Consider the following 72,089-nt stretch of genomic DNA (forward strand, 5'->3'; position numbering starts at 1 on the left):
ATCACAGCAACCACACACAATGCATAGAAGTGCATGCCCACACACACACACACACACGCATGCATGCACACGAATGCATACACACGTCACTCACAAGTCCAAAAGCAAACAAGCCGGGGAAGTCTGTCTAATTAATGTTTTGAATCATGCCTTTGAGTGATGTAATGACAACACGTAAGTCATACACTCTCAGCCGGGTGAGTGTGTGACTTCCCACAAACCTGGATTTGACTTTAAGTGTGAGCACAAAGCACCAGCGTCTCTTCTGCAAAGCACACACTATTTCATATATTGCAGGTTGTTACATAACCATATACAACTGTGTGTTACTTCATAAACATTTCATAAAGCAACAATTTTCAATTTGGAAGTCAAGACATGATTTATATGACAGAGACATTACATGATCATAGATTTCAAGGTTCAGTGTTCCACGAAATCATGGAAATTACAGCGTTCCTATCCTACGTAATCAACCAACGCTGACAACAAAATATAAGATGTAAAACCATATAAAAAACATAAAAATCTATCTTCCACAAGTCACAAACCAGTAAAAGAAAAACAATATTGTCAAAAACTACAATTAAAGTTTGTGTCATCCTCACAAACATCTTGTTGTACTGTCTAATCTTCAGAGGGATAAATACATTTTATTCTATTTATCCAAGTTTTGCTGTTTATTTTTTGAAAGTCTAAACAGTGAAATCGTCTCTATAATTCATCAGTTTAACAACCTGAAATGGGAAAATTATTATTTGGTTTCAACAATACACAAGTCTACATATGATGTGATGAGACTGCAGTGCTTCACTTCACTTTCATGACACAAAGTTTAAGAATTTTACTAAATTTTACATAACACCGTATTGGCAATATGGATGAAATCAACGTGACAATTTTAATACATATGTTTTGCATTATTCATCACAATATGATTCTGCGGATGTTTCCATATCAAACAATATATCATCATAGGGTCCATAAAGGGAACACATTTCTGTTTTGTTTTGTTTTTGCTTAAATTTCTCCTCCTTAAAGGCAATGTGCAAATGTTTCCCGGTTGGTCTGTTTGATGTGACATCTCACATTACCATCACCATCCTTCATGTCACATTACAGTTGATATCAATTCCCAGACATTCATGGCATCGCTTCAGAGGTATGGTAAATTCTGACAGGATTCTTGACAAATTTTTCTTTGTCTTTCTTTTTTTTTTTCAGCAGACTTCAAAGAATTTTTGAACGGGGTGTGCCGCACTTCCACACAGGCCCCACGTACAGAAGACGGATCAGACATTAAAAGTCCCAACTAATAGATCTGATTGTTTCAAAATGTCTGCGCAAAGCCACTGAGAGGGGGCAGACAGACAAAAAAAAGCTCACAAGATCCCTCTGTGATTGAATAAGCACAGGGAGGGATTGGTTTTGTAGCTGCCATAACGAGCCTGCAGATATGACTGAAGTGGTCGCATCTAAATAGGCAGAGCAGACAGACAGCGGAGGTTTGGCCAGAGAGAGAGCTCTAAGAAGAATAGCAGATGCTGAAGATGAAAGAGCAGCCAGGCCTTCACTGGAGGGGTCTGTCTCTCAGATACTGAAACACACACACATGCAGAAACAACCTCTTCTCATGTGTCTCTTACTCTCTTTAACATTTGCTCTTTCCTTTTTAATTTATTTCAAAGGTTCTTTAATGGGACAAGTTGATGCATTTGCACGGCTAAAGCATGAAAAAAATACGCATTATTATATGTGTATATGCATATACAGTGTGTACATCAAGGCACTGTAAAAGTAGACATAAACATAAAAATACAAGTAAAACATTCAAAATTTTACTTTTACAAAATATGTATTATTAGCAAAATGTAAATAACAGTAATATTCTTCAATGTACAGAATTTCACCTTTCAGATTGTTATATTACTATATATATATATATATATATGATTATTTTATCAGTGAGGTCTCAGTGAGTATACAGCATTTTATTGTTGTACGTTGTGGAAGTGGAAATAACTCCTTACTAACTTTTTGAACTACTTTTTATATTGGTGGGTAGTTCAATATATAAGAATGAGCTTGTCATAGGTTTTACATGTGAAATGTTAAAGGAATAGATTGACATTTTGGGAAAAATACTTATTTCCATGTTAAAAAAAAGAGTAAATAGGACATTTTTGTATTTACAGTTTGGTTTTTGTATGGGTCAAAAAATGAGATATAGCATGTTGATTATTTAGCTTTAGCTAGGCTACCTGTTTCCATCTGTTTCCAGTCTTAATGCTAAGCTAAGCTAAACAGCTATTGGCTGCAACTTCACATTTATTGTACAGACATAAGAGTGGTATTGATCTTTTCATCTAGCATTCTAATGCAAGCGCCTCGCACCACATCTCCTATCTTCTGGTGTAAATGACCTCCAGCGATAAGGATTTCGGGTAAAAACGAGCTCACAACAGAGCAAACTATCTGCACGGTTCAAATAAGGACCCCAGACTTGTTTTTAACAGTAAATGCTGAGCACTGTCACGTCGCCAGCTCACCAGTTAGCTCACAGATTTGATGCTTGGTAGCGTGTTTGTGAAATGTACAGCAGTTTCAATGTCCTGCCGGAGGCTCATCTGCTGCATGTATTAAACTAACAGCTGGGCTGCAGGTAAGTGCCACCATTTAGTGGTTAGCTCACCTGCTAACTAGAAGCACTAACTTCTGTCATGCTGCAAGCTAGCATGATGTCAGCGCAGGTGTACTGTATTGGTGCCTTCTTTTAATGGTGCACATACTGCTAGTTATCCGGAACGACACACTAATGTTTCTACACAACATCAACTGTTTGCTGTTCAGCAGTGAAATGAGTTTGGTTGTACTGTTAGTTTGGTTTCCCACTGCAATATCCATTTTAAAAAAGGCCAAATAGACTGTCACTACTTTTTAATGCAGTTTTGCACACCTGCTCTTATTTATTTATGGAATTATTTGTTTTAGTGTAATTTTATGAGTCTTTTATGGGTGTATGTTTTTATGTTGTGTGTGAGCTCCTAACCTAAGACAAACTTCTATCATTATGTGATAGAGAATAAAGTTTTTTGAGTCTTGAACCTTGAGTACTGTTCAGTAACTTGTAAAACAATCTTAAAAACCAACATGATGAAGAATTGTGATCCTGAAAAAAATCATGATATGATCATGATGACAAGATCATCTATCCTAAGATCCTTGATTCAGATAAGGAAAAACTCCCCAAAAAGCCAGTTTAATGGGGGGAAAATGGAGGAAACCTCAGGAAGAGAAATAGATATAGTGGAGAAGTAGTAGAGGTAATATTTCCTTGGAAATGTAAACTCCCTCAAAATTGTAATATGTAATATATGTAATGTAGTACAGAACTTGAGTAAATGGAGTTTTCCACCACCAGGATGAGTCAAATTATATGAGATATTTGGGGTTTTTTATTTGCTTCTCTTTCTCTCCGTCTCAGGAGACAGTGGCGAGTCAAGTCGTCTCAGATGAACCTTTTCCCTCCAATGTCTCCTGTCATTCCCGCTCTAGACAGGCAGGCAGACAGGGCACCCTGGTCACGGCACAACAGGCCAACCGCTGAGATCTACCATTTCCGCTGGTGTGTCTCCTGTCGCGGTCGCTCCACTCCTGCACACACACACGCACACACCACACATAAATATAAATACACACCACTGGTCCCCTCTGGAGAGATCAATTTCATGGGATCACACGGCGAGCTCTGGTTCCCAGGCGCTCCTCACGCGCTCTGCAGACGTAGACGGATCCTTCACACAACCTGACTCCTGACCCTCCATCATTACCGGGGTCAGAGGACCAGCAACCTTTCGCTGCTGCAGGGGAGGTGGAGGGGGCTGCTCTCTCCAACGACTGCAGAGATACTGAAGGGAGGCTCGTTTTGTTCTCTCTTCTTTCTTTTTTTTTCATGAGGCCAAATGTCAAACGTTAAAACATGTTTCAACTGTTCAGGCTCGTTATCGAATTAGTGAGTAAAGATGAGAGATTAGAAGCTTGTGTGCATTAGGAGTGTGTGTGTGTGTGTGTGTGTGTGTGTGTGTGTGTGTGTGTATGCGTGCACATTTGACAAATGCGTGAAACCAATGTTGTTTTTCGCCTCACATTGACATTCCTCTACATACCTTTATGTCAGGCCCAGAGATCACACTGCAGCCCTATCAAAGGATCAAATTTGGGGCAATCTGAGTGAGTCTCTTAGGGACAAACCATGAACTTCTTACGCTACTCGTGACTTCTCTTGCATGCCAGCAGATGTTCTCAAACTCAGCTGTTATATCCTCTTCATTATATAAAATGTTGAAACTGGACAAAATCTGCTGTTTGCCAGGGGCACAAGGCCAATTTGAAAGTGTGACTGGGTCTCCAACCGAATAATTACCTCAAGCTGAGATGAAAGTTAAATAACCGCCTTTGTTCTCCATGACTTTCTTTCTCAGTCTCTCCTCACAGTGGCCACCCACTAGGAGTTTCACTGAATCCAGACATGAGTCACACCCAAACCCCCCCCAAAACAAGCCGCTCCACTTCCCACTTTACCCCTAGATTAAAGTCTGACAGCGCTGATTATGACATCTTGTGAATATTCACCAGCAGGTACCTCAGTTGTCTCGTTTTGGTTTGACTGGATGCAACAAATGATATAGTGAAATATCACGTTCTGCTTCCCATCTGCCTGTTGAATTTAGATATCAAATGTACCAGACAGAGGATTAGAGGACCATTTAGAAGATCAGAGAGCTACAGATAAAGGGGGTGTGTTCAGGTTGTCTGAGTTCCCTGCAACATATGTCAGTCAACTGGCCTGTTCACCGCCCTGCTGTCTGGGAGGCTACAGGTGTCTCAGTGCTCATCTGGGCTCAAATAAAACTTAATTTTAACGGTTTTTCAAAATTATTTGTTTTAAAGGACATGTCTGGCGATATTCTATATTTTTCTTATTGTCACCAAATCTCATGAAAAGATCAAAACCAACAACTGATTTATTCTACTAAATGTATTTTCTGTATAGCCAGTCTAATATAGTTTATTCCTGTGTGCCATAGAGCTCTGTTGTTGTCCAAAAACTATTTAAAAATATGTCAGTGAGCGACATTTTTGCACTGGGTGACATGTTCCTTTATTATGATGAACACGGGAACCGTTTTGAATCATTTCCACATACAGTACATTGTCCTGCAACTGAAAATACTCACTAGTGCACCAAATGTGTATTGATCCGCAGCTGAAAATAGTCCCCAACAAATGCACTGTTTACTCATGTTTGAGTAACTTTTGCTAAAAACTGCAGTGCCCATCGACCCTGAATGACTGTCTGTCACTTACTGACTGAGTGATGAAGTTACATGCAGTGTTGGAGTTTCCCCATTGGCCATTGCTCTTTCAAAATAAATCGGCGCAAACACTTTCTATTACGCCCTCGGGGGGTGTTTACAGTGGAGCACCTGTGTGCAGCTCACTCACAGTCCTGAAATAAGTTTTGAAAACACACATCTACCGACCGAAGCGTCTCACACAGAGGCTCCGACACTGACAGGGGCACAACGAGACGCGACTGATCCATTTTACCAGCCTGCATGGCGGCTAGCAGCTAGTTAGCATGGCTAGTATCGTTAGCATAGCTGTGCCATGCTGTGTGTTGCCCACAGACTGTATGAAAATAAAGTGTAGCCGAGGTGTTTCCAGTTTAACAGCACCGTGCTGGGAATGTGACAGGTGTGTTTACGGAGTTTGTGTGCTCTGAAAGACATCACAGTGCAGATATAAAGTCACACAGCTGACAGACTGTTGACCTAGCATGCTAATCCTACGTAAACATATAGATGAGACCATATGTTTACAGATGTCCACAGATAGAAACAGATAAGAGAGCAGGGTGGAGGTAACAGACAATTAGAATAGTTATAATTAAAATTAAAATACGTTCACTTTCAATTCAAAGATATGAGTGGAAAGTATTGTTCTTGCAACTCCATTTATAACTTTTTACTCAAAGGTACCTTAATCATGTCATGTGATATGCTACTTCAATACACTTTAAGAACAAATATTACTGGGACCACTACAGAACATTGGCCATACACAGTCCTACCATATACTAGGTTTTGACCTAGTCATGTTTCCCCGTTAAAGGTTTTTTGGAGGGAGTCTTTCCTCATCTGAATCAATGGTCTAAGGATAGAGGATGCTGTCTTGAGAACAGACTGTAAAGCTCCATGAGACAAATTTACAATTTGTGGTATTGGGCTGTATGAATAAGACTGGCATGACTTAACTTGACTTTAAATTTAAATTCTGCACTACTATTTATTATTATTATTATTATTATTATTATTATTATTATTATTATTATTATTACTATTATTATTAACTTTAAGATATTCAAACTTTTAGGAGATGCATTATCCACATGTTTAGTAGGATCAAGACGTTAAGTTGTAAGTTTGGTAAATCATGAATAAGATTGCCAGCTGAACAGTTAAACAGTGACAAAAACAAACTCCGGCTTAAGTTTGGGTCATTGTAGAAAATAATTGACATATTTCCAATTTTAGATAGGAATACATCCTAGTACCCTTCTTGTGAAAAAGGTCAAAAACTGTTCTTTGCATTGTTTTCAAGAATTAAAAAAATGGCCTTTAAAATAGGATTTAAGAGCTAGAAATATTCTACTTGAATAAGAAGTAAAATAAGCTTCTTGTCAAATAATGCCATCATCATTCAAAGCAGGAAAGGATAAGAAAGCAATAACAGGTTTTCAGGGGCACAGAGTCTCAGTGTCTCAGTGTTTCTGTGGGTGTGACAGAGAGAGGGAGGCCCTGAACACTTCCCATGGGGACACAAGATAGAGATGAGTGTCAGTGGGTCAACTTCGACACATCCTTCACTTCCTCAATTCAACCACACACACACACACACACTGACAAATCTGTATATCCAACGTGGAAAGGACAGAAGAATACGAGTCAAGAGGGGTGAAGGAGAGGACCCCGTTAACAAAACTCACAGGGGAACTGACAGTGATAGACAAGGGCAAACAATGAAACCACGTCCAAACCCCCACCCTCCTAAAGGACAATACCAGGGAATCTCACCCCTGCCACACAAACAGCCCTCCCTTCTTAAAGACACAATATGAGGAGTTGTCAAACACTCACATTCATAAACAATGTCTCTCTCTCTCTCTCTTTCACCCCCTTTCTCACTAAGGCACAATGGTCGGGTGACACACGTCTCGAGCAGAATTAGCCGCCGCTTCCTCTCCCTGTCAGAAGAAACAAAGTTAGCCTTCCTCAGAGCTTCACATAGCTCTATTTATAAACAATAACAAGGCTCGCCCTCCGCAGGGTTTCACCAGAGAGCGGCTCGACACATTGTTTTGAGCGGACAAACATCTGTCTGTATGGGATTATGTCTGTGTCATAATAATTGAACAAAATCTCCCAATTGAAACAAACAAAAAAAGAAGACCTCAAAGGCAAACCTTACAATAAAACTATACAAGAGCGCTACATGTGATGACAATATTCTCATCTTTCTTTCACTGATCAGGAATTCTCTTTCAAATTTGCATTTGACATAAAGCATCAATCTGTCCCTCCAAAAGTAATAAATAGGCCAATGGGGACGCAGCCTTGTAATATCTGCCTACAGGTGAGCTTTGTGTCAAAACTGAAAAATTCAGTGATGAAACGGAAAAAAAGTGGCGGCAAAAGAGAAATCCTAAAGAGTAAAAGAGTCGGTATCAATTTATTTTTATTCACTTTCAATTTTTTTTTTTTTTATTCAATTCTTGGTTGTTCCATTATTATGATACAAATTGAATCCCATATGTCTGCTGCTAACCTGCATACATTACGGAGGGTCTCACCTTCAAAAGCTGCACTGTTTGGTTGTAGCATAGCCAAAGATAAGCATGTTACTGAAAAACGTTTAAAGTCCACCTCGACTCAAAAATGCTTTTGCTTATTGTTGGATGTTTAAGCTTCACTGTGCAGAATGATGTATGTGCAGAGTTTGACACTAGAAGGCTGTTTTTTACATTGATCTGCTGCAGTTTCTCTGCGCTCACCTCAAATCTGAGTTGAAGATGTAAACATATGAGATGATTTTGTGACATCTGGAATTCAATCATAGTCCAGAATGCAACATACTTAAGTGTGATGTGAAACTTGAAGCCTCCACTACATGAAGGATTTTTCAGTGAAGACATCTATTATTTGAACTTTTGAAACTTTTCTGGATTTCTGGATTTTTAAATGAAGAATTAAATATGCTTTTAAGAAATTTTAACAAGTTTTTCTTGTGGAAAAAACCACATCAGACACAAATTATTCCTCTTAGCATATTTTTTAACATTTCTGGAGGGAATCTTTAAAAAAAAAGTGTGGGGAAACTGCCTTTGTGTTGCAATTAGTACATCATGAGGTAGCCGGTATTGTTGCATTTTTAAGCAGTTAACAGTTTTGTGTGACTTTGTTTGGAGTTCCTGAACGTGATATCAACATCATCCATCAATGTCACTCTGTCAACACTGCAGCCTAATGCAATTTAAACTCACTGAAGTCATGTAGATCCACGTACGCTTTTTGCAGGAAATCAAATCCAAACAAACCGATACAACACCTGATGACACGTAGACCATTGTATAAATATATACAGCAGACGTAATTACACTTAATGCAAAAAATATGGTCTGCAACAAAGTGAATTATTGGCGGAATCCCCCTTTAAAACTTCTTCAAAGCCTGAATGTGTGCACATAACTCCTACTATTTTCTTCTGGTAAGACAGTCTAGACTCAGTTTATGTCTGCACTGATGACATGTTACTGCTGAAAAAAGTGCACTAATAAACTGAAATTCAAAACCCTTTTTTTATTGTACAGTACAAGCAGGCAGCGGACATGGAAACTTATCATTTCTGACCGAAAACTTCAGGACAATCCAAGATTTAATTTTTAAATAAATGTCTTAATGTCTCCTTTTTACTGACCCTAAACCATGCGTCTCAATATTCAGTGTCTGAGAGGAGCTGGCAGCTAAAGAGAGAGTTTGAGGAGACAAAATTACCTTTAAGTTCAGTCTTTCAGCAAAATATTGGTTGAGAGGGAGAAAAGACAGAATGAGGATTTGATCCAAGAGGAAAATATGTGAAAACAGGAAATGAGACATGAAAGAAAAAGAGAAAAGAACACAAGAGTAGAGCGAAAACGGAGGGAGCAACGGAGGTGAACCGTCGCTGCAGCCATGATTGTTTTGGCCCTGAGTGTGATTCGGTTTGGTGGCCTGATTTCTGCAGAGGGAGAAGAGGGAGGATGGGCGGGTGGGGATTTGATGATGTCGTGTTGCGGGCCCTCACCTTCAAAGGGCGGCCCCTGAAAGGCCCTACTAATCACAACATGTGATGAGACCGGTAGAACAAAGACAGCCGGGCAGAAAATAACAGCGTGGGAACTCTGGGTGAACTTGAAATACAACAAGAGGGCTCACCCCTCCTTCCCCATCCTCCCCCTCCCCTCCCCCCACCACCTCCACCTCCTCTCCCACTCCCCCTAGTTACACACACACACACACAGACTAGTGTGGACGCACACCTGTGTTTATTGTGACAAAGGCTTCAGGTTGCATGAACTCGGACATGTGTGAACGTAACTCCCACACTGACACACACGCACACACACACACGTACACACACACATAGAGCTCCAATAATCAGTTCGATGAATGCGGGAGTGCATCCCCCCCGCTATAAGCGTAGCCTTGTACAACAACAATAAGATGAAAACAGCCCTAAGTGCTTCCTCTCATTCATATAAACCAAACAAGGCAGCCTCCTCTCTCTGTGATGACTATTACGCCTTTGGTTGCTTTCGGCTCCCACTGATAAGGATCTCCATACTTTTGTGTGTGTGTGTGTGTGTGTGTGCGCGCGTATGTGTGTATGTTTAAGTTAGTAATGTACAATATAGGTTTCTCTGATGATCTATATTACCACAAGATAAAAATCAGACATCAGTGCATTGCTTCAGAGAGTAAATGGAGGTGCATTTAATCTATATTACAGTATTGTTTCCATGTCTGATGAATCATGATTTTATGTTTCCTTATTACATGAGCACGGTGCATATTTCCTTGTCTCATTCATAGCCTTTCAGTTGTGTTGTCTGGAGAGGATATCTCACAGGAGGCGTTATTCATATATATAAAAAAAATGACCTTCACTGACATTTTAAAACGTTTTTGTTTTTCCAGTTTTTGTGAGGTGTGACAAAAATGTCACCGTGTTGCCAACAACAACTGCTTTCAATGTGGATTACAAGCAATGCAAACAAAGCTAACAGTGTTGGTGAAACTGAAAAACGTTTTTCTTTAGTTGGTAGTGAATGTGTTTAAAGTGTTTTTAACATTATCACTCTAAGTTTAATTTTGGTCAAATTCTTGTTGGTTTGTGTGTTTTTAGAGTACATGTTATGTTGTTATGTACTTTTTAAATCATGCATATCAATAAAGTTTTAATGTGTGACATAAAGTACATGTTCTTTTCTGTTTGTGAGTTATTAACCTGTAGAAATTATTACATAAACATATTCAGTATATTACTATTATTGATAGTGATACTGTTTCAATTACTGTTAAGTTCAAATGAATAGGCCTCTTATATCATATAGATCATATAGATATCAGGTCTGGGCAGCTTTGTAAAAGTTCAACAAGACAGATAGTTGAACAAACTGCACCATCTTACAAATTAACAACATACCTGATTTAAAAAAGGCCCATAAACCCACACACTTAAAATCACTTAGTTAAATTTTTTAGCCAGTTTGGGTCAATATGGCTGCACAATATTGACTTAATGTTACCCAGACAACCACTCAAGACAAGGGGTTGTTTTGACCCAGCTTTGGTGTTATTATTTTATTTTACTGTTGGGTTATTTTCCCAAACTAAAGCTTGTTATAATCCTCTACTGTTTTTAAACTTACATATCACAGATTGTTATTGATTGTTAATAACTTGTGTATCTTTTAAATGTCATTTGCACATTGTTTTGTACAAGAAACAAGACATTTGTGACAGTTTTTTAGCTAAAGCTTGAGTGCTACTGGGTAAAGTTAACCCAACTGGTGCTATATTGACCCAAACTGGGTAAAAATTTTAACACAGTGATTTTTTACTGTGCATTAATGACACAGTATCTACTTGATAACTGCAGCAAAAACATTTGCCTTATGTTGATGTAAGATATTTAAGTTATATAATAGCCCATCTGATGTATTATCTTCTAGTTATTTAAACATGTCACAGTTCAGTCCCTGCAGGAGACCCTCCACTGAAGAGCCACAGCTCCACATGCAGAAACATGAGCCCTCCATGTATACAAACACACACCAGCAGCTCTGTCATATTATTTGGGGAGTGTGACCATTATGGGAGCCACCAGTTTTGTGGTGGTGATGATGTGGAAACTCAAGGGAGAATGGGGCGAGGACGGCTTTGATTGCATTATGCTCTTTTGTTGAGGGCGCTCACAAAGTCCTTGAAGTCCCCACAGCGTCTTTACCGTGCATGAGGTCTCTCTGTGGGGTAAGATTAGACTTGGTGGCTTCCTCTGGTTGCGGCAGTGCTCCCTGTCTCTCCTCCCGGGCTGAGTTAGTATTGGATTACAGGTTCACACGCTCGCTCGCAGACCGCCCGTCGCCCCGACCAATTGCTCCATTCATTCCAGCGCCGGAGACGGCCGTCGGCCTCTGATTGGTTATCAGCGCCGGTTTAGGGAACTTTCCCACGGCCAGCGCGTGCTGACAGCCGGCCAGCCACTCCTCATCACCACCGGGACACACACGGGGGAGGAGGAGGGGGAGGGCGTGGGAGGAGGAGGAGGAGGTGGTGGTGGTGGTGGTGAGGGGGGACAGACACGGACCGAAAGTCCATTGGACCGCTGTCAAAGTTTCTCCAAAGATCCTTTATGTTTGGGAAGATACGTCACTCGGATGTCTTGTGTCAAACAAGCTTTAAAACTTCACTGAAGCACATGAGAACTTCTCTGGCACAAACAGTGTGATTATGGAAAAGAAGAAAAGAGGAAAACTATTGAATCTAAGAGAAAAAAAAGGCAAGAAAAAACTAATCAGACAATATTTGAGAACCAATGATGTGGCCTCCATGTTGTTCAGTTCGGCTACACATCAAGAGCACAATAACTACCAACAACACAACATGTCACTAAGCATAATGTCTTATTAGGCTATAATCAATTTAAGTTGTACAGCTGAAAAAATCAGAAAAACTGTAAAAAGGGGGGAAGCCAATCTGAAAATCAGACCGTAATGGGTGTACTAGAAAAGACATTAGCTCACATTAAAATATATTTGATTGAGTCATTTTAGTCTTCTTGGCTTGAAATTTGATTTGATTCTTCTTGTGAAACTCAGCGGCCCAACTCACAGATGCACCAAATCTTTCCTATAGGCTACTAAAGTTTAAAAAATGATTAAGGTAAAGAGTAGATTGATGGTTCATGACCTTGGAAACAGCAGTTGGCAAAACAATCTCACCACCAGATCTATTCATTAGATAATCTGGAGCTGGTGCACAACTGTTGTTTCCAAGGATTAGCTTTCTGACATGGATGAGAAGTCTTAAAAGTGCTCATACTTTTTTTTTTTTATTTAAATAGTGGGCAACTCCATCAGCTGATGAAAAGACTGTCTGATTGAAATCTCCACAAAAGCTACTGAGTGAATATCACTAAAATTAGGCTACTATTGTACAAGTTGTTACAGAACATCAACATAATATCAGAAGACAAAAAGGCAAAAAGTTGATGATGAACCAAGGTATCGATAGTCAACATGAGAATTTATAAGAGCTAATAATGTCACATTGCACACAGTTCAGGGTCCACAGCAGTCGATAATTTAATAATAAACTAATAAAAAAGATAATAATGATGATGAAATGAAGATGTTTTGGTAGAAAGACAGCTGATGACACATGTCATTGTCAGGTTCACTTTTAAATCACCTCAACAGTCTCCAGAAACACCCACAGAGTGAGATGTCTTTGCTTTTTTTCCTCCTCTCAGACCTGTCATAGCGCACTAGGATGTGCTTGGGCCAACTGCGCTGTCACTCAAACCCACGACCGCTCTGTGATTGGCTGGTTCGGGTTCGGGTCACCGCCCATGTTGGCCGGCAGCAGCGTTGAAATGACACCGTGAGAAAGCTGAGCGCTTCAAACGGAGGCGCTCCGGACAAACCTGGACAGAAACACGTCTGGCAGTCACAGCAGGCACACTGAAGGACTATTGTGGACGAAATCAAAATGAAAAGGAATCACGATTTTAGCTCCTCGGACAGCGAGCTGGATGAGACTATTGAGGTGGAGAAGGAGAGCGCAGATGAAAATGGGTAAGTTTTTTTTTTATTATTATTTTCTCTTATTTTCTCTAATAAAGGGATTCAGCCTTACGGATGGCCGACGTGAACAAAACACTTGTAAAACTAACTTTACTATTTATGAATCATATAAAAAATTAAGTAGATCCTGGACTGAACTTCCCTGTTGCATTTTTTTATTTATTTTTTTTTAGGAATATGAGCTCTCCTCTGGGCTCCATGTCTCCCACGACATCAACTCAGGTGCAGGCGAGGAAGAGGCGTCGAGGAGTAAGTACATTTATATTAATTTATCCGTTTGTGCGTAACAGCTGACATTGTGCGTGATGTCTTCAATTATTGTCATGTGCGCTTGTTTCTTCAAATAACTCAATTAATGTGCTGTCTTTCATCAGATAATTGAGAAGCGACGTCGTGACAGAATCAACAACAGCCTGAGTGAGCTCCGCAGGCTGGTTCCCAGCGCCTTTGAGAAACAGGTATGATGCAACATATCACTTAAAGACTGAATTTAAATCTCAAAATGTGAAACCAAAAGCTCAGTTACGCAAGTTTGGATTTTTTTTTTTTTTTTTTTTTTTTTTTTATATATATCTAATTGGTTTTCATTTGTCTCTCTCCAAACTTTAGGGTTCAGCCAAACTGGAGAAAGCAGAGATTTTGCAGATGACTGTCGACCATCTGAAGATGCTTCATGCTGCTGGGGGCAAAGGTATGAAAAATGAAAAAACAAACAAACTAAACGATAACCTATTATGAAATAAATTTCTAGATTACACAGTTAAACTGGTCGGATAGGTCTGGCAATTATATCTGTCTTGTTTTGACTGGTTATTTACTTTTTCCCAGTTTCAGTGCCAAGAGCATATTGCTTCATGTCAGGCAGAATTCCTTCAATTCTGGAAAAACTTGTTTTGTATTTGCAGTTCTGTTTTTAAACTAAAATGTTGTGTGTGTCCCTCCTCAGGCTATTTTGATGCCCATGCCCTGGCGATGGACTACCGTGGTTTGGGTTTCAGGGAGTGCCTGGCTGAGACGGCCCGCTATCTGAGCATAATCGAAGGCTTGGACAGCACAGACCCTCTGCGGATCCGTCTGGTATCGCACCTCAACAACTACGCCAGTCAGAGAGAGGCCCACTCCGGCCTGAATCACCTGGCCTGGGGTTCTGCCTTTGGATCCCCTCCTGCCCACCTGACCCACCCTCTCCTCCTCCAGCACCAACAGGGGGCAACGTTGGCTCCTCTACCCCGCAGTGCCACCAGCAGCCCACAAACTCCTCTGTCATCCACCTCCACTTCATCCACCTCTTCCTCCTCCTCTTCTTCATCATCCACATCGGTTGCAGACACTCACGTCCCAGGTAGGCGTAGCGGCAGCGCCACCCCCCACTCAGACCAAGGCCCGATCCGTGTTCCTCCCACCACCGCCGCTGCAACCACCGTCCTGCACCACGCCTTGGTCCCCTCATCGGCGTCCAAGCTCTCCCCTCCGCTCCTCTCCTCCCTCTCGGCGTTCCCCTTCCCCTTCAGCGCCTTCCCCATCATCTCCCCCACCGCCGCCATCAGCCCCCCTGCACCGACATCCAGTGTGGGCAAACCCTACAGACCCTGGGGAATGGAAATAGGAGCTTTCTGACTGAAGTGAAAACCTCAAACACAATCTACATATAGACTCACGAAGCAGCTGAGCTGGACTTTCAAGGACAAGACTTTTTATTATCCTTGCTAAGAAAGTACTATTTTTTCTATGATGTTGACCTCCCACAGAGGATATACCTATAGCTATAGGATTTTTTTTTTATTTTCTTGCTAATGTATTGTGTTTTGTATAGAAGAAAAAAAACAGTGAGGAGGGAGACCACGACTAAAAAACAGCAAGAGTGATTTATTGTGTTGATTGATCTGTGCTCCTGCCCACCCCTTTAGAAGTCTCACCCACTGTTGTCAGCCTATCAGGAATGGCTTTCCCAGATGGTCAAGCAGTCGCCTGTCAAGTTCCTTGGTGAAACCCCCCCTCCTCACCCCAACACCCCCCTTTGTTTTCTGAGCTGAAACACCCAGTGTTGGTGCCCTGGTTACAGAGAGAGGCGGTGTGAAAAGAGGGCTTGAGGTGGTTGAGAGTCACCCCTTTTTACAGCATTTTATGGGGTGGAATAACCGAAACCAGGTGTTTGTTTGACTAAATACTGGGAGCAGAAGTTAGCTACCAGCTTGGTTGAAATCAGCTTAACCATGATTTACTCGCAACCTCTGATGTTCATTTGGTACTCCATTGTTTACGCTTAAAGTTATGTTTCCTGTCTGCAGTAAATTTTGTCCTTAACATTGCCGTTTACAATCAAGGCTTCACATATGTTTTTTTTTACCAGCTTTTCCACGTTTTTTTTTTTTCATTTCTCATGTAACTGAGAGTGATTCTTATCTCCTAGTCTTACGAGTTATTTTCTTGTATTTGTAACAAACAGTAATAATCAAGACGGAGTTCATCTGTATCATCTGTCAGTTGCAGTAAAATAATTCAATACAATTCAGTTCTTTGTCATTGACCTGAGACACATTAAGCAATATCATCCTTTACACCTGATATTTTGGTGTCTCCTGCTAAACCTCACTGTGAGTTTGTATATTTTATGGTTGTACAAAGCACATGCAAGCACTGACAAATCAGATTTCTCAGCTTTTCAAAGTCGTTGCTGGTGGTAATGACAACTTCCCTGTAATAAAAGAGTTCTGATAAATCACTTGCAGCTTTATCAGCGTCTTTTCATGTGAACGAGTGTGCGTTTGCGAGTCTGTTTGTTTGAGTGTGTGTATGGGTATGAATGTGTACTGTGTGTACTGTGTGTGTGTGTGTGTGTGTGTTTGCTTGTTGATGCCTGCAGTTGTTTGTGTGTGTGTGTGTCTGTATGTGTGTGCTCAGTACGGGCTGACGCCTGGTATCAGATGAGGCTGCTTGTTCTCTCAGCAGCCCTCTGTGTGTGCACAGGAAACCATTAACAAGGAGGGGATATCCTGGACAATAGCAGCCTGGCTGGCCCCATGTGCTGCGTGGGAACTAGAGAAGGAGGAAAGAAGGAGGGAGGGAAGGTTGGAAGAGGATGAAGAAGGAAAGAAATGAGGGGATGGAGCGTAGGGTAGGGTAGGAGATGGAGGGAAAAGGGGGGAGAAGAAAGAAACAGGACAAGGGGATCAAAGGAGAGAGCAGGAGTAAAAGACTGAGAAACTGTGAGAGAGGAAGTGTGCGGCAAACAGTTTTGTCTCTTTGCCATCTTTTCAGCTCGCACCAGCTGCACCTTCTGTTCTCAGCTCCTGCACGCCGTCCTCTCCTCTGATGGAGTAAAAGTTCATTCTCTCTCACCGAAATGTTCCTCAGTTTTTCATCTCTTTATCTAAAATCTCTTTCTTCTTTCTCTCTCTCTCTCTCATCATTCTATTTTACCTTCTCCTATATTAATAAGGATGATGCAGGCTCAGGTAGTGATGTAAGCTTCACTGCAGCCAAAACCAAAAGGTCAAAAAGCTGTGTGACAGTTTGTCTCCCCCAACTGGTGAAAAGTGGTATTTCATGATGGAGAAGACGACTCAGTGTTTTGTAGTGAAATGATTACTTGTATATCACTTATCAAAGAACAGCAAACACTCACAGCTTCTTAAATGTATCTATTTCATGTTTTTCATCAGTTTATAATCACTAAATCATCCTTTTTTTCACAGCAGACATTTTGACTTGTCATAATAGGAAAAGCACAGGTGTTACTGATACCGTTAACAATGACTCTGCTCTCATTAAGTGTGCCAGTGAGCCAGAACCCAGCTGAACCCTGAGACTGGTAAAGATTATTGGATTGCATTAATAACATTAGTTTCCTGTGGTTTTCCTGCTGTGACTTGTAAAAATGTCTACTGTGAAAAAGGACAATTTAATCTTTGGGTTTTGGTTTAAAAAATGTGCGGTTTTGGTCCTTCCTCCCTGGTAAACTGTGATGGGTATTTCTAATTGTTATGTTATTGTATGGATTTATATACATTAAATAAAAATCATTAGTTGCATCCTTAATAATACATTATAATTTGTGTGAAATATCGTTTGAGGAGTATCAAGACTGTGACAGATTGCTACACTGGAAACATAAAAGCATTTGAAAGAAATCACTCTCGAAGCCACACGTATTCACTGAACCCCAAATCTTTATTAACCACTGCTTGCTCACAAAGATATATGTGGAGAGGGGGAAACACACAAATGGACAGAGGAGCGAAAGAGAGAGAGAGAGAGCGAGAGGCAGGTAGGATAGTCACTGTCTGTGATGTACTTCTGACAGCTGTTACACTGTGATGGTGGTTTATACGTCACCGGATCAATATCACATGGCACAAACATACAGTATCTACCCACCCTTTTTCTGAAATATGCGCACACACTCACACACATCTATGGGCCTACCGTGCGTGTGTGACCGACAGGGTTCAACCTCAGGCTTCAACACCCCTGGTTACAAACTATTTGGATATTTTAATACACTCATATACACTTTTACAGATGGCAATACTGTGTTCATGAATTGTTGTTGCAGTGATACCTGTTATGGCTTAAATATCTTTCTTGTGCCAGCCGTTCAGTGGCAATTACAGTGTCTTGGAGTGAAGTGCAATGATTCCGGTAGGTGCTGATGATATCGAGCACTACTCTAGCCTCTATCAGATGGAGAAAGACGGAAATTATTTGTATTTTCTCCGATTTTAAGATTCACAGTAACAAGTGTGATTTCAGGTGAAGTTTTTGCACTCAATGCCTGTATCTGTCGCGTTCTTTGTTGTGTTGGGTACTACAGTAACATGTGATTGAAATGTGGCTGGAAGCTTGTTTCTGAGGAATATAAGAGGCCCGCCATTGGTCAGGGATGTTACGTGAGCTTTTCCGGTGCCAGATGGACAGAATTCAGCGAGCTCCTCCTGAGCTCTGTGCTATGATTGGCTAAACGCCTGCCCATGTGGAGAGCGTGTGAGTGAGTGCTTCTACAGTATATATGTATGTGGAGAGATGAAGAGGTTGCAGACGGAGGAGGGGGGAGGGAGGGAGGGGGGAGGATGAGGATGGGCTCATTAAATGCTATAATGTTCTCCTGCGGTACAGTCACCTTCTACCTCACAGGAGTGGATGTGCGGCGATGGCTTGCAGTCCCCACAGAAGAGCAGCCTGTCCCCTTTCCTTTTGCCAACTTCCCCCGCACATGTCCCTCACTAATTGGAACATTGGCATAAAATGGATGGAAAATCACTCGGAGCAAACAGATCCAATTTTTGTTTCCAGATCTGCGGGGTCAAATGAGTAAGTGCCCACTCGAAGGGACGAGGGAACGGAGCCAGGATGCGGGCCGTGTGAGGACGCAACCAGTCACAGCAAACATCAGCTAGCTGGCAAACTCACAACAAACACCTAAGCCTGTCACCACACGAGAGAAACCTCAAAAATCATAGTAATAATAATAAAAAAAGAGAATCTCAGGCTGAAATGAACAAACAAAAAAAAAAACATGAAAATGAACAAATTATTACATCCATATATATGCAAGGAGAGGAAACTTATATATAAAATGGCACACTGCAATCAATACTTTTGCTGCTTGTATCGTACTGTATATAACAAAAAAAGAAGTATTTACAAAAACCAATACCCACTGTCACTTGTCAATTTGATTTTTTGTTCTCATTGGAAACGGAGCAAAAACATTCTTTTTTGGGAAGAGTGGGTGGGAGACATTAATTTTTCTTTTTTTCAATTCTTTTTTTTTTTTTCATTTTTGGATCCACCCCCAACCCCATTCAAACCTCCCACTGTCTCGGGGTGGCGTCTCAGGCTGTGGTACTTTCATTGTAGTATGGGGGAGTATGGCGGGGGGTGGAGAGGTGGGGACATGTGGGATAAGCTGGGAGAGGGGTGTGTTCCTCAGGGTCGGGGTGGTGGTGGTGGGGGGGAGGGGGATTGGAGGTGGGACGTAGAACCTTTTGGGGCTTCTCACGCTGTCACCTCTTCTCTCAACTCCTTGTTCCTGCGCACCTCCTGAGCACGCCTCTCCTAGAAAAACACACACACACACAAGTGAACACATGCGGTCTTTTTTGGTTGCTGGTCCTTTCCTGACATTTCTTTCTCGCTCACTTCACCATCTCTCAAATTTGACCTTTGCAGTGACGACTTATTTCTTTCTGTTTTCCGCCACCTGTCCTCCTCTCTTACCCGAGGCTCTTCTCATGTCTTCTTCTCTCCCCTTCATACGATTCTTTACCTCCGCCTTTGACAACTCCTCTTTGTTAGCTGTTTTTCCACATCTTCTACTTCAAGTGCTTCATCTATAAAGGTCAAGCAGGTATACAGCCTACATACAACCATTTATATTTACAAAGGTATGGCTATTAAGTTTAATATATTGCTTGGTTACCTTTTGGCAGTTACAGTATGTCACTGTCAAAATAGTTGACTGCTTTTAATTGAATTGAGCTACAAATGTTTCCTACCAACCAATCAGATACATTTTTTTAATTCTAATTATGCCGAATTAGTAAATTAGTAGTTTGAAACTTGCTAGTAGTTATTAAGAACTTAAGAAGGACTTCATACACAAACTTAGCAATGGATTTACAAATAGCTAGTGCAACCTTGTCCAGGACTATAGCTACTGTTGAGGACACTGAGATCATATCCTCAGTATTGTTTCTGGGGGGGTTTTACATTCTAAAATTAGGAGCTAACACCTGGTGGATGTTTTATAAATGTATACAACAACAAATAAATATATGGTTTTATTATTTCCTCACTAGCAGTTTAATTCCTGGCAGTGTGGTGAAGGCTGAGAAACAGCATATAGCCCTTCCTGTTCCTAAAATTTACTGACAATATAACTGAACAGTCAACTGAATAAATGAAATGTTAAAAAAATCTAAGCAATTGACACAATTTTGAGGCTATTTTGTCTGGTGTCGGATCAAAATAGTCTAAGGGACAGTGGACTTGACTTCCTGATCTAAAATCCTGACTACATCCTCCATCCTCACCCTCTCCTGCAGGCGCTCCATCATGCTGGCCAGGTAGGCCATCCGATTCTCCTCGATCTGCTCCATCTTCTGCTGGAGCTTCTCCTCAGCCATGCGGCTGAAGTTGCTGTTCTCCTCCATGGCCTTCAGGAGCACGTCGCGCTCGTGGTCCCGCTTCTCAGCCAGGGCCCGGAGTACCTGCGCCTCCTGGGACTGGAGGAGGAAGAGGAGACAGAAGAAGGACGGGCAGCAGAGGGAGAATGAGTCAGGGAGAAACAGTGATTTACTGTGCACCGCTGATCGATTCTTCTTAAAATTTAATGCGAGTCAGAGCTGGACATTAATGTTAAGCATAAAAATCATCTCCTGGCATGTACTATAATTTATTTATTATCCTGAATGTTTGGCCCTCAGTATTGGACATCTGGTGTTAAAAAATCTGTCAAACTAGCTTATTGATTGGTTGATTGATTTGTTGGTGGTTTGCTGGATTTGTCAGGTGCTTCACTGAATGTATTGACAAAAAAATCAATGAGATGCAGGAATTAGACAAAGTCAGATTAGATTTTTCATGGTAGTTTTGCACCAGACTCACTGCAGCACAGCAGTCAGTGTGATGCACCATTGACCAAACAACCAGGAATCAAATTAGATGTCATACTTACAGCCTAACAGTGATAGTGTGAAACTAGACATGTTGACTGTCTTGATTTCCTTTTGAATTTCCTGTAATCTAGCCTTAGAAATGTTTAGGTTTCCAAAAAAGCTATATTATACTTTTGGACATATAGATTTTGTCTGGTCTAAAATCATTCATCCTGACTTAAGCTCCAACACTTATTCAGGCAAAGTGGCATGTGGCAGCTGGGTGCAATGACAATGACGGGAAACATCCTTACTCTCCTCCGGTCCTCAGCTGCCTCCAGTTTCTTCTGGATGTCCTCCAGGGAAAGGTCCTTCTTGGGAGGGGTGGTGATGCAGTGGTTAACATCGGACACAGGGGAGGTCGGCTTCAGGATAACCTCAAAGGCCTGGCCTGAGGCGCGCTTGTTAATGGGCTTGATATCCATGTCTGCATGTGTGTGGATTAATGGCAAAGATAGAAAAACACAAAGAAAACCCCTCTTTTAGCTGCGGTTGACTTTTCATTCAAGCATTTTTGATAAAGGAGTTAAAAATCTTCAGTCTGATTTCCACCTACCCTCAAAGTCACCCATGATGTTTTTGCGGGTCTCAGGGTACAGACAAGAGCAGATGAGTGAGAGAACAGAAATCTCCTTCATCTTCTCTTTGTAAGCTGCGAAGATAAATGTCAACATGATGGTGTGTTAGTTCTGTATGTACTGTAAACTGAGAGCACTGCTAAGACACAGATGAAATATCATTAACCCACTAACATACACACGCAAGGATGAAACATCATTAACCCACTTTTCCCTCCACAGGAGGTCCTTGAAGTAAATATCAAAATTTCTAGAAGAATAAATATTCATCAAGTCCTCAAAAAAAGAAAACCTCATCAAAGGATGTCTGGTGGAGCTGAACTGCCCTGGGTTTTGTAGACATTTTGTGGCTTTTGTTTTCAACGAGCTGCGAGGGGAGCGGAATGGATGTGTCCTTACTTGGCCTAATTTCCCCAACAGCTAAGATGCTGCCGTATCCACAGGATTCTCCACACATCATTAGCTATGCATTTCATTTTGGTCTATTATTTATTAACGTAACCAGACCAACGCCCTTTTGCCTTGCTGCCATTTTGTGGCTAACGCCAAAAAACATCAGAGGTTAGTTTATGTGGTTCAGGTAATTTAAAATCTGGTATTTGGCTAGATGTGGGGATAATCTTTAAACAGTTTCTTATCTTCCTTGTCTGTACTTTATGGATAGAGGCTAACAGCTGAGGGTTTAGCTTATCAGCATAACACAGCAATATGGCTGCTCATCCCTTGGTCCATTTATGGTCCAAAAAGTTAATAACACTCAAATCATACTGGCTGTATTTGGCAACCTGCTCTCTGCTCAATAGTGGGGGACAAAGTGTTCAAAAGGGCAGACAGAAAAAAAAAAACAGTAAATATAAGAACGAGCATCCTTGTGTGACCTTGATTTTTTTTTTTTTTATTCCTGTGTTTTTGGCACCTACTACTTTGTAATGAGAGCCTGGAGTTCAGTGGCAGTCCCTGCAGGGAGACGAGCAAAATTATCCGCAACACACTACAGGTTCTGTCAAGGTAGTGGAGATTTGCATGCCGACTGTCATAGCGGGGTATAATCCATCACCCAGAGCACAAGGCCTGCAGGGCTCAAATGTGCCACGTTGATTCATGATTTGCAGCAAGCTAGAGTAGCAAAGCCAGAAATTAGATTTAGTGTGAAAGAGCTTCTCCATAGTGGGGTACGGTGTACTGTATGATTAATCCAAATCCTCTTCCTTACTCCTATTCCCTTCTCACTCGCTCTTCTTCTTCTCCTCTCTGTGTCTCGCTTTCTGCCCTGCAGACTGGCAGACGCCACAGTAATGTGATCAACTCTCAGATGTAGCTCTCACTATTCTCTGATGGCCTTGTTAACCCCTTCCCTGAGGAGGAAATAGGACAGGGTGAGAGCATGGTAGGGAGGGGTTAAAAAAAACAGAGAAATTCATGATAAAAGGAGAGAGGGGTTGAGTAGGAATTGCGATTAAAGTGGAGTTTTCTAGAGAAACATAAATGGAGAAAGATGGAGAAAACCCGGCTGGTGGAGTGGGGACAGTAAAATCATCACACCTCTCTGATATAAACAGAAATCACAGGCAGGAGGATTAAAAACCGGCAAAGGGGGCAACTCCCAGTGGGACCCGCAGCCCCCATCAACTGCCCTCAGGACAGCCTAATGGAAGCAGCCACCTCAGGTGGATGGCACTTTAATTTGTAATTAGTGGACCGTGCCATTTCTGCTGACTAGAGGGGGGGAACGGAGCTTTTGGATGGTTGTCACAGGCTCATTAAGCTATGTGTATGTCAAGACCCCGTCAGCCATTTTCTCCCACATACACAAGCCCACTTGACAGCTGAAGGCACAAACAGTTAACAATTCAGTGGAGCAGGTAATTTGGGTTAAGTGCTTATGAAGCAGATCAGCACATATTCTTGCTTGGTGGTTGCCAAGTTCTGGGTGGGGCCTTTTTGCTTACTTAACAAACTGACAGATTTATAGTTTATAGTTTATTTGTATGTTAAGTGACTATATCAGAGTAAATTTAATTTATTTCTTATATTATAAGATAAACCCTCACTGTGAATTGAAATAGCTCTATAACTCAGAGCCGTAGAGATATTTATTTTATATCCCTAATAAAAAAAAAGAGATTCTCTACTTTGCAAAACTATTAAATTGTCCCATTATTTCTCCTGAGAGAAAAGATATTTTCCTTCAGTTACCACGGTAATGAGCTCATTCCCGGTGGATCAGACACATAAAAATGACAAATGATACAGAATGTCATCCACAGCAGGAAGTGTCCATACAGCAGCATGTGTTCAGAAATGTTGGCTGAGGTTCGGTCAGCTGCCTACTGTATGTCAATATGAGAATATGAGAGGAAAAGATAATGTCAGACAGGGACGACACTGCTTTAATGCTCCCGGTCCACCCTGCCAGGCTGGTTTCAACCAGTCAGCTCTGCATCCTCCCTGAGTGTCTACCTCTCAGACTCCTCTTGTCCCGACCACAGACACACAGCCAGCAAGCTGCACTTCCTCTTTCAATCCATCAGCCAAAGAGGACAGATCATCAATACCTACTCCCCCACAAGCATCCCTCTTCCCCAGCACCTTCTGCAGCCCCGAGCCTCCATTTCATCTGTTGCTGCTGTATTCTGCGTCTCAGTCCCATCCTCTTGTTCTTACTCTCTCTTTCTTTATTTGTCACCCACACTCTCTGCTTCCCCTGGGAGCTTTAATTCTGCGTTAGCACAAACCACCACACCTCTATTTGGTGCATTTCTTCCATTATTTCTCTCGTCTTCCCCTCCTCCCTCCCCTCTTAAAAGCCCAGCCCCTACTATAAGAATTTTAATTCTGGCCATAGTGTCACTTTGGGCAAAATAGCACAAAGTGAAAAACATTGAAAGACACTTTTGATAGGGCTACGAGCAAACTGCCTATAAAGGCAGTCTCACAAAATGTGGCTCTGTGTAACACATTCTTTACTCCCCTCTTGGGTGCTGTAACCTCACAACAACATGGGCTTGGCTTCTATGTTCAGCCCATACAGGCCCTTTACAGCCGGGCCACCAGGCAGCAATATCATCACAAAATTATGAAGGTATTACCAGAGCAAGATTGGCTATTAAAGGAAACGTTATGGCACCCAGACAATCAAGGGCAAGTCTAGTCATTTGATGCAGGACTGGTGGGCTGGGTTTTTCCAACACCGCACCCTGCGTCCATTTGCGGAGATCCGTATATTAAAACAAAAAGGAGACGGTGTTAATTGTCGATAATCGAATTGAGAGCTTTTTTGCCTCTGCATCTGTTGATTTCCACAAGTGATGAAGAGCTCATGAGCATATGGCATACCATCGCCCTGGATTGATGTCGCCTCTTCCTCCCAGCCTTTCTTAAAAGAGCAACAGTCATCTGAACCAGTAATGGGAGTGTGCTGCATTGATCGATGGGACTCGATGATAAATCTGAATGAATTATTAGTCCGGGAGACTTTTAAGCTTTGTGCACATGGGCCATTAAGATGATAAGATGGGAAACATAGCAGAATTTGGACATGACTAGTTACTTGATATTGATGGTATTATTGTCCAAGAGGCTTCTGTTTCCGTGCACAAAGGAATTGATTTTAGGGCATCAGCTGAATGACCACACCTAACTGGATATGACAAGTGTGCATGATAAGGATCAGGAACAGTGCTTAAAGGCTTTAATGCACATGGGTGCGCACTTTGGGTCTGAGCACTGATTTATTGGTGGGATAGCTGATAACTGGTGCTCCATCTTATAGTGTAGAGGGATGTTTCTTTGTGTCCTCAAATCTCCCCCAAGGAATGAAGAACACATATTCACACATGTACTGCATCATAATCCTTAAATACAGTCGTAAATGTTCACTAACTCATGACTCCTCCATGTTAGAAATATGAAAAATTAGAATTGCGCTGCCGTGTTTCTCTAAATAAAATAGTCTATTAGTGAACTCAGCGACCTGGTGAGTGCTGACTTGCACTGACGATGGGATGATGACTGCTTTATGCTCCCTGCCCATCCCATTCTGCCTGTCCACAGCTCAAATCATGAGAGGAAGGAGGAGGTGGGTGGAGGAGGAGGAGGAGGAGGAGGAGGAGGAGGAGGAGAGGGGAATAAATATAACAGTCAGGGTTTAGTTGCCGGCGTCCCTCAGCGCAGACACCAGGACCCTTACCGCTGTCTGTCTGCATGCCCCTCCATCCATCAAGTGCCTATTCAACCAGAAAACAAACACACTATCCCCTAGACTGGCCACACACACACACATTTCACTTTTTCTGGCTGCACTCAAGCCCCTAAAAACCAATAAACTTGCCTTAATATGGCTATAGGCTTCTTTTTCATAAAGCCTGTAGGTCTAGTGTTTATAAGCTCTCAAAGTAATATGTTCAAATAACGAAAAACCAGCCAAAAATGAAAATATATCAAGCCTTGATGCAAGGTTGACACAAATACAAGGCCTCCCACCTGCCATAACATGCTGTTTTATTTTATTTGTTCATATATTTCGAGTAAATAATGTCTCAATATACTCAGCTGTGGCTACAATAAACATTATAGGCCACATTTACAATCAATAGCCTTTCTAATAGGTATGGATATTCCTGAGACAACATTCATTTTCATCGCCAGTCGTAAATTCATCCCTCGACTGCAAAGCAATTCTGGAAAAAAGGATGCTCTTTTTTCCCCTCCCTATCTCTCTCTCTCTTTCTCTCTCTCTCTTTCTCATTCATGCCTTTAGCGGTCACCCACAAAATTGGTTCAGCAGGCTTTACACTATACAGCTACATAGGATGGCCCAGTTTTGATAAGGAGATTTGTCACGGTGAAATATTTCACAGCCTGGAGAGCGACTGGCTTTCTTTGAAGGGACCGGAGATGTTGGGTGGGGTCGCTGGCGCTGCATTATGCTGCACGGCTCTGACTCAGGCAATAAGGGCAGGTGCGCCAGGCAGGCAGGCAGGCATCGACAAAATGCTGCTGTGTGACGAAAAAAATAGCATGATATAGATTCATTATTTTTAAATCCCTTGCTTTAAAGTGAATGGAAAAAAACCTGCGTCACTGATTATCACCATATGGCAAACTGAATCCTAAACCAGCTCATATTGATCAACAATTAGGATTCAGGATGAGACAGATATCTGTTTATAGCTCAAATAATGATTTCAAAATTGGAAAACGTTGCTTTAGTTTTGCAATTATTATTTTTTTTTAGAAGTGACTTGCGGCGGAGTTTGGCCGCTCCCTCTCATCATCATCAACCCTCAGCATCCTTTTGTGCCATGGGTGTCGCCACTGCCTCTCAGCATCCTCAAAAAACCTGCGAAGCCACCAGAATCTCAGTCATATCTGAAATAAATCCAGTGCAAAACTCACCAATTGCGGTCTTAGCCATTTTCTGTGGTGGTGCCGGGGCGGGTTGCTCGGAGGAGTGTGCGTTGGTTGCTGGCTGCTTGTTTCTCGGAGTGAAGCGACTGCTGGTAAGGCACTGAGTCAGCAGAGACAGGGGCTGCCGGTGCGCCTGGTGGTCTGTTAAAAGCTGCGTCAAGCCGGCAGGAAATGACTACAACATGACAAGTGCGCAGTTTTGGCCTTCAGAATAAAACTGGGAATTTGCCTCATCAAAAAGTAAAACAGGCCAGTTGTTTTCAAAATTTGGGGTTCGTGGACCCCCAGGGGTACTTGAGGGGGTTCAAGGGGGTACCCAGAAAAAAAGAGAATAATTTATTTTCACTATAATTCCATCTATAAGTAACACAATGACAGAATATATCACTATTTTGGTCACTGGTTTCATACACTTTCTGTAACAAAACATCTAAAAGCAAAAATCTTATTGAATGGGGGTCTGTGGTCTAATTTGTGTTAGTTTAGGGGTCCTTAACGTAAAAAGGTTTGAGAATATGATGTACAGTATGATGTACAGAGGTCTATCTTAAAACAATAATCAGGTGTCCATCTATCTGAAGCTAATATGAGGCTTCAAATCAAGTGGATATCTTCCGAAGTAACAGTCGTTTTTAGTGTAAAATTCCCTCTTTGTGTTTCCCCAGACAGCGTTTCTTTGTTGAGTTGTGGTTAATAGGTTTCAAAACATCTCACCAAAGGACTGCAGTTGAAAATTAGCCAGCTGGCTAACACTAGCACATTTACAGAAATGCTGATTAATGTGTCCTGTCCTTATAAATAAATTAATGAAATGGAAATGGTGGAAGTATTAGTAGTATAGAGGGAATTATAGCAGTAAGAGGGAATTTGGTAATAAAAAGACTGACTTATATATATCCACTTAATTTGGCTAATTTGGATGGCTGAAGCTTCATATTAGTTGTAGACACATTTTAATAAACATTTCTGCACAGACTGAAAGCTGTGGATTTTATCCTCCATCACTTACAACGGAAAGCACATTAAGAAGGGATCTGTTAATGGTGAGTATGAACAAGAGGAATGATGACAGTGAGCAAAACCTCTCTCGGTGCTCATTTATGCACCTGACTGTTGTTTTAAGACAGACTTGAACGATTGTGTACGTATCTCGTAAGCTCTAAGGTTTATGATAGACATTTGTTTTCATCACAGTCCAGCAGTGTGAGGAAGACGGTTTGTGGGTGATGTATGTCGGGTTTAGACTGGTTATTTAGCAGCAGGAAAAGCCAGAGTCATCTTTCAAATCCCTACTCAAATTTGTATCTTTGTTATATTTGCTACTGTTCTCCAAATTGACTGTAATTTGTTGCATTTAAAAAAAAAAAAAAAAAAAAAACTATTAATAGATTTTTATACAATGAGGATTTTGTTTATGTTTTAACTTATCCTGTTTACTGTAACACACTTTGAAATGTTGTTAGTGAAAATTTCTATATACAATGCAGTTATATTATTATTAATAGTAGTAGTAGTATTGGTAGTGGCAGTATTATAATCATTATCATTATTATTATAGCATATTTCTTACACAGTGGCAGTTTGAAGTGCTACACAGATTAAATAAGACACGATTGAAAAAAACATTTAACACACTGACACTTAAATTGTGATGATCAATAAATAGTAAATTATAAAACCAGCAACAAAGAGCAGAAAGGTTTGAAGTTCAGATATGAACCTGGTCAGCTGACTCGAGTCACAAGACCTCAGTGGATCTTCATCAAGCATATCAGAGTTCAATGAGTGCATTTGTTGACCAGAAGCAGCTTAAAATGGATTCTCTGACTTACTGGTCACTAGTGCAGAGACAACCTGAGACAACACGACCTCAAGATAAATGCATTAATTAATTTTTATGATCATTTTGGGGCATGAGTCCCCTTAATCTAGCAATATTTTTAGATCATAAAATGTTGATCCTGTAACTGATTACAGAATATTACATTTAGATGAAACATAATATTTTGAAATCTAAAAACCAGAAGTCTCCTCATAAAATCTATTTCGCTTTACAGTGGGTCATTTATGAGCATGTATGTGCATCCTAGAGCATATTGGCCATTATCTTCCCCTGACGCGCCTCTCTGAACTAGAGCCCTGACAAATCCTACATCCCCTTGTATTGGAGAGTTCAGGACACAGACAGAGACACAAACACGGAGGGTGTTTCCCTCTTTGTTTCTGCGGTGATGTAGATATCAGCACCTCTACGTCCTTTGTGCTGTACGTTACAGGAAGCTTGACTCATGATAAGAGAACATTTAGATTTAGCACACTTCCATTTTTTTTTTAACTTAGTCACAACATTTAGGTTTGTGGTAATTCCTGGTAGGACATTCTGGGCGGAGCAGAATTACATTAATTATAAAAACAGTTACCCAGTCTTAGTGTATTTGATGGCACAAAAAGTCTAAAGTGTCCTATAGAATCTGTGTTTACACTAAAATGACCCAATTATACCAGTGTTGGCTATCTTTTGTGACTGCATAAAATACTGATGGTCAAATCATAGCCTGGGTGGTATCATTAAAACATCAATCACTAGGTGGCAGCAAATCTCAAGTTATATGAGTTTGAGGACGGCTTGAAGGAAATTACTAAAATAATGGATTCATTCATTCTACACTGCACAGATAGCCTAGTGGTCAATTTAGATGGATATTCTATATAATTATATTAGTTATTACTTCATAGGGTTGTGCAGTTATGGGCCTATTTTAATAAAAGCTAAATGTATGCATGGTGTTTAACTCTTAGACTACAGGGAGTACAACACTCCAAGTTCCTTATCAAAAAGCACGTGTTTGCATAGATAACAAAACAGTTACTTTGCTGCTGTTTATTTAAAGTGGTACACTAATGTCAAGAGTTTGGCCAAGGCCTTATGAATGGTCACTGATTAACCATAACCTGTTTTAAGGTTGTAATAATGCTGTAGAACATTTAAAGATCAAGTACGCTAGATGAAATAACACAAGTAATATTGCAATATTTTTCTTTTTAAATTTAACAGTTTGACAAATGAAAATAAAAGAACAAAGCACAAAATTCAAACCACATTAAAAAAAATGTTATGTTATTCTAAAGTGTGTTTTGAGGAGGGACTCTAAGCGACAATAGAGAGAAAAGTGGTCATATATATAAATAACATATGAATTTATCATTAATATAAAGTATTAAAGTCTGCTTACATTCAAAAAATACATTTAAGAGACACTTTGTGTCAAGCAGAGTGTCAAACTAACATCAAAGTAATAGAATTTATTTGTAGCCTAATACTATCTATCTATCTATCTATCTATCTATCTATCTATCTATCTATCTATCCTATTCACTTGAATGAGAAAATGTGTCCAAACTTTTGACTGCTACTGTATATATAGGTATCACTAATATTAGTTTGACACTGCTTGATATATAATGAAAGAAAGCTATTAAGAGGACACCTGTGTAGGACCCCAATCCACACTGGAAATTAGCTTTGGCTGTATGTTAATCACTAAATGTAACTCAGTGTTGTTTGTGGCTACCTATTCTATACAATTAAATAAATTAACTGAACTGTAGGCTAAAGAGAAATACATTTGACTGGACTAAAGTCTTAAACAGACAAGCTTTGTGTTTGTTTTCCTTCTTTCTCCTAATTTGTGACTTCATCTGCTCCCATTTTTTATTCTTATGCTGTCATATGGATTAACTGACCAAATTTAAAACGCCACGTATGATTTACCTTTTGAGCTAATTTAATTTTAGTTTAAAAATGTTATTAAAAAAAAAAAAAGAGGCCACATCTGATTGACTGAGCGAATGACGGACTACTCGCTTACCAACACACAATACGCACACCTGTGTGACCTCATCACCGCTCACATAGAGATCAATGCGCTGATCAGGGCTTTAGGTGCATCAGTACCTTTACCTGTTTGCCGGTACGTCTTCCTCTACTGAGTGATAGAAGCTATCGTTAATATAACCCAACTGTTAACGATTAGAGATAAGTATTTGCTAAATATTCGCGAGGTTACTGCTTTTCAAATGATATAAGCGCGCAGTAGGTGTTCCCAACCATCATTTGGCGGTTGGTGGAGAGGCGGAGCTAGCTACAGATGTTGACTGCTGCTTACAAGCTAAATTTTCACAAATCTTTAGTACCACTTGTGTCGCTGCCTGCTTCACTGGAGAAAAAAAGAGGACACAACACAGGTATAGTGTTTTATTTTACAATACACGCAAGGTGACTAGTTCTTTGTCCACTTTTTAATTCTGTCAGTGGCTGTTAAATGGCATGTGGACGAATAGTTTCCACTCGACGTGACGTTAACATTGTCACCATCTTAACCAGCGCTAGCAGCATCATGTGTGTTGTGTCTGATGCTTAACTTAGCTAGCTCTGTTAGCGAACAACACAGCTAGTTTAATATAGATACTGTTTAGATATATCAAATGTCAGCTAGAGAGTTAAAGTGAGCGCAGTGAAACAGGCTTGAATAGAATGGGTTCATTGATCCCTCAGTCTCCTCATTTGGGTCTGAATCAGGCCACTGCTAACAAGGCTATCAATCCATCTGACGCTAATCATTAACAGCCAGTCGGGAGTTTGGGTTTATAACGGGACAACAGGAGAGAGTGTCTGTGTGACTTACAGGGACATAACGTTACCGAAGATGAAAAAGTCCAATAGTTCAGTCACACGCGTGGAAGTTGAGTCAACTCACAATGTGGCTGTCCATAACAAACTGTCCACGTTTCATTTCTTCTTCCTGTCTGCGCTATAACGGCACGTCCGATATTTTAAAGGATAGATTCACACTTTTTCAAGTCTTAAAACAACAGTCGGGTGTCCCAAATGAACAAAATAGATTTTTCTATGGGCTTAAATTAGGGTCATATGTATTGTAGCAGTTTATCACCATATCTGAATAAGTCAAAACATTTTATAGAAATAATTCAAATGCATGAATGTGTAAAACATTTTGATCAAATTAATTCAAATGTTTGAATGTGTAAAAAAAAAAAAAAAAAAAAAAATCCATAAGGAGATCTGTAGCTGTGCATGACATTTTGTGAACAAATGAAAAAGATTTGCACAAATAATTTCCAATGTGTGAGTGCGAAAGAAGATTTGCACAACAGGTTTGCAGTTACACAACAGGTTTGCAGTTACACATCAATCAGTTTGTGGGTGAAAAAAAGTTCACACAGAACTCAACTGTATGTCAATCCTGAAGTTACAGCTACGAATCAAACCTATGAGTACAAATACTTTTACTTTTTGTTCTACATTTGCATTTCCTTCATAAAGTGCTTACAATGTAAGTGATGGGGGCAAAAATCCACAAGCCTCCTTCTGTGCAAAACTGTATTTTAAAGTTTATCTCAAGCTAATATGAAGCTGAAGCCATTCAAATGAGTCAAATCAAGTAGATATCTTTCGACTTTCGTCTTTTTAGTGCCAAAGTCTCTCTTTTTGTTACTATACTTCCACCGCAGCTCAACAGGGAAACACAAAGAGGGAATTGCTAAAAAGACTGTAAATTTGGCAGATACCTGACTTTTAGACAGATTTGAAAAATGGTGAACCTATCCTTTTTTAGGTGTAGATATTTGGTCTGACACATGAGAGGAAGCTGTTTCTTTATGTGTAAATAGCTATAACTTTAATAACTTAATGACAACTGACTCAATAAACATGTGTTTTCCTTATGAACACAGGGTAAATAAACAGCAGTTATAGTTGTAATTATGAAGAATATAATAATTTCCTCCACATAGATGTGAAGTCAACAGGGGCAAATAACTGTAGCAGCCATATTAGCGTAAGCATGCAGAGCAGATGCTAGTGTAATTTCATTGGTCTGGTAATGGGACACATGGCGTTTGTCCTTAACATACCTCTTGCTAGTATTTTCTCTGGTGATGGGCAAAGAAATTCAGCTCAGAGGAACAATTTGCACATCTGTTTCATGAGACAGGTGCGTAGGAGAGGGACAAGTGGATCGAAGACATTCAGCTAAAGGACAGATGTGACTTATTTTCCTGGATGAGTTTAATCGTTTTACACAACTCGGATGTCAACGTGGTCTATGTAGTCACATTCAATGCACATAAGAAGTTCCTAATGTTCAAAATCTGTCATTATTGGCTGCCAAAAACATCATATAAAGCAGGGAAAAGCAATAATGTCTCAGCAGTTATGAATTTGTTGCCATGTCTTACTTGATTAATGAAATACTAAACAAATAAGCTAAATTAAAGTTTATTGGTGAGTAAATTGGTGTCAATTTCCAGTCAGTTGATTAACATACGGATATGTTTTCAGTGCTAATTGAGGTAATGGTGGGGGAAAAAAAATCATTCCAGTTTAGAGCTGCAACAATACTTTGATTCATTGATTAGATTATTATTTTGATAATTGATTAATTGTTTTAGTCACTTTTCAAGCAAGAAAGCCAAACATTGTTTGGTTTCAGCTCTATAAATGTGAGGAATTGCTGCTTTTCTTTGTCATGTAGGATAGTAAATACTGTTGGGTTTTGGACGATTAATCGAGAAAATAATCAGCAGATTAATTGATAATGAAAATAATTGTTAGTTGCAGCCTTATTCCAGTTTTTCACTTTAACTTGAAAAATTGAAAACTTTTGTGCATGTTTACGTGAATGACGAGAGTTGTGCAGCTGTGACATTTCAAGTGCACATGGCCCTAAAAGTTCACAAAAGTTCCCTAAAAAGTAAACATGGAAACACGTTTCTCTGAGTGTAGACACTCCTGACGCACAGCAGTTCAGTCAGGGTCGTTTGTTTGTGAAATATCTCCGTCCCTTTGATGTCAGAACCAGGCACATGACCAGCTCAGCCACGAGAAATGTTTTAAGTGTCACTTCATTATATTCCTATTAGAAACCTGCCACCATGTAACTCTCAGGCAGTATACACCTTCCACATTGATGGCAACCCAATCTGACATGTCGGTATAGTAAGTAGTATTCCTCTATGATGTTTCAGTTGTTTACACAAGCTGTTAGATACAAAGGTGTGTGCCTACACGCCTACAGGATGCATGTGTAGGCGTGTGAACCTACAGATGCATCCTGTGTACAGATAAACTTTCACAGTGTGTAAAACTGCTTTTTTGACTCAAATTAATTTGCATTCAACTATTTGAGCAACATGATCATATGTATGGTGCACTGTTCTTGCTATGACAAAAACTGTGTGTGTGCGTTAGGATGAAGACAAATGTCACATCTGGTATTATCTGGTAATGAGAATACCTTACGTGAATAAGGAAAAATTCATGTTAACAAAACGTATAAATGCATGCAGAAAGCTTTCAGTCTTCTAGTGGTCTGGCTCGCACTATGATTGGATCTCAGCCAAGTGTAATCGCAGTCTGTGCAGCTTAGTTGCATACTTAAAAAAAGAGAACCTGCCAGACAAGTTGAAATGTCATCTAAATGAGGAGTTGCGGCGCACCCCCGCAGGGTTTCGCGGAGGTGCAGGGTGGGGGGTGAAACAATCAGAAACTTCCTCTCATTTACCGGCTTTCTCACTACCAGTATTATTGTCCACCGCAGCGTGACATCGGGTTGCGTTTCTCCAAAAGTTGATTCAGTTGGTTCACCCCCCCCCACCCCGCAGCCTTAACCCATTACCCATATTCAAATGAATGGGAGGACTGGTGCTTTCAGCGCCCGATTTGATGTGAATTCTGCCTAACTCGGCTCATCAAAAAGCTACAGCTAACTTCTTCCTTGACAACAGAACAATCAAGTACAGCCCATTTAGCAGAATCACTTTTCTTGACATTGGACACACCATGTTTGTTGACAAGTCTTCTAAATCTATACCTTTTTATATTAAGATCTGAATTGAGATAATGAGAATGCTTAGTGATATAAGGCCAGTGACCAAATATCAGATCAATATTCAGATGTTTCCATATACAGATTGCATGATAATATTTGGTGTAAATGGGCTCATAGGGTCACATTCTGTTGACTGTTCCCTACTTTAAAAGACGAAGTTCTTTGCATGCAGTGTTTTGCTGTAGATGCACACCAAAAGATAATGCCACAAATTTATAAAACCACCTGAAATGACACCACAAAATATGATCTAGTGGAGCTATCAAACCATGAAAACAACCAGAAAAATCTTATATAGTGTACCATCACAAGCTCTGCTCACAGAAGCTCTCACAAGATTACATTAGCAGTATGCTACTAAAAGTTGTCTTCTGGAAACGGATAAAATGGATACCATGACCACTGTCCCGTGATGATTGGAAGTAATGAAAATATTTATATGCAGGTCTTTAGTGTAGACTGGTTACAGTTTTCTTCCAGTCAGTTTCTCTTGCTTCAATAAAAGAAACCAGTGTTATGTGTCTTTTTGTAGCACCAGGTCATGCTTATTTGTTTTAAAGAAAGACTAGTTAATTGAGTTGTTATCGGCTCAGTTTTCCAGGGCAGTGCTTTCTTGTCAGTGCCCCTCCTCATGAACTGAACCTTCAGTGTAGAAAGACGTGGGATGTTTGGTTTGTCTTGACATTAGTAATTTTTAAATCCCAATAAGTCTCAGTTGTCTCAACTGCCCCTTGCTGTTTGTAACAAATCCGGGCCAGAAATCCTGGAGTAATGGTGCCTCTTGATAACCAACTTTGTCAGGCAGGTCATTCAAGCATACCAGTGTAATTTGTGTTTCATGAATGTGTGTAACTCAGACATAGCCAAAGTTGAACTCCTGTCGATCTATTAGATAGATGACAAAGTAAACAAAATGATTGTATCTATACATAGAAAATGTTGTTAGTCTACTATAAGCTACACTTGGCTGTGTCTTGAAAATGCTCTTGCCTGCAGTCACTAGTATGGTCAGGAAGTAGAGTGTGTTTACAGTGTGCACAAATGAGTTTCTGTGACTGTAGTTGACCAGCAAATAGGAAGCTCTGAACTTAATAAGCCGCAGTAGACACTGATCAAATTAATTAACTGTAGAAGACAAAATAAGGATTGCAGTTTTTAGATTATTTGTGCAGCCCGAAGCAGTAATAGTCTAATACATGCATTGACTCCAGGCCATTATGTCTTTCTGGTTGTAAAAGAGGGTTTCTGTTGAATAGCACTTTAGTCGGGCTGGTTTGTAGTAGGTTAATAGTGGCTGCAGCAGTTTGTCTCTTACTTACTGCTTCTTAAGGCTGCAACTAACCATTATTTTCATGATCGATTTAATCTGTTGATTATCTTCTCAATTAATCAATTTATTACCCGTTTGGTCAATAAAACATCAGGAAATGGTAAAAAAAAAAAAAAAAAAAATGTTAATCACAGTTTCCAGAATCCCAAGGTGCAACCTCAAATGTCTTGTTTTGTTTAGATCAATAGTCCATAATACAAAGATACTCAGTTTACTGTCATAGAAGACTAAAGAAACCAGAAAATATTCACATTTAAGAAGCTGGAATGAGAAAAAATTTGTATTTTTTTCTTCCACATTTCCTCAAAACGATAATTCAATTATCAAAATAGTGGGCGATTAATCAACTAATCGTTGTAGCTCTACTTAAGTGCAATGCATAAATCCATAAATGCATTCATTTATCCATTCACTCACTCATTCATTTTAATTCATTTGCAGTTACCCTACTGCCCCCGTAAGTGTCCATTAAGTGACTCAAATGTACTGACATGCGTAAGGCCTATTCATTCTGACCATGGACGTAAACAGGGTTGCAGCGTGATAACTTCCCAGAGTTGTAAAATCCACTCTGTGAGTATTACAAACTACTGTGCAGTGTTTTTCTGATAAGCCTTTAAATGCAATAATCTGTTAGTCCAACCGGACTTACTGGATCGTATTTCATTGTCTCGCCGGCACTTAGCAACACAACGACACCAACACAACCCCTTGTATTGTTTTATACAGGGCTGTTTTCAGTCTGAATGCAGCTGAGAAGTTCTTGTATGTTGCTGAACAACAAGAAAAAATCGAAATAAGAAAAATAGGAATACAGTACATATATACAGTAGATGGAACAGGCATTCTAGCACATGCTCAGTTGGTTGCTATGTGTACAGTCCACACGGTCACAAATTTTGGGCTGCGCAGAGGGGCTGTTTGGACCCTCATGGACATGAGCAGATAACGACATTTACGTCACACGGACCCTCACAGACGTGGAGAACGTGTTTTTTTAAGCTAAAGTTGATATCGAGCTAGCCAGGAGTCGAGCCTAGAATCTTCTGATCCGTAGTCAGATGGGTTATCCATTGCACCACTAGCCTTGCCTCACAGATGTGAAAAGCATGAATTGTCTTTAAAACACTTCTGTGACAGTGTCATTGTTTGTCTTACAGATTATCCCAGTGGAGACGCACTCTTCAATTCAACCAATGACTGAGGCATAATATTCGTCCTCCAGTGACACTCCCACCTCCCTTTCGCTTGCGCTTGGTCCACACCCCTCTTTTCATCTTGTCCAGTATTTTATAGTTCTATTCTCTCACCTACTCTCAGTTTCTGGTGCAGCCAGGCATCAGTCTGCCCTCTCTATCCTTCCCCATAACTCCCCTGTTAGCAGCCCTGAAGGATTTACAGCCTTCAGCCTAAACTCAGAATGGTTGCGGAGGTAGACTCTGTGTCTCAGGGCAGTGGTGTGCGGCTGAAGCAGGAGATCTCTCTCCTGCACGGGGTCTGTCTCATCGTGGGAAATATGATCGGCTCCGGCATCTTCGTGTCACCTAAGGTAGGACGCTCTGCTTTGTTAGGACATAACATTTATCATCTTTATGCATCTTTTCAGATTGACGCACTGGAAAAAGTTTCTTGCTCTTATTGAAATATTCATACTATTTTCAAACATTATCAAATCCGAAAACATATTTATTGAATAATTTTAAAGGTCTGTTTTTAGTTATAGTTTCATTTCTTGTTCATATTAGAGTTGGGCTTGTCCGTATTTTCAGATCCTCCTGTTGTCATTGTGTTAGATCACCGGTCTAGGTACCGGATTCAAAGATGATGATGACAGCACCAAAAGCACCTACAGTATGTTTCTTTGTAACCAAAAGTTACACTGCAATTTTTTTTGTTTTTTTTCTGAAATGAGTACAGAGGCTTTGACTTCTGAGTGGAATAAAATCATGATTCTCATTTTGACCAGAATCATCATGCAGTCCTATAAAGTGTTTATATACTAATTCTCCATAAGTATATGTTTCTTTGCAGGGGGTTCTCAAATACACTGGCTCTTTTGGCCTGTCCCTTGTAGTCTGGGCCATTGGAGGGATATTTTCTGTGATTGGGGCACTGTGCTACGCTGAGCTGGGCACCACCATCCGTAAATCTGGAGCCTCCTACGCCTACATCCTGGAAGCCTTTGGAGGCTTTTTGGCTTTTATTCGGTATGTAGTAGTTTTACTCTTTCTGTCTGTAGATACATTCTTGTAAACATGTTAACACAGAAATTGCACATTGTAGAAAATCGAATAGAATTAAACGTGAAGCATAGTCCACCTGCAACTATTTTCATTATAGATTAATCTGTCGATTCTTTTCTTGATTAATTGATTAGTTGTTTGGTCTATGAAATTTATCTTTTGAAGATTTTCTTTCAGTTAGGGTTAGGTTCTTTCCAGTTCTTTACTTTAGTGTTAAAATTGTTACTTGGAGTGTTTTAACTTTTTTTTTTTTTTCATTAAAAGTCCTTCTTTCCTAATAATCCAAAGGCTATGCTGCATGTGTGAGTGCATAGATATGTATGACAGGAGAGTGTATTCCTATATTCGGTTATTACTCAGTACTGGAATTAAAATTGTTGAAGGATTTTCCTAAATGGTAAAAGTGCATAAAGTTGATACCATTATTGTTATTTTAATAAAATGTAACTAAATGTTATATTTGTGCCTTTCTATCATCAATTCCACTGTAGACTGTGGACGTCATTGTTGATTGTAGAGCCGGCCTGTCAGGCAGTGATAGCCTTGACCTTCTCCAGCTACCTGGTCCAACCCTTCTACCCAACATGTATTGCACCCCACAATGCTGTCCGCCTCATTGCTGCCGCCATCATATGTAAGTTTCCCTCGTGCTGAACTCACTGCTATGCTCTGCTTAACCTTGTGTTTACAATGCTGGTGAAAGTACACGGCTGAGCTGGGTGGCGGTGTGTGTGTGTGTATATGACAGCCGATCTTGTTTAATATTTTGTATTGTGCCCTACAGTGTTATGTATGAGAGGAGTGTCACTGTTGTGACAGAAAGTTTGTAATGTTTCTTTTTGAGCAACACTTCTTACTTCAGTTTAGGCTGTTGAATGTTTGAGGATGACTGAGGAGAAGCTCTCAAAATAGCTGACAACCCACATGTATCCTCAGGAAATACCTTGGTAAAGTGGTCTTTATAGTGATTGTGAGCAGCACAGTAGCATTACAGGCAAATGTTTAAACCATGACTGCTGCATTTAATTAGATGAAACACTTTTATGTGGTGAGTCTTTGGGACTTCCAAAACACAGCTGCTTAATCTAGTCTTAGTTTACATTGCACTCAAAGGATCCGTGTGTATAACTACACTTAATACCTGTAGATTTCCTCTAAACTCTGCCCAAATGGCAACCCTAAAGCTTTTGATGCTACACGGCAAAATGCAGGCAAAGAAAGTAAGACAGATAAGGACAATGTAAATATAGCTGTATAACCTTAGACCTGTTTGGCTTGTTTAGTTATGTTCTATACTTATGTGCCAAGTCTGTTGCACAAGCTGATCATTGAGGAAGACATTTGACTGAGGGCCTCAATCTCTGTAATGTTATCAGCAGATCAACGGGGCAATCTGCTAGTTAGCTTGCAAGTGGAAATTCTTCTGCCGGTTCTTAAAGGCTCAGATATACAGTAACAGATTGGATCAATTTCCGTATTTGCTCTTACGACTTGCAAACAGTGCAAAACTGATTTTTCAAAATGATGAATGGATTTTCTTTCATAATAGAAATTAATTACAGTAGAATTCTTAAAGCAAAAAAAATATTTTCTTCATAAGTTCTTGACTTTAAATTTGTATCCTTGCTTATCTACTCCTCTCTGCTCGTGTCCATAATTCTGTCTGGAATATAAAATTTTAGTTTCCTGCTCTCTTACAGTGCAGATATTTTGCTGCCTGCTCTCACCTCTGCTTACGTTCTTTCGCTGTTATTCTTGGTTTTTTTCTGCCAGAAATTTTTAGCAGTGGCTCTTGGATACAAATAAACCACTGGGATTGTAATATATGAAAGATACAGTAGGCTATTGACATATTTTTCAACACTTTTATGACCTCCTCAGTACTACGTGAGTGTGGCCTACCAACAGCACAAGCCTGTACTGGAATTCTGTTTTTTGGCTAAAACTAACAGCAAGATGCCCCCCTTCTTCCAAATGACTTCCACAGACTTCTACAGAAAATTGCAGTGCTTGAAATGAAAATCCATTGGTTAGAAGTGGAAGTGACTATGTGGGAATCACACCACTTTACCATGGACTCAAAACAGTGGACAAGAGTATGCTAACACACGTCTAATTAGCACCAAAGAGACTTCCAAGAAACAAGAGGGCTGTGTGTCAAGTAATAAATCTATAAGTAGTAGTCATTTCCCTTGGAAATAGGAGGATGTGTCACAGGCAGAGCCCAGCGCCCTGGGATTTGCATTGCGACTGGCTGGCCTGCATTAACATCCAGGCAGAGCACCTCATCAATCCCAGTACTTAGAAGGACACAGCTGTGGACACCTGTGAAAGGGAGAACAAGCAACAAACCTCCCCAACAAGCAACAAACCTCCCCAACAACCAAGTGTACAACTTGAAAACAGATTGGCTCCACTGTTGCAGGAACCTGAATCTCTGTCAGATGACCTGAATAATCTCTCATCCTCTCACAGCAGGGGAAGGCTGTGTTCAGACCAAATCACGCAATGTGTGAAAAACAGCAGCCCTCCCATTCATGTGAATGGGTCAGTGCATTTTCGGGGGCTCATTAAAAAAAAAAATGCAGTGTCATCCGGCAAAAAAGTTGAACCAGGCTCAACTTTTTCCAGAACAGAACACGTCATGATGTCATCCGACGAGGCCAATATATTCAGTGACCAATCATGTACGCGGGCGATCAGACTGAAGATGCTCACGGGAAGACGAACCTTGTTACCATGTAGCTTTGTATCATTCCGCTGTTTACTGAGGAACTGTGAAGTTGGAAGAGAGACTCATCGCTGCTGTGATGACCTTTCCAGAGCTGTACAATCTTGCCATGAGGGAGCACAAAGACATAAATCGCTGTGCACTCAATTGGCGTTGTGTTGGGCTGCAAGTTGGAATTTCTGGTTAGTATTTCTACTTGTATTACAATTAGATGCGTCACACAAATAGGCCATGTAGTGACCCGCCTAGACCTCCACAGAACCCTGTGTGGTAGTGCCGCATTGCCGGATTTGGTCTGAATGTGGCCTAAGGACTGAGAATATACCTGAAAGAAAAAGGATACAGGGAAAGCTTGCCCTCAAACTCTTATTGTGGGTGACTTTGTGCAGTATGAACACCAAAATATACTGCTTTCCCAAGGATAGGGCCTCTGACTTGATAGAAGGAATCCCGTGGCTGCACACCCAACTGTGGAAAAACATCAAAGTGCACAAAGGGACCAATGATGTTGTGAAACAACAGTCAGAAGTACTGAAAGCAGACTTTATTGATCTGTTGAGCACACTCAGCTGTTTGAATGCTGAGATACTTATCAATGGCCCTCTACCGCCAGTTAGAAAAGCAGAGAGATTCAGCAGTTTGTTGGCACTGAACATTTGGCTTTCAACCGCATGTACATGCAGTTCCTTCACTGCACTTTATCGACAATTTCAACTTTTCTGGGACCGCAGACATCTTTGTAAGGCAGATGGACTTAACGAATCAGGACTAAAATTGTTCATCTCTAACCTATTTTACTTCTTGAGTCACCCATCTATTCTCTCTGCCAAGGACTAGAGAGGAATCAAATCAAGAAGAAGACCTAACGCAACGCTGCAGAAACCTTGAAAGAGAACCGCTTCACCCCCACCTGAAGAGAGTTTACAACATCAGACATCAGAGCCAAAAGGGAGAGTCTCCATGCCACTCACCAGCAAAAACCTGTGAAGATTCATCTTCTTCACCACCCCAAACCTCATCCAGGTCACCCTCCTCTCCAGTGACCCTTCTTTCTCCCTCCTCACCACTCTTGGAGTTCACTGACCAGATGGAAGTCCTGGTCACTGTTGGGACCAAACTTGCGCCCCACCCATTTACTCTCCCCCAGAACCCCCCTTGGTGTCCACTTCCACCACTGGCTTAAGTACTCAGCCAGCTTTGAGACGCCCGCCCCCCTTATATCAGGAACAAACTCCCAGAAAACTTGAGGTCTGCTGCAATTCTCTGTTCTTTTAAATCAAGGCTTAAGATTTTTCTGTCGCTGCCTTTTATTAAATTAAATTAACCTTCTTATTCATATCTCGTACTGCACTGTAACTTTTATTCTCCTATTTTATTTCTTATTCTCTTAGTTTATTTTTATTTTCTATTTCAGTATTTTTAGTTGGATTTAAATGTGTCTTTTTATAATGTTTTATGTAAAGCACTTTGAATTGCCTCATTGTTGAAATGTTCTGTACAAATAAACTTCCCTCGCCTTAATTGCTTTATTTTTTTTTGCATCTTTTTTCTTCATCAGGTTTGCTGACTTGTGTGAACTGTATGAAAGTGAAATGGGGGGCTATTCTTCAGGTCATCTCCACTGTAGCCAAGGTTCTAGCTCTCATCGTCATCATCATTACTGGCCTGGTGAAGCTGGCACAAGGTAGGAACTCAAACATACTGCTGTAATCTTGTCCTTTGCTGTTTCTAAATTGGATCTTCGAAAACTTTACATATCTTCTGAAAAGGCATGGGACACTAGTTATCAATATACTTAAAAATGTTTAAACACTTCTTCTTCTTCTGTTAATGTGCCGCCCTGTGTTTGTATAGGTTTTGATCAAAACTTTGAGGACTCATTCAGTGGCTCCAAACTGGACCCTGGTGACATGGCTTTGGCTCTCTATTCAGCACTTTACTCCTACTCTGGCTGGGACACACTCAACTTCATCACAGAGGAGATCAAAGACCCAGAGAGGTACAAAGTCTGACGTTTCAGAAAGATTTCACAAGAAGCTTGATTCTTTTTCATTCCTGATACTCTTTACTTAACTACGCAACTATAAATAACTGATTGTAAGTCCAGCGGTAAATCTGACTTATAACTAACTTATCGTATTTCAAAGTCATCAAGCCCTCATCTCACCCAGAAGGAACAGTGTGTGTGTGTGTGTGTCACAGGTTTTCTTCCATGGCGCATTTATTCCTGAGTGTGTGCCATAATACTTTTTTCAACTCTCTAAAGGAAACATTTATACAACTGAGAGCTTTAAGTTGGTGTAAACCAATTCTCTTGTTCTTCATTGTAGAAATCTTCCCTTGTCCATCGCTATTTCCATGCCTGTTGTCACAGTGATCTACATCTTGACCAACATAGCTTACTACGTCGTCATGGATGCAGACAAAGTGCTCACCAGTGAAGCTGTTGCCGTGGTGAGTATCTGAAGATCGTCCTAAGCTTCAGCACAAACTTTGTCTGGTGTCCATGTTCGCTAATGAGACCGTATCGCATCCAACAGTCAGACTGTGTGCATACTAATGTCTACCAATAAACTCTTATTAGTACATCACAGGGTCTATCCAAATTGACAGCATCTGCTCAGCCTCATAGGGTCAGCAGGTTTTGATCTTTCCTTCCTGTCTTCTGCCGTCTGTTTCAGTCTGGCTGGCAGCCACTGGCACTAGTATCTGGTTTAGTGCTCCCTTTTGGTTATCTGTGACTCTAGGAGTCAAGATGATGACAGGAATCTCATTTAGCTAAAGAGGTTAGCGCCCCTCACAGGAACACAGGGAAGTTGATGATGTGATTAGTGCATGGGAGGAGGAAGAGTTGTGCTCAGGCTTGTTGACAGTAGTATTTGATAATTGATTTTATTTGAGTATTCAGTCTAATGGTTTACTTTTGTCCCAGCTGTCATTGGACATTGCACACTGTTTAGACTTTATACCTTGGCACCATACTGAATGTTCGTTTCATTTGAACTTAAAACCTTGTCTGCCACAGACTTTTTAAAGCACATCCTTATTAGGAATCCTGACTAAGCATCATCAAGAAAGATCCTTTGAATTTCAAAGATATTAGTCTAATTTGCATGTAAAGGTGTATCAGCTTTTTTCTTTAGCCTGAATTTTCCTGCTGAAAGCTACAAGTAGTAGTGATAGCTAGCAAGTCTTCCCTCTCAAAAACGGATTTTTAAAAATGAATAACGCCCTTCATTGGCATGTTTGTTGACAAGTTCACCAGTCACCGTAATTAACATAATTAGATCATATTACAATGCAGGCAAAATGGAGATATGAATCCTTATTAATACCAGGTGTAAATGTAAAGGATCTTGGATCACACGTAATATTACCTGCTGTAAATGATTTCTAGTAGCAGCTACGTTAGTATTTCTGTTTTTATGACTTCATATAATGCCTCTATTCATGACTGTAGGAAGTTAAGCAACAGGTGGCCAACGGAAGAAAATGTTTTTAAAAAGGGAACTACAGTGTTGATGGGTTTAGTAGCAACTACACTGACATTTATAGTCGGAAACATGACCTCACAAGGCAATGATTGGTAACATCCTGATGTTAACATACTGAGAAGTAAGAAAAATAACTTCTTTTTTTTTTTTATTACTCACTCATCAGTTTGCACTTAGTCACATTATTACTAGATCTGAAACTTGACTTGTGTTTCGCAGATTTGAATATCTATCAACCAAGATATAGTGTATTATTTTTTACTGTTACGCGCTAACCTTCTGAACCTGTTTTTTAATGTCCGGCTGGATTTCAGGATTTTCAATACAGTCATACTGTCAGTGGCCAGGGAAGATGTTGAGAAGCACTGATCTCACCAAAAAAATGTATATAAAAGCTGAGCGCTTTGTTCTCTCTTTGAATATCCCCTCAGACCTTTGCTGACGAGGTGCTGGGCTGGGCTCGGTGGCTGATCCCTCTGGCCGTGGCCATTTCCTGCTACGGAGGCCTCAACTCCTCCATCATCGCTGCCTCCAGGTCGGTAGATAAAAGCACACCTGAAGCTACTCTGATGCATTTCAGCCTTCCTTTATTGCAGATTTACAGAAATATTCTACAGAATCCTATTTTGATGACAGTGTTTAACCATCGCACATTTTTTTTCTCCTGCAGGTTGTTTTTCGTCGGTTCCAGAGAAGGCCACCTGCCTAATGTTCTGTGCATGATCCACATTAAGCGTTTCACTCCAATTCCTGCCCTGCTGTTTAATGTTAGTATCAAATCAGTTTAGTGTGTTTTGAAATTTACCCAGCGGATTTGGTCATTTTGGTCACCCCCTGATGTTGTGTCCTGAGTTTGTGTTTGGTTTTACCTTCCCAGGGTGCCATGTCACTGCTCTACCTGATCGTGCCCGATGTCTTCCAGTTGATCAACTACTTCAGTTTTAACTACTGGTTGTTCATAGGCCTGTCAATCGCCAGCCAGATATACCTTCGCTTCAAAGCTCCCGATCTGCACCGACCTGTTAAGGTATTGATGCAGCATGAGTGCTAACATGTATGAATGGAGGTTAATAGTGACACTGCCTTCCAGGCAGACATGGGTTCTCACTGTGGTATGAAGTCAATGTGCAGAGACATGAAATTTATGGAGAAGGTGACAGTAGTCACTGTGAAGATTTACAACATTAACATTTTTTCAAAGTTACAGTTTTGTGGTCATGCAGTTGAGAGCAGGGGCTGACAACTCATTCAGCAGACTTTTGATATAATGTAACAGGCATCGTTTGCTGATAAGCTTGGAGGGCACCATGGACAGTATCTTTGACAGGATTATTTGACATAGTTTCACACTTTTTATTAACAACTTTCTTCAACTTTGTAGACTTATGAGATTTCCCTGTACATTTCAGTTGTCACGTTTTTCTCTCTACTGCCACTTTTTGTTTTCTTGTAGCTGTCACAAAGTTCAAGAAAACTTCAGCCTGAATGACTACATTGTGATGACTCCAAGAACTAAATCAAACACGAACACAGAAAATTTATTTTTGTTATCAAAAACTGTTTATCAGTGTGGCATTTAATTGCTTCTTGCAGGTGATAGTCAAGTGTCAGATATCAGAATTCCCTACAAGAACTTAGTTACACCTACAATGAATACAGTAGTTTTAAAAATGTTCCCTACTTGCAACTGAACATGACTGTGACTGCTGTAAATGTAGTCACAGCTCTGACTACATTTTACTGTGATTGATTACATATGTTAATAAAGTGAACCCAGTGCCTGGAAGGCAGGAAAATTAATCTCAATCAAAGAATACAAACAGTGAATTGTTAGTAACTTGAGGCTAACTCTAACCTGTGAAATATTTAGTAAATGAGCATACAGCAGTAGACGCACATGTTGTTGACCAGAGATTGTAATGTGAAACTAGTCGTGGCTCCAGACACCTGGATAAATATAATTCCCTATGTCTTCCTGACAGAGAGATGCATGCTGGGTGAACAAAGCCACCCACTGACAAAAGGAGTTGTATAATCAAAGCTCTTCATACCTTTTTTTTAAATCTCAAGCTAATCTCTCAGCATGTCATTGACGCCCACAACCCTCATAAATTGCGGTGGCTGAATACTAAACTATATAAGCAATGAACATAGAAATGAACAGAACAAATGCGAGTTCAGATAAACAGAGATATATATATATATATATATATATATATATATATATATATATATATATATATATATATATATATAATATAATATAATATAAATAAAAGCTGTTATCTGTCCTACAAACAGACTGTACCTTAACTGCCTGACCGATCCTCTCTATGGCCTTTTCCATTTTGGACCTGTATTAACATTTGTTTACCCATCAACAGTATTTCCACTGTACGCCTGACATACCTCATGGTTTTCATGGTTCAGTGGTTTTTGTTATGAGTTGCGACAGTGTTTGGGCCTGTGGTGTTTGAATCTGTTAAACTGGCTTATTTGCTTGCCTTAGTAAATTTAAAAGTGACTGCACTGCTTACTGGCTAAGTAATTTAGGGTGAAGAGTTAAAGTTGTCAAGAGGATATGGTTTAAACTAATATTTGTTAATGTAACTGTTTCATACTGTCTTTCTCCCCAACCTTTCATTACCCTTGTTGCTTCTTTTTCTGACTACTTTTTCTTTGTCTCTGACTTCTGCCTTTCCTCTCTCTGCCTCCTGCAGCTGTCTTTGTTCTTCCCAATCACCTTCTGCTTGTGCAGCGTATTCCTGGTGGTGGTGCCCCTCTATAGCGACACTGTCAACTCTCTGGTGGGAATAGCCGTGGCGCTGTCTGGTGCACCAGTCTACTACATTTGCCTCCACCTGCCGCCCAGCTCCAGACCAGCCTTCCTCGGCAAAATACTCAGTAAGACAGCGGTTGTGTCAGAATAGTGGTCATACTCATACTCCTTCTGATAATCTTGAGCTACTAAAATAATATTTTATTAAGCTCAAAAACATTTCACTTTTCAAAATGCATATTCTAGAAATCATGAACCTTAAACCATCATACACAAACCTCTGGGTGCCAACATGCTGGATTTTCTAAGCATTGTAATTCTCTCATTCATGCACAATAAGCATAGCATAACCAGGGTAAATTATCTTATTTTGAGTTATTGTACTCTAGTGTGTTAAAGGTGTACGGCTGCAGTTAGCTATTGTTTTCATTATTGATGAATGTGCAGATTATTTTCTCAAGAAAATGTCAGTAAATACAGAAAAAAGCCTGTTACAATTTCTTAAAGCTCATGGTCATGTCTTCAAATGTCTTTTTTTGTCTGATCTGCAGTCTAAAACCCAGAGATATTCAGTTTATTATCATGTATGACACAAAAAAGCTTCAAATTCTCGCATTTGAGTAGCTGCAACCACTGAACTTTTAGCATTTCTGCTTAAAAAAATGAATAAAACTATCAAAATAGTTGATGTTGACCAGCTAATCGATTAATCAACTAGTCCTTGTAGCACTATATAGGAGACGGCTAGGAAAAACATGGGAAGAACAGCCCACCACAGGCGGTGGGAATACTTTCTGGGCTGTTACTGAGGGTTTAGATTAGTGTGAAAAGTGTAACAGCTTTGCCCGGATTAAATGATGAAAAGTATCCCCAAGTGAATACAAGAGGAGGACTTCACTACGTGTTTTTATTTGAAACATAGTTTGTAAGAGTTACAAAGCAAAAAAACAACACCAGCATTTCTCAGGACACAGTAACATTGTTGATTATTGCGGTCATTATGGATAACTTTTTAAAGTAGCTTACACGTCTTAGCTTGACCAGCTGCCATAGGCTAATGTAAAAATTCCTCTTAGTGTTGTCAAAAGCTGGAGGGGGATTGAGATTAGTGTTTCAAAGTTCAGTGTACAGTACTATACACGGCACGTACTATAAAGAGTTCTGTAGTGCAAAGTCAGACCTTTTGTAAATATAAAACCCACCATTACTATATTTTCTCCTGTATCAAAGATGCTCTTTTGACAACAAACCTTGATTTTTCTTCTTTTTTTTTCCCCGTCACTACAGATTGGATCTCTCTATACACCCAGAAACTGTGCATGTGCTGTGTGGCCTCGCCTGATATCGATCTGGACAACATAGACCCTGATAAGATGGAGTGACGGAGCAACAAAGGACTCGGGTTGAAGTACTGTATGGAGGGATGTAAGAGGAAGAATGAACAAATGAAGGAAGCTGTGAGCTGCAGACAATCAGGATTTGGATGAGTGAGGCTTGATTTATTTAAAGGAAGGAGAAACTGGAGAGATGAGCTCAACACACCACCTCCTCCTCCTCCTCTCCCTCCTCCTCCTCCTCCTCCTCCCTCATACATGAGCCATATGAATAAAGGAGCAGGATTTTACTTAGATTTTGTACACTATAACCCACCCAACAGACAGCACTCTACAGATTATCTTGGTGGACCTCCTGCACATTTACAGGCTTGAACACAACGCAGTGTTGGTAATAAAATTCCCTCCACACGTACCCACACACTGCATCTCACACGCACACACATAAGCTAATTGAAAGCCTTAGAGGTGACACTACAACATATGGAAACTAACAACCCGGTCCAGAAGGAGCTGATTCAGCAAAGATCTCTGATGTGATTGAGGTGGTTAACCGTTAAAATATATGTTCTTTACATGCCTTAGATATGTTGCATCATGTTTCTTATGTTGAGTTACTGTAGCTCCTGTGAATGTGTGAAAAAATTGAGCCTGGATGGTTTGAACCAGTGGTTCCCAACACTTTTTAGCTTGCGACCCTTTAAAGTGAAGCAAAGTCAAACAGTAATTTGTCCTTCTTATTTAATAATTCTTAGGAGCATTTAAGCGGCTATAATCAATATTTTTACTGCCAGTGGGTAATGTGAGAGGTATTGCTTGTGGTGATGAACCTACAGAGAATTATCAGCAACACTGCAGCTCCCCTCTGCTTTACAACAGCAAGTTTCAGCTCATTGTCAGCTTTCCAGCTTATAGCTGTTTTCAGAGAAAAGTCTCTAAAACCCAACGGTACGCTTCCTGCTCAGCACCAAACCGCAAACGGACACAGTTAGCGACTAGCTTGTGAACATAGTGGAGCATTTAGCAGCTAAAGAGCCAGATATTTCCCTCCAAAAATAGCTAAAGGAGAGTGAATATCGGACTTACATTCAGGTGGACAGAAACACGGCTCCAAATGAATGATAATGTTGCTTCATAACTGCTGGATGTGGAAACAAGCAACTGTTTGTTGACAAGTTTGCCCTATCATCTTAAAAGGTGGGGTGTTCACAACTTGTGTCCACTACCCCCAGGTAGCCAATCAGTTAATGCAAGTATTTTTTATCCTTTTCAATTGTTTTCTCGTGAAACCTCAGATTCATCTCGCGTCTTAATGGTTACCTCCCGGCCCCCGGATTGGGAACCACTGGTTTAAATAAACACTGAAAGGCGCAGACCTCAAAGATCCCACTACCTTTGTGTAAAGGTTTTGAGGGGTCAGTCAGTATATGGTACTCATTAATGTATTACAGTCAAGAGTTTTTTAACTTAAGAGTTTAAGCATCAGCTGCCTGGAAGTCTGACAATGTTCAGAAAAAGATTGTTGTTGGACTTGTTGACAGACCTCTGCGACAATTTGCACACCTGGCATTTTCCGTTTTGTTGTACAACAACCACTTTGGTTGTAGAAAGTGTTATTGTTGCTGAACTTTTTAAACTCTGAAGGACTACATGGACAGGCGGAGAAGTTTTTGTAATGACAATCTAGTTCAGGAGAAAGATTTACAAAAGTGCCATTACTTCTTGCAGTAAGAAACTTTTATGCGAGCTTGTTGTGATGTGTCAGTTGAAGGTTAAACCTGTTATGAATATTCCTCACCATCTGTATCCTGCTTGTGTTCCATCCAAGTAATGCTACAACTTTATTAGTCTTAGAGGGAAATCCTTTTTGGTTGCATTTTCAGGGCTTTTTTGTTGGATTTCTGGTGCCTCCTGGTGGTAGCTAATATTTACTACCACTTATAACATTTCCCCAAGTGAAATTCAAGACTCTAACTTCAACTTGTGTGTTTTTGTTTATGTTGTTAGTGTCATCTTCTCACCTTGTTTCTCATTTCAGCAATTTACAAACACACACTGCTGAGAGGGATGTTACTCAAGTCTTTATAGATAGTAAAAAAAAAAAAAAAAAAGGTTTTAAAAGTTTAAACTCGTATGTGATGTTGTGATCGTTCCTAGATTCAGCAAATGTAACTGATCGATTGTTTTTCTTCAGAATGGGGTCCAAGTAGATGTAAACCTCAAGATCAACCATGCTGATGTTCACATGTTGCTGATATTTATTATCTCTTGTCTTAAGAATCACAGGTACGATGTTTAATGTAACGCTGCCTTTTTGGACATACCACCAACTCGGACTGTTTTGTCACATTGCAAAACTATAAGTCTTAATCAGGCTGAAAGTTGGACCGTCTTTCTGCTGACAGTGTACACTGAGAAGTGGAAATGACAGCTATAATGTGTTGAGCTACAAGTAGATTAATTAAAACATTTGCTGCCTAAATGTCACAGGTCACTCTTAGATTCAACTTTGGTGTTTGAGTGTACTGTAGTCCTTATGAACTGTATGTGCCTTCTGTGAGTGTGGTCTGTCCAAAGGCCCTGTCTATTTTTGATATTGTAATGTTTCTTTTATGTACGTTGTCTTAGCACAATCGTATTGACACATTACTGTAGTTTGCCAAAAGTTATTCAATTTTTTTTTTCATTTTGAAGTAGTTTCACCAGCAAGATATCGTAGTTAGCTCTCAGCTGGATATAATCAGGCCTTAGATTGAAATCCATATTTAACGTCCACACCAGCCAACACAAGCACACAAATATTTGTGCTTTTTTTTTTTTTTTTTGTACCATGTTTCTTTCTCTGTGCTCAAAGTCATCATTTAAATCCAACTAGTGTGTGTGTTCTTACAAATAAAACCTCCGTTAATCTGCAGTAGCAGGAAATATTTTCAGTGTAGCTCCATATGTTGTCATGTTATGAACTATTCTAATTAAACAACACGGGACCTGAATGTTGCAGTAGAATGTATATTTTTGTGTCTCGTCGGGTACCAAATGTGTGTTTTCTGACTGGCTTGTGTTTGACAAAGTTGTGTGTATTTGTAGAATTGTGTCATAAGTGCTTGCTTTGTTCACTGTTTTTATTTATTTTATTTTGAACATGGACAAACTAAATAGCAAGATTTTTTTTCAGTGCAGGAAGGTGTTGTTTGGCCAAATTGAGGCAGGTGTGTCCTCCGTCTGTGTTTTATTTGAATAAAGGCGAGCTCAGATTGCATTGTAAAGATCCCAGTGACTTTGACTGTTCCTATTCACCTCAACTGGAAACACAAATGTCTTGTTGAAACTGGTTGCAGCATCCAGTCAGTAGAGGTCATGGTCTCATAACATTTGATGAAATCTCGTCAAGCTGCAACTTTATCTGAGATATTAATTTAGCTGCAGGTACCTTCTTTTTTTTTTGTAAATTGTTTGTAAGAAACTGCAGTGAAGCTGTAAACCAAACTTCAGTTTGCTGTTTCTGTAATTTATGTTAAATTTCTTCCTATATCTCCAAATTTTCTTATATGATTTTCTTAACATAGATTCTATGTTCAAATCAAATTAGAGCTGAAACTATTAACTAGAAAATTAATCAACAATTTTGATAACCGATTAAGGTTTAAATCATGTATTAAACAGAAATGACAAACAGTCTTTCCTGCTGCTCAAATAAGATTATTTGTTGCTTTTGTCTGTTTGTCTGTTTATATCATTAAACAATAAAACTGAGTTTTAAGTTTGGTTTGACAAAAACAAGCAATTTGAAGATGTCACAGCGCTGGAAAATTGTGACTCATTTTGCTTTTTTTTTTCTGACGCTCTGTAGACTAATTTAAAAAAAGATCCACAGATTAATCAACAATAAATTTAATTGAGGCTGAAGTCTGCTGTTCAAGATGAACATAATTTGTTTCTCCAGTATGTCCCTAATCTTTCTATACAGATGTAGTTTTATCTAAACATTATACACACAGAAACAGTCCATGTTTTAGCTTCTCTGACTGAGCGTCTACGTTCCAGCCTCCTCAGGTGGCTGTCAAAGCCACAGCTCCTGTCCATCTATCCACCTACGTCGCCTCCCCAGGGGCCCCGATCACATTTCACCAGGGTGTGCACTCTTCGCCTCAGACGCTGCCTGTCGATAGGTGCTCTTTCCCGGGGAGAGGCCTGCCTCTGTCCCTCCCCAGAACCGAGGGAGTTGTGTTCCACTGACTCATGCATAAAAGATTAAGCAGTGGAGGGGAAATTGAGTCGAGCACCACAACAGCTCTCTCCCAGAGTGTAGAGGACAGGCTGCAGGCAAAGTGAATTATTAGTTTTAACAGGTGTAAGCTGCTAAGGGGGTGTACGTGGCACCGCTGATGCCCTGGAGAGAGTGTCTGTCCTGGGGATGGGCAGGAGAGCTGGGGTGCTGCTCTTTGATGGGTGACTGGCCAATACACACTGGCACCTGCTTGGCACCATGGAGCTGCCTCGACGCCTGAACTGGATAAGAAATCGACCCTGGAGGCCTCATGTCTGCCGCAGGGAGTTCAACCGTAAGTGTGTGTGTGTGCAGTGGGTGAGGGGATTCGTGGATGTATGCCAAGTGTCAGTTAATTTTTCACCTCCTAATTTGATCATGAGATATTGACTTTGGAAGGTCTCTGCAGCTCTGCATCCATGATTCGAGTTTGTCATTTATTTGACTTTTCTGTGTTGTATTTCTGTGCTACGTGCTTACCACCAACTGTTCTTTTAATTGTGTGAGCGCTGCTGCTGTGAACCTGAGAAGCTTCCAGTGAAGTCATCGCTGTCTCGTCATGTGAAGTGTTGTTAGTGACTCCAACTGACTGTTAACTGCAGATGCCATCATGATAAAATCCTCCCGCTTCACGCTGTGGGTTGTTTGTATTGTTTCTGATGGTGTTTGATGATTTTAAGCACGTAAATATGTTGCACAATCCTCCAGGTTCTGCTTTCTAAATTAGTAATGCAACTCAGTAAAGTGTTTCCAGTCAGCACTTACACCACTTACATCCCCCACACAGTGAGCTAGGTGTCAGATTAGATTGATGTTGACATTGTGTGGGAAATGTCTCAGTCTTGGAGTAGAATTATGTACCAGACTCCATCCAAATTTGTGGACATTTGTGACATGAACTCTCTCCAATGTCTGCATGAATCATAAAATCAAATCTGGTTGGTGGGATTTTTAAACAAGATCTTAATGTTGCATTTCTGTGGAATTTTCAGGTGGTAAAACTCTCACACGTTATCTTGCAAACATTCTTACATAATATCGTCTGCAACAAGTTTTGGCTCTCACAGGGTGGTGAGTTGATACTCTAGTCTATTTGATCAGACTTGATCAGTGAATGTTTAACTGAAATTGCACCGATGTTGATTTTGTACAATCAGATTGTAGGGAGAATGGATTACAGCACTCATGTGGCCTTGCCAAGTGGGCCAGGTGGTGCTTGCAGTACTGGACAGAAAACTTTTTTTTTTTGCTGACTCACAAATATAAACTGTGGACGTGAGCACAGTGAGCACGTGTGTGGTGGTAAGTGCATACTACTGTGGTGCATTAGGAGTACAGGTGCCGTTGTCTGAGCTGAAAGGGTTCAGCAGCTACAACTTCTGTCTTGAGCAGGAGTGCAGTTTTGTTCTCATCCCACATCCTGCTCAGAGAGTCATGCTTATTGAGCCGCCGCTTAATGGGGCTATTGCTGAAGCAGAAATAAGGAGAGTGACAGGGTGTGGGATGAGAAAAATGCACAAGGGGATGATTATAATGTTATCTTACTCAGACATCCTCTGTTTTGTCTTGTATTAAAGAGTGAGAGAGTGTGTGAGAGATGGATTGCCTAATTGTGTGCCTACCATTAGCTAGTCTCAGGTGGGGAGGGGGCGTTGATCGACTGAGTGGTTATGACAGGGAGACAGCTTGAAACGCTGATGCTTTTAAGAGAGCACGTCCTGTGTAAGAATTCAATTTGTCTGGATGGCGTTTGATCAATGTTGTTTAATGAAGGGCACTGAAGCCCATTACAGTTTCACAGGTGGGCGCTGCTGAAGCTGAGCCGCACATTAAGTGAAAAAAGGAAGAAACAATAATTTACTAATAAGACAACACATTGTAATTTGTCTACAAATCATGTGAGAATCAAACAAAATTGCTAAGTAAAAAACAGTGTTTGAGTGGCTCTGCGGCTCTGGATGATGCATTATTAAACATCATCCCTCCTTTGCACATAAATATCTCAAAATAAACTCTGCTCCTCATGTTGTCCTCTCTTTTCTCAAACCTGTTGTAATGGAAAAATATATCAGGCTTGGAAAAAAGCTGATAAAGCCGAACTATCATTTGAACAAGAATGTGCATTTCCTGAGGAAAATGTGTGTGATTGCTGCCAGCTGCTGCAGAAATGTTATTTTTAGTGTAGTGCCCCCTGTGGGTGAAACTGTCTGCACAGCATCCCCACATTTTTAATCTTTATTCAATCAGGCAATCTCATTGGGATTAAGATCTCTTTTCTTAGAGACACCTGAGAACAAGAAACATTCATAAGACAAGAACACAATCAGTAGACAGAAACAACACAACTACACAATAAACAAGGAATTAATAAAAACAGAAAAGAATCATAGAGGGCAGTTTGCAGTTTATTCCATTTAAAAGGTGCTTATCACCTGAAACCAGTTTATGCCAACATTAGTGTGAACATGAGGGATATAAAAGGTTCAGTAGTTACTGGATGGTGTGCTGTAGTTACTATATTTAAGTGAGAGAAGAGATGTGAGGTAGTCTGGAAGCTTCAACAGTAGAGCTTCATAGATGAATAACATGAAATGAAGTCCAACCAACCTTGTGATACAGAGAACAGTGATGAGTATGAAATTTGTCATTTGTGATAACGTAAGTGTAATGCACAATGATACACAGGGTTTGGCTGCTGAAGTGTTGATGGGGCAGCATGACAATACAGAATATCTCCGAAGTCAAAGACAGACATGATGGTTTACTGCACAATAGTCTTACACATGATGCACATGATGCATTCAAGAGTTTTAGGTCGCATCTACAAAACTTTGTTAATTACAATTACAATCAATTACAAATACAAATTACAGAGAAGCAGTATGAGTAATCTCAAAACAAATGCATAGGTTGTCATAAGTCATCTAAATATGTTATGTGCCAGGTTTGGTGAAGATTGGAAGACAATAGGAAGTGAAAAATGTATTTACCATAAACTCAAAATGGCAGGAAAATTTCATAGGTGCAAATGGACCTGGTTTATATTAATATCTTCATCTTGATTCAAGAAATCCACAGAATAAATTCTGTTATTCTGCACCTCATGGTTCATGAGTTATATGCCAAAATGTGAAACATGTGAAAATGAAAACATACAGTATTTGAGATACTGATGGTTAAAAATGATGATGATATTAAAACAGTGGCTGAAAAGTGCACTGAAGGCAAAAAGGGAAAAAAAGTGCACCCATAGTGATGCACTTTGCATTCAGTGCATTCAGGTGTGTTAAAATTAATTTCAGCCTTTTTTGCAGTTAACTAGCCATTACACAGACAGTCACTCAGAGTGCCTCCCAGTTTGCTACCTAAGCCTAAAAAATCCTAAAACAATGTCCTGAGAAAGCATTACAAATCGAGGAAGACTTGGAGATTCAGTTTCGATTGGCACAACCCCGCGATAATCTCATAGATTCTCTAGCAGTTGTTTCCCTTTTCAGGTAGAAAACGTGTTCTCAGCCAGCCCTTTTTGATCTGACTGTCAGCCGCAGCCTTGCTTTAACACTGCGCTTCAAAGAGGAAGCCCTGAGGGAGAAGATTATTGATTATTTCCTCAGGAGAAGTCTTTGAGTTCAAGTGGCTCGAGTTCGTCCGCTGCTGATTAGCTCAGCATTCTTTAATACGAAGATGCAAGATCAAGGGTTTTACTGCAGAGCTGAGGCCTTCAGTGTATGATTATGTTTTATATTTGTGTAACACTTCTGAACAAAGGTGTAAACACTTCAGATATGATATGAAGAGCACTATAGGACGACTGTACTGAAGTAGTATTATCACAAAACACAGCTATCAATAACACTCATTGATCAGCTTTTTGTCTGCTAAGCTTGCAAATCGAGTCTACAACAGTAACTTGACTAAAACAGGAAGTTGCCACATGCATTTCAGTTACAAGGTCATCCTTTTAACTGTAGCATTAATAACCCTAGTGGCACCAACAGGAAACAACAATATTCCTCTGGGTGGTTTAACATCTTTTGTGCCCCAGCGGACAGCATGAGGATGATATTTACAGCCCTTCATAAAGTTGTTGTTGTGCTTGAGCTGATAAACTGCAGTTACACTTAAGATGTAACACGCTGACGCAGGTTTTCAAACAGTCTAGTCAGGACTGTTTTTAATCGTTCCATATTTTGTTTTCATGATGGGCTGTCCCAGTTTCTTCCTTGCAGGATCAATAAAGTTGATTGCCTCTAATGTATCTTATAGGTTGATTACACCTGAGTGAGTCTGTGTTTATTTACCACACAGGACAGTTTTTGTGTTGCTGTGGGTGAAAATCCATGTTTTACATTCATCTCACGCGTGATGTAAGTCACAGTAGCCTTGGAATATAAATTCAGTGTGTCGAGTTATTCATATCAACAAGTAAGTTTTCAGAGGTGACTCACTCTCACACCTTTGTAATAGCCTACAGGGCTGCAGATTTATGTGGTGGGAACACGCTGTCACTCAGTATGTAGACCTCATCTCAGTTTTGTTGAGGGAAATAGTAGGAAGATAAGATTGAGGATATAAAATGAACATCTTAAACCTTCTCGCGGGTTTTAATAATGTGATGTCTGCTGATTTGTGCTTTCGTCCATCACAGTATATATTAAAGGTTAGTCTGATATGCAGTAGCTGCTCTGGAAACATTATACTGGAATAGTGAAGCAGTGGAAGAGAGCTCTGCTGACATGAATGAACTCAGGTTGGACTTAAAGCGTCTATAATTGATATTTTTAATAACAGTCTATCAAATGAGAAAGTGTAATGTCATAGTGATAATCCTACAGAGAGTTATCACCCAGCTCTGCAGCTCCCATCAGTTTTACAGAGCTTCATAACAAGTTTCAGCTCATTGGTTAGCTGATACTGTTTTGGTTCACTCTCACGGCTCTCATAGTGTTGTTTTCACCCAGTGTAAACTACCTGCTCAGCATCAAACAGCAAACAGACACAATTAGCGACTAGCTGGTGAACATAGTGCAGCATTCAGCAGCTAAAGAGCCAGATATTTCCCTCAGGAGTTGGTTGAGACCCAAAACAGAGCTAAAAAAGAGCGAGAATATTGGACTTACATTCACCAGGTGGACAGAAACACAGCTCCAAGTGAATGATAATGTTGCTCTGTAACTGTTGGATGTCTAAATAAGCAGCTGTTTGCTAACAAGTTTGTCATATCAGCTTAAAAGGTTGTTTTGTCCACTTGCTTTCATTGCCCCCAAATAGCCAAAAAATCTGTTAATGCAGGTTTTCCACAAGATGAGAAGAGATGTCTGGCTCAGAGAATATGAGGGGCTGTCTGGCAGCTACTCTCAAAGTGATGCATGGTTACATTGACTTATTACTCTCTTATAATCCAAGTCTGGAACTGGAAGGAAAATACAGCATGAAATAGACAAATTCATTATGTTTGTTTTAAAGTTATGACAGTATATTCATGCTTTTCTGCATAGCAAGATGTCCAATCAATTGCTAAGCCTTACAAGTCACATGATAATGGGCTTTTACCATTACCAAAAATATTTAAATGTTAAATGGTGCCTATGTAGGTCTTTAAAATGATAATAATTCAGTCCAATATATTTTTATGTAAAAACTACATATCATTATTGCTGTGACTCTTTTCATCCTGACTAAACCTTTGTAATCCCAGTAGTCACCAGTAGGGGGCCTCCACAGTTTGATAATATAAAGACAGACTGATTCACTGTCTTTATCTCAGCTCATCACAAACACACATACAGCACACATACACATACAGTGTGTTTCTCTGCTGACCTCTGAGGGAAGTAACGCAACATCAAGATTGCACTTGTTTCCTCCTTCAACAATGTCGTAGTGAGTGTATATATGATGAAAACAGCTCTTTTCCTCCTCTGTAGATTTGCAGTTTATGGTTCCTGTTTCTGGCACCATGCTGAGGGCTTCTCAAAGGATCATCCAATTGATTTTATGAATAATACAGAGACTGAGGAAGAGAATTGCTCGGTGTCCTTTGATGAGATGCACAAAACTACATGCACAGTAAAAAGCTGTCCCTCACTTATTATCTGTCAGGCTGCACTTAAAACGGAGCAGCCGGTCAGGCCATAATGGAGGCAATTAAAATAAAACACTTTACCAGATTGTGTTATTCTGTTTCTGTGACCTACCGGACTCGCGCATATTTCTCTTTTCCTTTATTGTGTTCTTGTCATCTTTCCTCTTTCCTGCACCTCTCTGTCCCTCACCTTTGCCCTCCCTGCATTTTCTTTATTGCTTTCTTTCTCTCTCATCTCTCCTTCAGCCTCCCTCCTCTCTTCTCACTTATCGTCCTCATGCCCTGCGACCTCGCTCCCTCCCCCCTCCTCCTCCTCCCTACCAGATCTTCATTATCCCCACCCCTCCCTTCCCTGCCTCTTCCTCTCTCCAACCAGATTTGCAATGGTGCTCATTCTCTGAAAATCTTCCCACTCCATAGCAACGCGCCTCTTCACTACTGTAGCCTCTGCTGCCACTGATGCAGGAGGCGGCAATGGGATGTAAAACTACATCAGAGGAGATTACATATTGCCTCGCCTCATTTTCCAGTTGTCAGCTGCAGCTGGAAATGTCTCTTTAACTGCTCGCTTGTACTTTCTCTTCCATTTTCCCCTCTACTTTCTTTTATTTATCTCGCATATTCTTTTTTTCTCTCTCCTTCTTCTTCTTCACCTTTCCCCATGCCCTCTCCATCAGCCTGAAAATAATTCAATTCACAAGCTTTCAGGCTCATAGGGCACATGTGAGTGTAGAATCATGTTGGCCTTTTCTCTGTAATTTCACACAATAAAGTCAACAAGCGGGGCTGCTGCGTGGGCTGCTTATGAACAGAGAGAGAACAACTAATGGAGAGAAAGACAAGGAGAGAGTGAGAGACAGAGGGAAGAGAGAACCAAATAAAATGCTGCCTACATTTCCAAAAGAAGGGCACATGTTTATTTGTGATGCAGCTCTGTTTTTTGGTTTGTTTTTGTGCCTGACAGCAAGTATTTCATGGTCTGAAAATAGGCTATCACTCATGATGCACGTAAACACAAGCATGTACTGTAGAATTTAATTATGTAGCCCACTGATAAAAAAAGTTATCGGTGTCATGTCAAACTATTACATACTGACATATTGTGTCAGTTACCGATACACAAAGTGAAATATGCCAAAATTTGTGTGAGCATTCCTGTCAAAGCCCAGTATCAGTGTTACATGATGTTTTCCTGTCACTAAGCCCTGCAGTCAGTCTTGTCTCAGTTTTGTCTCTGAGATTTCTGCCACCATCCCAACACAATGTGGGTGAATGGAATTTAATTTGTGGTTCTCACAGCAATAAAAAAAATCATAAATCTCTGAGACAGATAATACAGATGGCCAAATAAAAGTGAGGCTAGATACAGCTAACCAGATATTTGCAAAAATTTTTTTTTTCGTAATTTGTGTGAATTGACTCTTTAAACCTGCAATAATAGACTTTTTTTTTGGGCAATTTCAGGGCAGCTTGAATCAATCCAAAACTTACATACAGTTTATCACCTTTTAGGTGAACTTAGCAAATAGTTGCCTATTTATATATCCAGCAGACATGCAGGAACACTAGTGTTTATTTGGTTACAGAGTTACAGAGCAACATTAACATTCACTTGGAGTCATGTTTGTGTCCAGCTGATGAATGTAAGTCCAATATTCACACTTCTTTTGGCTCTGTTTTGCTTTTCACCTACTACTGAGAAAAATATCTGGCTTCTTAGCAGCTAAATGCTCCATTTTGCTCACCAGCTGGATGCTAACTTGCTGTTAGGTTCTGTTTGGTGCTGGGCAGGTGTGTACAATGAGTTTAAAAGGGTTTTACACTGAAAACAACAGCCTGCTGTGGCTGAAAACGCTGCTGATGAGAACAGGTCGAGTGAACCAGAACAGTGAGGTTGTGGGACGGAAAACCAAAACAATGAGCTAAAAGACACAAAAACCACAGAGTTAGGGAGAAATGCAGACTTGGGTGATAATTCTCTGTGGACGTACAAGTAGTGAACCACTGTTAGTATGAAAATATTGACTACACCTGCTTTAAAGATCAGCTTCCCCGAAGCTTTCAAATTAGATGTCAGGTTAGCATAACAACTTCAATCTAACTATGATGGGAGAGCTCAGCTGCCATAAAAGCCACACTGCTGAAGTACTAACAGCATTGTACCATAGCCGAGCCTGACCTCTGACCTCTTAATATCATGGAAATAGAGAAGAGAATCAATGAGGTATCATGCTGTTTTTGTTGTTGATGTTGTTGTTGTTGTTACAATCCAGAGGAAATCAAAGTTCAGGTTGACCTTGTCCTCTGGCTGTTGTGCTCCATAAGCCTCTTTCATGATGACTCATAAGGCACAATGTCTGAAAGAACAACTCAACTGACTTCATGATTGAAAAACACAGGAAGGTGCTTGAGAATGTGCTATTATGGACACAATTCAGATTGTTTTTTTCATTTTCCCTGAAAGCATTAGTTTTTTTTTAATCTCACTGTGGCAGAACAATATACCTGGACTGATTTGCTAATCAGCACTAAACTTTCTGTTTCTCAACATGGGTCCAGGATTTGTAGTCTAGCCACCAGATCATCGATGAGTAACTGTCAGGTTTTCAGAGACGTTGGCATCAGAAACCACATTGCATAGACAACAAAAAAACCTCCCAGCATCTCATCATTTCAGCCTTTTCATAAATGACAAGTTTGTGCTGAATAGCATAAGGCTGACTTGTCAAACTTTACCCCAGATTCAGCATCTCAAGGGCAGGACTGGAAGATTTGGCATCCACTGAGTATATGGCAACACTCGCTCATGAGCTCATGGTTCCCATGTCACTGGGTTTGGACGGGGTTGCCAGTTTTTTCTTTGTTCTTCTCAGTAGAACTCCTGGGTTTTCATGGTGGCCAGGATGTGGCTTTATTGAGTGTCCATTCCCCTAAGAAGGATGCCAGACTAACATAATTGTGTGTGTGTGTGTATGTGTGCGTGCGTGTGCGTGTGTGTTCTTGCGTGCCAGAGAGCGAAATGCTTAGTTAAACCCATGCTGGCTTCACTGATGAGAAGGAACATTCAAATGCTGATGAACCGGAAAGAAGGCCTTGATTCGAGTCTTCAGTGCTGTGGGAGAATCTCTGTCTCTTTCTCTCTCTCAGCTAAAATGTATTTTTTAACAAACTATATGCTGTGACAAATTGTGCTGGGCATCATACCATAATCCTTTCTCAGTACTGACAGAAATGTGTGGATATCACTGAGCATCAAAAATCGTTAAAATACCAAAAGCTGGCATTGCACGCTTGGTCAGATAATCTTGTTTCTTATTCTTTGACCAGATACGTCCTCATTTAAATCATAATTTTGGCAAGTCAGAGAGTAATTTATATACTGTGGGTCTGTTTAATTGGATCTTCTTTCACTGCTATATCATAGCAGCTATTCTTCCTTATTACCAATCAACACCACTTACACACAACTCACAATTACATAATAACAATAACAATACAACACACAACAAACACACTCATACTGACATTAACTTAAAGATCCCTTTCAGACATGTTTTAGGACATTAAAAAACTCTGCTTTAATTGTCTGATATGGTTTTTCTACAAAAAAAAAGTTCAGTTAGCTAGCTAAAAATTCAATTAAATTTCAATTAAAATTACATCTACTGCTCCTCCCTCATTGAAATCCATAATCTAATATTTTTTCAGCATTTCTACTTCACTGAAAAGTAATTCTGTATGTGCACAGGATGCTTCAGATTTCCACATTACACTCCCGGTTGGATATTGGACCATGATTGGCTTTCAAACTAGTTGTGATGTCACAAATCATGCTTGTACAAATCGCCTTAAACTCAGATTTTCGGTGAGAGACTTGAGATGAATGTGAAAACAGTCCTCTAGTGTTAAACTCTGCACATATGCTATTCTGCAGCTTCTGAAGCTAAAACATTCAACTGAAGAAACAAGAAGAAAAACACATTTTTGAGTGGAGGGAGACTTTATCAAAGTAGAATAATATGATATACATATGAGGTCCATAGTATATACCATTACATACACCATACTGTACATACATACACAATTCAATGCAATAATCAGTCATATAATAATGGTAAAGACTACAGAAAAGAAAAGCACATTTATATTCCTCAATGTGAGGTATCGAAAAAGTATCATTTTGATAATGGCACCAAAATTCAGGTATCATATCAAATTATAGCCAGCCTTAGAGAGAAACAATCATCATATCAGCGCACCATATTGTGGGGTTTGAATTGTTTTTGTTCGAGTGTGATGCCACATTAATTTGTGTGAGGATTCACCGCAGAACCATCACATCTGAAATAGCTGCAACAGGCTTGAAATACAAAAATTCCCCTCGCAGGAACAAACTGCTAATTGACAAAAATGTGGATGTATGTAGGTCACATACGGTTGGTGTAACTAGTGCATTCTCATACTCCAGGGAGGAGGACAGATGTGTAGTCACGGCAGATGGCATTATTCTGGAGTGTGACTTGATGCAAAGCCAGGCAGATTGAACACACACACACACACACACACACACACATATACAGAGAGAGAAGAAGAGGGAGGTAGTTTTTTTAGAAGCCCTCATGCGTGATGATGAGCTGTCACTACAGTTTCCAGCCCCACTCCCCTTCTCCCTTTTCCCCCAACCATTGGGGCAGAAAGGCTACATGTGTAACACTTACAGTGACCAGTTCTGTCATCCTCGGATGTAACCCTCCACCCTTTTCCTGACTGTGACACCATTTGTGGCTATTGTGGCACGTGTGAACTGTGTTGCACTCTCAGAAAAATACAGCTGCAATATTCGCTTAATATTTTTTTACACACTATTGGCCAACCTTCCTTCCATGTCCCCACCCAACTTCTCAGAAGCTTGGTTGTGATATCCTCCCTTCCTGTGCGCTTATTAGAATTTGTTTAAATCTGTTAACAGCATCCCAACTCTGTCTGCTCACACGATCTGTTCAATCCACATGTTTTATTGTGCGTGTGTTCATCCCTGCTGTCCCAGGGAATAGTGCAACATGTCTATGGCTATAATAATAACAGTGTAGGTCATAACTGTGGGTAATATACTCCCAATCTAGAGTCCATTGCATCAGTTGCCTGTGTTTTTCTGGTTTTGAAAGCTGACTTCCTCATTCTGTAGCTGACAGGTGCTGATTGTAATGCACAGTGGAGGATAGGGCAATGCTGGGCGGTGTGGGAGAGGAAGCTGTGGTTTTCAGAGCTCTTGCCACTCTGTGGAACCCCACCCTGCTGCAACCCTCCTCATCTGGCTTCTGGATCTCCCCAACAGGAAAATATTTCCTTGTCAAAAAATAGTCTCAGATTGTGCAATATTTAATCAACTGCCTGCAGCTGTGTTGACATATCAATTGTCAGATATCTGCTCAGAAGGTAATTTGATGGCTGTAGCATGTAAATGTGGGTACTTTCAGAAACTTTGCCCCGCCCCACTTAGTTACTGTTCTTACTATCGCTGGCAGATTGTATCAGTTGTAGCTATGTAGCTAATTGAGCTAAGGTTTGTTTCATGTGTTGGTTGAAAACACTTTCTCTAGTTGACTTTTTTGTTTCCAGTTGACTCATTCTAAAATGAGAATCTTATAAAAGGTGTTTTAAATATATACTTGATGGCTGAATACATAGTATTGTACTAAAAGACTGAGGCTAAAGCTAACAGGTTCCTGGCAATAAAATAACTCAGCATCATAACCAGTTGATGATCTTTCTAGAAGTCATGGAAATAAAAAAAAATCAGCATTGTTTTTGTATTGCCACCAAAAACTAGTTTGTCCTAGTATTATAAAGAAAAATATAAGATCAGACAGCTTTGGTCTAGACTTGCTCTATGTGAAAAGTGCCCTGAGATAACTTTGTTGTTGTGATTTGGCGCTACTATATAAATAAAATTGACTTGACTTGACTAACATTTGGTCTAGCTGTGTTTTTAGCTGCTGTTTACATCCCAGCACACGCTAATTCATCAACAGCACTCGGTTTACTTCATGAAGTTGTCAGTGCTCAGGAAACCTCACACCCTGATGCTGTTTTCATCATCGCAGGAGACTTCAAGCACTGCAATCTACGGACTGTGCCACCAAAATATTACCAGTATGTGAATTTCCCCACAAGGGACCAGAGTACACTGGATCATGTATACAGCGACATCCGGGATGCCTACAAAGCTGTCCCCCGCCCCCACTTTGGACTCTTTGACCACATCTCTCTGTTCCTGTTCCCAGCCAACAGACAAAGACTCAAGCAGACTACACCCCTGAGTAAACAAGTCAAACTTTGGTCCTCAGATACTGAGGGCATTGTGCAGGACTGTTTTGCACACACAGACTGGGATGTGTTTAAAGATGCAGCCACCCAAGAGGATTCTTCTATGAACATAGAAGACTACACCAAATGTGTGACTGGTTACATCAGTACCTGTGATGACACTATAGGTCCCACCATACAGGTCAGAAAATATCCAAACCAGAAGTCCTGGATGAACAGTGAAGTATGACACATGCTGTGTGCTCGCTCTCTTGTGTTTAGATCAGGCAATGAGGTAGAGTAAAGACTGCAGAAACAATCAGAGAGGCAAAACAGCAAAACAAACAGAGGCTGGAAGGCTTCTACTCTACTGCTAATGCCAGGTGCATGTGGCAAGGCCTGCAACAGATCACGGACTATAAGGGCACCACCATAGAAATAACCAAAACCACCGTCTCTCTACTTAAACAGCTTAATAAATTCTATTACCCCTTCAAGACCTCCAACAGTGAAACACAGGGAAAACTCTCACACACTCAGAACATGCAAGAACCCCGACTAACTGTCTCATCAGCTGATGCACGTACACAAAGTCCTGAGGAGAAATAATCCCCACAAGGCAACAGGCCCAGATAACATCGGTGGGAGCGGCCTCAGGACATGTGCTACAGAACTGACTAATGTTTTCACTTCCATCTTTAACCTGTCCTTTGCACAAGCCACAGTCCCAACCTGCTTTAAAACTGGCCCACATCCAGAGTAATATATCTGAGTCATTGGACCCCTGCAGTATGTGTGCCGCCCCAACAGATCAACTGAGGACACTTGCTCTCTGCAGCTCTGCGCAAAGCCCTCTCCCACCTGGAAAACAAAGATGCTTACAGAATGCTCTTCATTGATTACAGCTCAGTCTTTAATATATTTTTTCCGCACAAATTCTCAAACAAACTGTGCAACCTTGGCCCGAACCCCACGCTCCATGACTGGCTGTTAGATTTCCTCACTGGCAGACCGCGATCTGTTACAGTTGGAAATCTAACCTCAAACAATGTGATAATGAACACTGGCACCCCACAAGGATGTGTCCTCGGCCCCACGCTGTAGACAACCACATGCTCTATTCACCTACGACTGCGTCGCCTCATACAAGGGCAACACTATCCTGAAATTTGCTGACGACACCACAGTCATTGCTCTGATCACTGGGGATGATGAAACAGCATACAGGAGAGAGGTGTAAAGTCTGGTGACATGGTGTGACAACAACAATCCCTCTCTCAACACAGATGAGACCAAGGAGATGATAGTGGACATGAGGAAGGGGAGAAGACCTCATCAACTGCTGACAATCAGGTGAGGTGCAGAGGGTCAGCAGCTCTAAATTTCTGGGCGTCATGATGACCTCACCTGGACATGTAACATCACCCAGCTGGTCAAGAAAGCACAACAGCAGTTCCAATATCTAAGGAGACTGAGGAAATTCGGCATGTCACTGAGGATTCTCAGCAACTTCTACAGTTGCATCATAAAGAGCATCTTGACCAGCTGCATCACTGTGTGGTATAGGAACAGCACCTGCAGAGAGTGGTAAAGACAGGTGCCCCTACCATCTCATGTACCACCAGAGAGTTCATGGAAGAGCCTGCAGCATCATGAAAGACCTGAGTGTGAAACTCAGGACCTCTGGGGTGAAGGACGTCTTTTATCCTCTGATCAACATATACACAGCCCCACCCTAACCCACCTCACCACACAGGAAGCTTCATTCTACCCCACACACACATTTAGCTTAAGTGCTTTTTCCTGTTTTCAAACAGTATTTTTTCATTTTTAACGTTACAACGTTAGGTTTTTACTGTAGGATGAGGACTAACCGATTTGTTTTGCAAGCATAACAATATCATAGTTGGCCGGCGTTGCTGGAGTGTTAACTTCCCTAACTCCAATAAAGAGCAGGACAGAGCTGCTAACGTTAACCTTAACTCCAATAGCATCCAGTACCAGCTTCCACACAATGGGTAAAAACTTCACAGTGGATGTGTTGGTTAGATTTAAGATTTCACTTTTTTTAATGTAACCTGCAACCTGACAAATTCATGTAGTTAGGTAATAATGTGCTTCTTGGCCTCAGCCTAACAATTGCCTCTTAAGTTCGAGGAAATAAACACATTGTTCAATCCATTCCTTTTACTTTTGCTCCTCTGTTCTTGGTTTTAGGAAAACCAAGAACAGCCTGCTGTCCTGTTAATGGTTGTAAGTTATTCATATCTGATATGAAAATCAAAAGGCACTTTGCAGTAGCACTTGTTTTAATGAGTTCATCCTCCATGTTGTCTTGAGTACATCAGTTTAAATGTGTTACTGAAGGTCACAGAGACAAATAGATAAGGCTGTGGTCTTCTCAATCATTTGGTTGAGCGCTTCAGCTGCCTCTTATCTCTTCCCTCCAGGTGTACCCGGCAGCAGCAGGGCACAACATGGGCACTGCCGTCTCTGCGGTGCCAGTCTGCACAGCTGGCGTGCAGCGGCTGTATTGCTGCCATTGTCCGATGCCCTCGGTGCATTCTGGGACAGGGACAGAACGGCAAAGGGTGAATGAGCGAGAGAAAAGGATCTAATTGTGGAGCAGAGAAAGACAAAATACAATAGCGGCAGGGAGAGACAGGGAGAAAGCTCAAAAACAGGAATTGGTGACAGCTGAGAAGGAGTTGCACTGTAGGCTTCACAGTGACAAGGAGGCATCCGCTTGGATTATCCTTTAACATAATGCACCGCAGAGTCAGGACATACAACCACATAAAGATGAAAAGATATCGATATTCTTACAGTAGGTATTTCTACCAGTTGTTCTCCTGCAGTGTTATTTTGTTCTCTTTAATAACATAATTTTGGCTGTTTCCTTTCATCTCACCATGCTTCCTCCTGCACACTAAACCAGGCAAACAATCACAGGCTGCATGTTTGTCCAGGTTTACATGGTGTGCCTGAATAATGTGAGAGTGGATGCTGCTTAGAAGTGAAATACTCATTTGCAAGTTCATACATTCTGATGCGCTCTTGTTTGCACATGCAGACCAATTTTCTGGTTAAATACCTCTGACTCCAGGTTTGTATTCATGAGGTATTTCAATCAGTAGTTTGCACTGATTGCACTCTGTTTTTATGCAGTAGCTCTCAGTTTCAGTTATCACGCCCATTCTCAGGTCTGAGATTTAGACAAACAAGACGGCTTGTACCTTTGGTGTGATCATGACTGACTGTCCTGTGCTGTGCCGGCTTTTAGAAAAGTAGCATCAAGATCCACCCTGTTCAGTTTCTTCAAGTAGGAAGAGTTCTTGGTTGTTAAGAAACTGCAAGAAAGTGAGTCTGCGTGTCTATATACATGAGGAAGTGCAAGTTGGGCTGCAGTATGTTACATTATGGTCATCTTCCATCAGACACATGAAGGCATAGTGCACACACACGCAGACACACATTAACTCACACACGTGCACCTCGAATGAGTCAGAGAGTGCCATGGCAAATTGGATTTACCACGCAATGCCCTCATTATTGTTACCAGGGTAACCAGGCACCCCTTCACAGTCATCCCATTTTGTCATCCTTCTTAGAGTGAGAGAAAAAAGAGGCAGAGGCCTGGGTGGAGGGAACAGAGCGGGAATAATACAAGAGAGAAGATGTCCAAAGAGGTCTTTATTGCCAGTAGTGATCATCCTCTCTGGCTCTCACTTTCTCTCTTGATAAATTTGACTATAGTTTCACATATTTTTCTGTGGGAAAAAATCAAAGGTGAAGTGACCCGAGGAACTCTTGTACCATCCTCCAAACAGAATATTATATTTCTGTCCTGCCTTCTTACCCATCATGCGTGTCTGTCATGCTTTGGGGCAGAGGAAGTCACACTGACATCAAGAACTTTTCAGAGTAGTTTTCCCATCCGTCTCCTCCTTTAACTTCCTCCCTTACTCGACTCTCTGTGTGTTTGATATCTCTGAGCAGTCTGGGCTTGGGGTGACATGCTGTTGCAGCACACACTTGCTCAAGTTCCCTGTACTCGGAAATCCAGTTTCCACAGGATATTTTGTGAATTGGTTGTCTGAGTAGCAACAGTATCCTGTTGTGCGATGTGTGCTTTTTCCACTCTCCATTCAAGCTTGTAATTTTCATAGTTTCAGTGCTTGTTTGATTGTTTCTGTATATATTCGAGTTCTGTCATTCTATAAAGTGAAAAGCTTTACATATAGGTTTAATTTTTTGTTATTATATATGCAAGTAGCTAGAAGAAATACTGGGAAATGTTTCATCTAAACTGCTAGAAATAAAATTATAGTGGGAAAATGCTCAGTCCGTTATTTATTTATTACATTTTTTGGCCTAAAACTGATCAAATTCAAATATACTGAGTTAAAAAATACTGATATCAGTCTATTATGTATCCAGAAAATGTTTTTTTTTAATTGTAGAATTTAAATGCTGCCCAAGTTGCTGAAAAACTCAAAGTCCCGGAAAAAAAAAAAACGAGGGCATGAACCCAGTGACCTCACTGGTGGCTACAGCCCTGGAGTGTAGAAAATAACATAAATGTCCTAAATCTTGCTGTGGACACTGATAATTTTAGTGCATGATGTCAGTTGAGACACAAGTGAGTGAGCACTTTTTTTAAACCAGGTGATCTCATATGAACTCATATTTAATTGCTTTTGATGTTAAATCAGGGAAGGATTTACAAAAAAAATTATGACCTGAAAATGTGCTTTATAAGTATTTGCAGGCTGAGCTGCATTTTTCAATGATCCTGCAAGAAGTGAATTTGATAGAATGTTTTGTGTACTTTGCTGTATGCTGTATGCTGTGTTGTCTTCCATCCAATCCAGAACAACACATTTTAGGTTTAAATGTATTAGGTTTCAATCTACTGTTCACTGATGCTAATTACTTTCTCTCAATGCAAGTATTTTATGGCCCATGTAGCATCTGTGCAAGAGGCAGAATACTTGCAAATTAGCTAGAACCATAGAATTAGCCTGTATGCTAATAAGTTGCTGCTTCCATGCTAATAACTGATATTTAAGACCACAGTAACAGGCGGCGCACTGATGCATATTGTCAGGGCCAGAAGAGCGAGTGTGTAGGAGGCTGAAGCCGCCTATTCAGCCTCCTGGGATACTCATCATCTGGCCTGATTCAGATGCCAAAGAGCTCCATTGTTTGACCCCATTCAAACAACACCATTGTACGCAGCGGGTCTGATTGTGTTGCTCTTTGCTATGCCGAAGTAACAACTGTGTATGTGTGGCATGTGTACTAATCTGTCTGTTTGTCTGTGCTGCGTTTCATTGCCATTGTGTGTAAATGTTTGGTATTATTATATGAACGTTTGAGCGTCTGTTTGTGTGTGTGTGTGTGTGTGCGCGTAGCCCAGTGTGTTTGCAGCCATCCCAGCGGCATGCGTTTGCATTTCCCGAAGCAGGGGGTTTTCTCTGCTGGTGACAACAATGTACTCAGTCATTGAAATGCAGCAAGGCAAATGCAGCCCGAACGTGACCCCATTTTCTGGCACTTCTGCCAGTTAAGTAGCTAGCTCATGGTCAGAAAGGGAAAAAAAAAATTGTTGAAACATCAGTGAATGCTTCAATTTGGAACTTCTCATAACTGCATGAACCATTTTTGCTGTAAATAATGCAACTCTGGGTTTGATCTCAGATATGTTTTGCATATAAATCATGACACAGTCACCAGAATGTGATGATTTTAGCAGTGAAAACAGATGGGAGTGGGATGTATCTGCATCAGATAGTGGGCTTTGCTGTGCATGTGTCAGTGTTGTGTATATTAGTGTGTTTTCTGTTTACTTGCCTGTATGACCACTGAATCTCCTCCCTTGCATCATTCGTCTGTTGGGTCAGAGCGGTAAGTCGAAATGTCACTGCTGTCTGTGACTCATCAGATTAAATAAAAATCATAGTCAGCAATTAAAGGAGCAACTGTGAATTCTTTTACAACACTTGGATGGATCATGCTGCATCTGTTTGGTTCAAGATTATTGTGTGAAACAGTGTATTTCACCACTTTCATTAATTTCCTGTCGGTTGATCCGGAAGTTTGTACTGTAGCCTCAAAGTTCTTCTTTCACTGAATTTGAGATGCGTATACAGTGGTGTTTTCTACCAATTCTCATTTTGGTTCAGTCCAATTTGTGAACACTGTTTCTTTCCATAGTGTCAGCAGGGTGTTTACTTGGCTAAAATGAAGTGTCCCACCCTGTTTTTTGTGTGAAACACAGTCCAAACAACCAGCCCTGTATGTGCTTGTGCTTGTGTGTTTGCCTTAGGGCCGCTACTAACAATGTTTTCAATGTTTATTAATCTGCATATCACTTTTTTCAAAGAGACGATTAATCATTTAGTAAATTTAATGTCAGAAAATAGAAAAAAAGAGCATGTTTTGTCCATTCAACAGTCCAAAACCCGAAGATGTTCAGTTTACAATGATATGAAACA

General features: G+C 40.4%; 3 protein-coding genes across 11 annotated transcripts; 2 read left to right on the forward strand and 1 right to left on the reverse strand.

Annotated features, from left to right (window-relative positions):
• Positions 1–13,131: 13,131 nt before the first annotated feature.
• On the forward strand, positions 13,132–16,187 carry hey1 (hes-related family bHLH transcription factor with YRPW motif 1). The gene is made up of 5 exons (XM_042436517.1): positions 13,132–13,456; positions 13,639–13,714; positions 13,840–13,923; positions 14,075–14,156; positions 14,412–16,187. The coding sequence occupies exons 1-5, from the start codon at positions 13,371–13,373 to the stop codon at positions 15,080–15,082; spliced, it is 999 nt and encodes a 332-aa protein (XP_042292451.1). The 5' UTR covers positions 13,132–13,370; the 3' UTR covers positions 15,083–16,187.
• Positions 16,188–17,616: 1,429 nt separating this feature from the next.
• Positions 17,617–32,062, reverse strand: stmn2b (stathmin 2b). Of its 8 annotated transcripts, XR_006100134.1 has the most exons (7): positions 31,868–32,062; positions 27,099–27,285; positions 21,680–21,775; positions 21,378–21,550; positions 20,500–20,691; positions 19,685–19,797; positions 17,617–19,522 (listed from the first exon to the last, which is right to left on the reverse strand). XR_006100134.1 is itself a non-coding variant. In XM_042434941.1 (6 exons), exons 1-6 carry the CDS (start codon positions 31,901–31,903, stop codon positions 19,463–19,465), a joined length of 744 nt encoding a protein of 247 aa, XP_042290875.1. In that variant the 5' UTR covers positions 31,904–32,059; the 3' UTR covers positions 17,617–19,462. The 8 variants fall into 8 exon arrangements, 7 of the variants coding, with proteins under 7 accessions (XP_042290875.1, XP_042290882.1, XP_042290879.1 ...); XM_042434941.1 differs by lacking the exon at positions 19,685–19,797 and having other exon boundaries at positions 31,868–32,059; XM_042434948.1 differs by lacking the exons at positions 19,685–19,797; positions 27,099–27,285 and adding an exon at positions 22,915–23,056 and having other exon boundaries at positions 31,796–32,053.
• Positions 30,503–49,962, forward strand: si:dkeyp-120h9.1 (Y+L amino acid transporter 2-like). 2 transcript variants are annotated; one of them, XM_042434939.1, is made up of 12 exons: positions 30,503–31,355; positions 37,511–37,899; positions 38,382–38,557; positions 39,085–39,227; positions 42,883–43,008; positions 43,179–43,323; positions 43,655–43,778; positions 45,250–45,353; positions 45,489–45,585; positions 45,696–45,845; positions 47,539–47,722; positions 48,885–49,962. In XM_042434939.1, the coding sequence occupies exons 2-12, from the start codon at positions 37,771–37,773 to the stop codon at positions 48,977–48,979; spliced, it is 1,473 nt and encodes a 490-aa protein (XP_042290873.1). In that variant the 5' UTR covers positions 30,503–31,355; positions 37,511–37,770; the 3' UTR covers positions 48,980–49,962. The 2 variants fall into 2 exon arrangements, with proteins under 2 accessions (XP_042290873.1, XP_042290874.1); XM_042434940.1 differs by having other exon boundaries at positions 30,503–31,081.
• The last annotated feature ends 22,127 nt before the right edge of the window (positions 49,963–72,089 follow it).

This window comes from Thunnus maccoyii, chromosome 15 (genome assembly GCF_910596095.1).
Source record: "Thunnus maccoyii chromosome 15, fThuMac1.1, whole genome shotgun sequence".
NCBI lineage: Eukaryota > Metazoa > Chordata > Actinopteri > Scombriformes > Scombridae > Thunnus > Thunnus maccoyii.

Coding starts and splice junctions, on each gene's coding strand:
- hey1 (XM_042436517.1), top strand. CDS start 13,371: ATGAAAAGGAATCACGATTTTAGCTCCTCGGACAGCGAGCTGGATGAG. Junction 13,457..13,638: donor GAGAGCGCAGATGAAAATGG/GTAAGTTTTTTT, acceptor ATTTTTTTTTAG/GAATATGAGCTCTCCTCTGG. Junction 13,715..13,839: donor CGAGGAAGAGGCGTCGAGGA/GTAAGTACATTT, acceptor GTCTTTCATCAG/ATAATTGAGAAGCGACGTCG.
- si:dkeyp-120h9.1 (XM_042434939.1), top strand. CDS start 37,771: ATGGTTGCGGAGGTAGACTCTGTGTCTCAGGGCAGTGGTGTGCGGCTG. Junction 38,558..39,084: donor GGCTTTTTGGCTTTTATTCG/GTATGTAGTAGT, acceptor ATTCCACTGTAG/ACTGTGGACGTCATTGTTGA. Junction 47,723..48,884: donor CTTCCTCGGCAAAATACTCA/GTAAGACAGCGG, acceptor CCGTCACTACAG/ATTGGATCTCTCTATACACC.
- stmn2b (XM_042434941.1), bottom strand. CDS start 31,903: ATGAAACGTGGACAGTTTGTTATGGACAGCCACATT. Junction 27,286..31,867: donor TTGTTATGGACAGCCACATT/GTGAGTTGACTC, acceptor GTCATGTTGTAG/TCATTTCCTGCCGGCTTGAC. Junction 19,523..20,499: donor TGGAGCGCCTGCAGGAGAGG/GTGAGGATGGAG, acceptor GTGTTTTTCTAG/GAGAGGCGTGCTCAGGAGGT.